Source organism: Patella vulgata, chromosome 3 (genome assembly GCF_932274485.2).
Source record: "Patella vulgata chromosome 3, xgPatVulg1.2, whole genome shotgun sequence".
Classification (NCBI taxonomy): Eukaryota; Metazoa; Mollusca; class Gastropoda; family Patellidae; genus Patella; species Patella vulgata.
Window position 1 is genome coordinate 37,069,826 of NC_065881.2, and position 62,657 is coordinate 37,132,482.

A 62,657-nucleotide genomic window follows, 5' to 3' on the forward strand; every position below is an offset into this window, starting at 1 on the left:
AACTTCTAAAGAAACCTGTACTTTTTGTATAGGCCTAGGACTTTTTCATAAGGGATGTATTTTAAAGTAAATATTATTAGAAAGTCCCTTTCAGTTTCAGGCCTTTGTCTTAAGCAAATGATAGGTCGACATGTTTTTTTTGGGTTTTTTTTTAATGTTTTATCGAAGTATTTTAAGGTAAATATTATTAGAAATTCCGAAATAAGCCCAAAAAAAAAAAAAAAAATAAGTCGTTTCTCCTAGCCGTCATTCATTCGGCCCACCAATAAATTTGCTGCGTCATAATCTTAATTTAGACCACGCGATTCCAGTGTGCGCTGAGACAATTTTAATTAGTTTCTTTTAAGACCTTAGTCTATATTCGCAAGGCTAAAGCCTAACGGTGTGTGTTTTGTGATAACGGTACTTATTCTAAATAAAATCTCCAGATCAGCAAACCCCTCTTCTTGTTTTTAAAGTATTATTTTTGTGACTAGAAGGTATTTCTATACTTTGGCGCAGATGATTGGTGTAGAATAAAATGTACCGGAAGTGAAAGTTAAAGGCGGAATGTTTGAAGTTTTTGAGCAGAGCGAGACCATACACAGGCCTACAAAAAAAAATAGCCAATAATTTTTTTTTTTCAGTGCCAGCGTTAAAATCGATTGAATATCTTCCCTAAACAAGGTAAAGTTAAAGTCTCTGAATGTCACTTGAGAGATTTTGAACTCTTTCAAGTCTTTGCGAGCAACAATATTGTGGAAGTCCAATCTCTGAAAAGAATAGACTTAGACTCTAAGTTAGAGGAGTCATCTAGCTTGTAGATCGGGTTATATAGACATAACGGCCAAAATAATTGGTCATAACGGCCAAAATATGGCCAAACGGCCAAACAAATTCAAAATGGTCGTTACGGCACCCAAAAAACCATACCATTTATTTCATGTACGAAATGATATTTATTAATATAAATATTGCATAATAATACCATAATATAAATAGTAAAATACATACATTAATAAACATTAGGCCTAATTTAAAGTAGCTAAGTCTCTAACTCAATATCATCCAAAATCTTCAACATTTATTTGTCAAATTAAATCAACATTCATGTTGTGATCTTACTGGAAAAAGATGGGCTTTTGATATCCAATATTTAAGACAAAATAAACATTTTACCATTGGTACACGAATCGTGTACCATAATGCGCTTCAGCCCCAGTTGTATCAAGAGACTCGAGGGACGAGGCTAGACACATTGCACCAAATCAAACGGCGCATGTAGACTGGAATAACCAGACGCTAGAAATTTGCACTCGCTTGAGACTGCTGGCTTATTTCGCCGAACATAACTGATTTGAAATTGGAGTAAAAACGGAAACCATTGAATGTAAATCAGTTTATATACATTAATATTTAAGTATATATATGCGTTGCGACCCACTTTTGTCAATTTGTAGGCCCCAAATGTTAGCGATTTAGCCCCTTTATACGTAAATTTACATAGACTGTACTTAGACATTTAAAGGAGCTAAATCGCTAATATTTGGGAACTAGAATTAGTAGAAATTGATAAAAATGGGTCGCAACGCATATAATAATGTAATATGAATGCAAATAAACTGATTTACATTCAATCGTTTCCGTTTTTACTCTAATTTCAAATCAGTTATGTTCGGCAAAATACGCCAGAATTCTCAACCAAATGGCAACCTCTGGCGTCTGGATACTCCAGTCTACACCAATAGTATTTATTGCGTATGCTCTCCAGATAAGAATATGACATCACCATTTGACATGTCTTGTGGAGTATGTCTAGCCTCGTTCTTCGAGTCCTTTGTTAGAAATGGCGCTGAAAGGCATTATGGTACACGATTCATGGATGTGGGTCAGTTCATCCCACAACCGTTTCACCCCGAACTGTTTCATCCCAACCTAATTTTTTATCGAACTGTTTCATCCCGGGCTGTTTCATCCCCCTTGTTATTATAATAGCAGTCAATTAACTTAGTTGTACTTATCGTTAAATAAACAGTTAAACACTTACTTATTGTTAAATAAACAATAATGTATGGAATGAATAAGTTTTACTCATCGATTTTTGTTGATTACCGATCACGACCAAGATTAGTTCACCGCTGTATATTCGTATTGTTTTAATTGCCGTTATGATTTTAGATTAATTAGTTCATCGATGTTTTTGTAATAAAGTATACTCGTATGTATTGTTTGTTAGTTTATGATGTCTAACATCATCTATCTTCTTTATAAAAAGGTATTTTATAATTACATATTGACAGCTTAATCACTCGCCAAAATACATCATGGGCTCTATACGTATTATCAAATAATCAACTAAATTGCACAGGAGCCCCTTTTAAATAAGACAAATTAGATTGATAATTAATTTTAAAACTATTCGTTGATTTAATTTCCGTACACGAAATGAAACTAAACAATTCCAAATATAAGAATTCATTCAGAATACCAAAATGTGAATAGTGACACATTGTGGTCTAAACTGTGTGATAAATGATAAAATAAATCGTAAATCAATGGAACTTGTTGTAAGGTGGACATTGCATGCTTTCTTTTAAAGTTGGGTTATTTGAGGCGCCAGGTAGTCTGAACATCACAAGATAACACGTGTGGAAATAGTGGCTACAAATAGTGGCTACGTGCAATTTTATTCTTTGATTTGTTCTATCACTGGCAATCCTGTTATAGTGAAACTAACTATTCATGATAGAATTGCATTGACATGCCATATTGTTATTGGTATTAATGTATAAATAAAATATTAAAAATTCATGTAATACCGGTTTTTAAATTTGTGGGATGAAACGACTCGATATAAGTGGGATGAAAGGACCCGTGTAAATTTGGGATGAAACGACCTGCTCCCCACGATTCATGTACCTATGGTACAATGTTTATTTTGAGCCACTTTCTGTAAGATTCAGGCAAAAATCAAGACTTTCTTTAGTGACCACCTTCAATTTCTCTAATTTTTCAACATATTGTACCATTTAGTACTACAATCACAATTCTAAAAAAAAAATCATTATTTTTGTCGGTTGCCGAGATATGAGAGCTTGAAAATTGACCCAAATTTTCAAAAACAGCTTTTGGAGAACTTTAACTGAAAAATTACAACAAAGTACATGGTTACCCATAGGTTATTTGGGTGGTTCTTGTTAACTGCTATGAGTAGAGATGAAAAATAGTGAAAAACCTGTGGGATACCTTTGGCTTACCAAAGTGTCGTGGCTCAAAAGTGTGCGAAAATGAATTTTCAAACTTTTTTCAATGGTCATTTTCTCCAAAAGCCTTGGGTATCCTATAATTTTCTTTTGTGATATTGCAAGACTACCTACATATTGTCTATAAAATACAAAAACTTTCATGGGACAGTAAAGGCTTTTGGATATATTTCAATTCAAAAATAATTTTTGTGTCCATTTTAACACTCTTTGTAGCCCCATAATGGCTGATGCCCCGCGTTTACAAAAAAAACAAAACACTAAAATTAAACCTAAAACATAAAAATATTATTTTTTAAGGAGAAACCTATGGGATATTGACCTACTCCTTTAAAAAACTAATCTTTTGTCACATGTTTTTACCAAAAAAACTTTACCTTGAACTTGACCCTGTGGCCCACATGACCTTGGAGATGACCTTTTATTAAAAATTTAGCCCTACACAATATCAAAAATTGAAGGTATAATTTTAATTATTTGTCTGTAAAATCAAGGACATTTCAATAGGAGAAACTTACTTGAATATTGACCTACTTAGTTAATAATTAATATTTTATTATACCGTGGGTTTTTTAACTTTAAAAATAGCAGTGGACGCTTATAAGGATAGTCTCCGGATCCACTTACATGTAGTTGATTTCATATTTATACTTTTGCTATTTATTTCTTGCAATGTCTGTGGGTTTGTCTAGTTGATTTCTGTTTGTGTGTGGCATGGTCCTCCTACATTTACTATAAGGTAAAATGGCGTGACTTTGACATGCTTGTTGTAATATTTGTCAATTTGGAAAATTAGTCCACGCCAGTTAGTAGTCATATTATGATTGTATGGCATGATGACCCATTACCTATGGAAGAATATTGTTGCCAATATTATTTCAATGTTACCAATATTATTTCAATGTTACCAGTGCAAAATGCAAATGTCAGCAGTTAAAAATACCTATTTTAGTTTTACAATTTGCAATTTCTATTGCTCCACAATACCAATGTCACAGTGTTGAAATTCAGAATACACTTTTCAATAATACAAAATACGTTATAATAGTTATTTTGCACATTACACTTCTCGATTCTACATTTTGCATTATAGACAAATGCCTTTTTACTGAATCTCATTCGCACACGGAAAAAAGTCTGGACTAGGACGGAAATTAATAATTTACGCGATCAATCTACAAGGTCAAGGTACATAAATGGGGGCCGAGATCAAGCAGGCATACAATAAGTCACCCATACTTCTCGCAGTATTTTGTTTGATTAACAACCAATAGCTTACTGCGTTACAATATCATTATATATAAACAGAGCTCCAAATTGGACCAAATATGTTTACATAACGTTACAACATGACTCAAGATTTTATTATGCTCAATTAACCAGTGAATCACAGAATACTGCAGAAAAACTAATTGTGTGACAAACGAGGCTATAACCATGGATACAATGTAAACAATACTGTTTGGAGACGAACAATATTTTCACCATTTTTAATACCTTAAATCACTGTCCAAAGTTTTAAGATTAAACGACGGGCTGTACTTGGGATAGATTTGATTGAACAGGAAGAACAGACACACTCAAGTATCAGAAGCCAATCCAGCAATGGGCAAAGAGGGATTTCTCGGGCCATTGCTTCAGGGATATGTAAGTCACCGTACAATATAAGTCGACTTGTCAAGCAATAAGGGCGAGTCAAGCTAGCATTTGCTGAATAACCATGACTTCAATGAAATCATGCTCCCAGTATAGCTAATCCGCCCCTTCTATAAGCCCTGTATTTTTACTTCATACCACCTACCCAACCCCTTCACTTCAACTTTAATAATCTTTTTTTCAGGGTACATGTATGTAAATATAAATGCGCGAGAAAATTATTTACATACATGCTTTTTAGTGAAAAGGAACACAATATATTTACCCGGCAGGTATTTTACCCCGTTATTTAAGAGTTTTGTACCACCCGGCTTTGACTTTGAGCATTTATTTTTCCCCTTGTCAGTGATGTAGGACGGAGGGTCTGACAAGTCTTAATGTTCTGCTCCAATGGGCTAATGAAGACAGCCATACGCATACAGTGTGTTATGAGAGAAATTTTGCCTGGGCACCAGAGCTATAGCTTACTCTTATATTGAATTCCAACGGAACTTTTATGTGCACACCAAAGTGTACACAGGACCTCCGTTTTTTATCCCATCCGAATGACTAGACAGCTGCCCTTATTACATGGCAAGTCAGCTTATTGTATGGTGACTTATTGTATGCCAGTCTGATCTTGGCCTCCATCTACTGACCTTGACCTTAAATTATTAATTTCCGTCTTAGTCCAGACTTTTTTCTGTATTCAAATGAGATTTGTCAGTAATGCAAAATGCAGAACGGAGAAGTGTAATGTGCAAAATAACTATTATACCGTATTTTGTATTATTGAATTTTAACACTGTGACATTGCAATCTGTAAAACAAAAATAAGCATTTTGCAGCGGTTACATTGAAATAATATTGGCAACATTCTTCTTCCATAGGTAATGTATCATTATGCCATACAAACATAATATGACTACTTGGCGCTGACAATTTTCCAAATTGACATCAAAATAACAAGCATGTCAAAGTCAAAGTCCCCCCACACAAACAGAAACCCACAGACATTGCAAGAAATAAATAGCAAAAGTATAAATATGAGTGGATCTGGAGACTAGCCTTATAAGCGTCCACTGCTATTTTTAAAGTTAAAAAAAACACGGTATAATAAAATATTAATTATTAACTAAGTAGGTCAATATTCAAGTAAGTTATTCCTATTGAAATGATGGGATCACGGGGGGTAAGGCGCTGGCTCGCTAGCCTGGAGGTTGGGTGTTCGATCCCTGCATTGGCCGACAAAGTTCATCCACATTTTTCCGGCGTTGTCTCCCCTTGTCAGTGATGCAGGCCGGATCACTGACAATATTCAAGTAAGTTTCTCCAATTGAAATGAGGGGATCACGGTGGGTAAGGCGCTGGCTCGCTAGCCTGGAGGTTGGGTGTTCGATCCCTGCATTGGCCGACAAAGTTCATCCACATTTTTCCGGCGTTGTCTCCCCTTGTCAGTGATGCAGGACGGAGGGCCCGATAAGGACAGCTGTCTAGTCGTTCGGATGGGACAAAAAACTGAGGTCCTGTGCACACATTGGTGTGAACGTAAAAGATCCCTTGGCAGTTTGAGTTTGATTTAAGAGTAGGCCGTAGCGTCGCTGCCCGAGCAAAATGTCCCTCATAGCACACTGTATGGCGTATGCTCATCTTCACTAGCCCAGTTTAGGAGCAAAACAGTAGGACGTTAAACCCAATTCACTTCATTTCATTTCCTATTGAAATGTCCTTGATTTTACAGACAAATAATTAAAATTTTGCCTTCAATTTTTGATATTGTGTAGGGCTAAATTTTTAATAAAAGGTCATCTCAAGGTCACATGGGTCAAGTTCAAGGTTAAAGTAAAGGTTTTTTTTGTAAAAACATGTTACAAAAGATTAGTTTTTTAAAGGAGTAGGTCAATATCCCATAGGTTTCTCCTTAAAAAATAATATTTTTATGTTTTAGGTTTAATTTTAGTGTTTTGTTGTTTTTGTAAACGCGGGGCATCAGCCATTATGGGGCTACAAAGAGTGTTAAAATGGACACAAAAATTATTTTTGAATTGAAATATATCCAAAAGCCTTTACTGTCCCATGAATGTTTTTGCATTTTAGAGACATTATGTAGGTAGTCTTGCAATATCACAAAAGAAAATTATGGGATACCCAAGGCTTTTGGAAAAAATGACCATTGAAAAAAGCTCAAATTCATTTTCGCGCACTTTTGAGCCATGACACTTTGGTAAGCCAAAGGTATCCCACAGGTTTTTCACTATTTTTCATCTCTACTCATAGCAGTTAACAAGAACCACCCAAATAACCTATGGGTAACCATGTACTTTGTTGTAATTTTTCAGTTAAAGTTCTCCAAAAGCTGTTTTTGAAAATTTGGGTCAATTTTCAAGCTCCCATATCTCGGCAACCGACAAAAAGTTAAGGATTTTTTTTTTAGAATTGTGATTGTAGTACTAAATGGTACATTATGTTGAAAAATTAGAGAATTTGAAGGTGGTCACTTAAGGGCCTTGCCTGAATCTTACAGAAAAATATTGGATATCAGAAGCCCATCTTTTCCTGGTAAGATCACAACATCAATGTTGAATTAAATTGTCAAATAATTTGTGTTTTCAATGTCGAAGATTTTGGATGATATTGAGTTAGAGACTAAGCTACTTTAACATAATACAAACTATAATATTTCACATATATAATTATACATTGTATAAAACCTACAAACTATAAAAAAAATTTCAATAATATTTCACATACGTAATACATCTAGATGCATAATTTACAATGTTGATAATTTTTTAAGGGCTTTTTCACGATTTTAAAAGTCCCATCGATAAACCATTGCCCGGATTAAGCAAGCAAATGTCTTTCTCCTTTTAACTTTTATATCGGCACTATTCGGCACCTAAAAAATCATTCATGTATTGCATCTTCATTTACCTGTAAAATAAATTTGTAAATATAGCTTTACCTAAAATATATTTGTAAATATAGCTTATAACCACAATTGAAATTGTTGTTGAAACCTAATTTTCAAACTTTAAGTAGCTACTGTCTGAACCATCGTAAATTTTAAACGGATTTCTTCGATTATGAACGGAGGTCGGGTGTTCGGTCCATGCATTGGCCTAGAAAGTTCATCCAGATTTTCCGGTGTGGTTCCCCTTGTCAGTGATGCAGGGCGGAGGGCATGACAAGGATAGCTGTCTAGTCATTCTGATGGGACGAAAAACCAAGGTCCTGTGTACACATTGGTGTGCACGTAAAAGATCCCTCGACAGTTGGAATTTGATATAAGAGTAGGCCGTATTGCCGCTGTCCTGGCAAAATTTCCCTCATAGCACGCTGTATGGCGGATGCCCGTCTTCATTAGTCCAGTTTGGAGCAGAACAGTAGGACGTTAAACCCCATTTCATTTCATATCGATTATGAACAAACTACTTGACTTTGGTTATTTTAAACTTACCTGTGTGTTTGAAATTTTCTCCCGTTAAATAAAATCTATTGTACAACAAAATACCCAACCAGTAATTCAAGCACAATATTGGTGCCAGTTTTTATCACATATGTGATAGAACTGAGTTAAACACGTTCCAATTATTATTTTATCACAGAGATCATTGCTACAATAGATGCGTAATCAGTGCTTCAACGATCGGAATTGACGAACGCAAAAGGAAAACACAAGTTATCCTTCTATATAACTGACTGAAGTGACAAGTGATAACAGATACATGGGCAAATTTTTGCTCACTAATAATTCCCTCGAAGACCAAAAGCTTATCATCTGATTGTTTTGAAATTGATATATGTTGATTGCTTTGGTGAGATGAAGAAGCCTATTGAATTTCAACAATATCCGTTAATTACATCTTGAGTTATGGCCATTGTTTCACTTTGTTGAATCTTGTGAACGCTCTAATGACAAAAGTTATCAACCGATCTGTATGAAATTTATATGCATCATTTAAATTAGTAAAACAAAGAAGCCTATTGAATTTCAGCAATTTCAGTTAATTACATCTAGAGTTATGGCCCTTGTTTCACTTTGTTGATTCTTGTGAACGCTCTAAGTCTAATGACAACAGTTATCATCTGATCTGTTTGAAATTGATATGCATCATTTAAATTAGTGAAATGAAGAAGCCTATTGAATTTCAGCAATTTCCGTTAATTACGCCGTGAGTTATGGCCCTTGTTTCACTTTGTTGTTATTTAATTTCAAACTTTTTAAAATGTTTATAATTTATAGATGATTTATATAGAGGGGGTGGGTGGGGCTGTGATTTTAAGACCCATCTGACTTGAGGACAGAGCCCACATTTATGGTTAGATTTTCGAAAAGTACATTTTTCATGCATGGAATAATATTTCTGGTAAGTTTCAGCCATGTAACTGATGACCATGTAAAAAGTCCCACTTTTAGGGTGTGGCCAGGTGGGCTTTAGGACGATCTGACTTGAGGAAAGCCCCAACATTTTTGGTTAGATTTTTGAAAAATATGTTTTCCATGTATGAATCTTTGTTTCTGGTAAGTTTCAGCCATGTAACTTATGACCATATAAAAAGCCCCATTTTTAGGACGTGGTCGAACATACTTTAGAGTGATCTGACTTGGTGAAAGCCCCCAAAGTTTTGGTTAGATTTTTGAAAATTGTATTTACCAAGTGTAGATCTTTGTTTCTGGTAAGTTTCAGCCATGTAACTTATGACCATATAAAAAGCCCGATTTTTAGGGTGTGGTCGGAGTCGGACATACTTTAGAGCGATCTGACTTGGGGAAAGCCCCCAAATTTTTGGTTAGATTTTTGAAAATTGTATTTACCAAGTGTGGATCTTCGTTTCTGGTAAGTTTCAGCCATGTAACTGATGACCATATTATTAGCCCCGTGAGGCGATATTGGGCATGGTCTGAAAGCTCCGGAAATATTGGTTAGATTTGTGAAATATTTACTCCGACTATGGATACCATTGTCCCTACAAAGTTTCAGCCATGTAACTTATGACCAAAGATAACAGTTTCGACTAATTTCACTAATGTGACTGTCCATGCTCAATTTGGATCCTAAGAGGACACCTAACTTCTGCACAGTGTCTCATGGTACAAATATTGCATCTCGTACAACCACATCATTTGAACTTGTGTTTTTCAGATGTGTATTTGGACCAAATAAAATACATAATTAAATTTAATTTCAACATGTTTCTTGTCATCCTATCTTTAATGTCATGTGTACACAATTTGATGTCAGAATAATTAGGGGATGGAACAGTTTTTGAAAGGGAGTAATTTGCTATTCGCTGTGCATCATCTGCATAAGATTGTCGTCCTAGAAACCATGATTATCGATTAGTTGTCCTAAATTCTTAGTATACATTACAGAAAGGACAGGTCCAAGGACTGATCCTTGTGGAACTCCCGAATCATCTGTACCGGCCCTACAAGTACATAGGGTTGCTTAGGGTAGCCTGTCCAACCTCGTGGGTTTTCTCCGGGTCCTCCGGTTTCCTCCCACTGCTAAAGACCCCTACGTGCAAGCGAATTATTGAAATAAAATTAAACCATATGTTAGTCCCGAAATGACCTAGTTTGTGTCGAGTGGACGTTAAATCACATTTCTCTCTCTCTCTCTCTCTCACATAGGGTTGCTGAAAGGCGGTTGCATGGGGCATTATCAGGCCTAATAATCCAGGCAATGAATGCTTTTATTGGAAAAATGATATCAAAAATGAAATCATTTTCTTCAAGTTCGACAATCAAATTTAATATGAAAGAAATCTGTGCCAGTCATTTTGTCAAAACCAAATATTAGTATTAGTAGTCCTCAACTTCCCTTATTAATAGAATTGTCCTCAGCCCCGCAGTGGGTGAGATATAGCATTATGAAATTTATATGTTTTAGCTTATAGCAAAAACTATGTTTCAAAATAAATTCCTCATAGCCTCAAATGGTTTTGGAAAAATTTAATAGTCATATATATTGAAGTAGTAGACAAGATCAATCATAAAAAAAATAATTTAAAAAAATAAATAATATAATCAATAGGCAATTTATGGGAAATATTTGAATTTATAGAATTTTATTTTATAAAAAATGACGTTATTTTAACCCTAAAATGGCCATAGCTGTTTCTCCTTAACTACAAGGTTGGTGACCCTCATATTTCATGTGGGGTATACAGGGTACCCAATGACCAAATCTGCAAAGTTTGGTCAAAATTGCCAGACATCGCTTGTGCGCTTTTTAAAAATTTTGCATGATTCTCTCGGGAACTCATTCTTAATGTGCCAGGAAAGTGATTATATTTTCTGAAAGATAATAAAGTGTTCTTTTAAATGGTATGTGATAATATACATGTACTTGGAATTTGATTTTTCATATTGCATTTTTGCTGCGACAAGAGAAACAGTTTTGGGATGAAACGACCTGAATCCACAACGATGACAATAAGAGTTGTTTTTCTTGCTTTGACCTTCCATTTATTTCCATTTTTTATACGCCCACATTTTCATGTGGACGAATATTGTCGTCGCACCTGTCTGTCCGTCCGTCCACAATTGTTTGTGAACAGTCTACAGGTCACAATTTTTATCTGATTTCAATGAAACTTGAAATATAGGTTTATCACCCTAAGATCTTGGTTTCTTTCCATATTGGCATGTATCGGACTGTAACTTCATGAATTATGGCCCGTTATTTGTACGAAAAATCACGTGTTTAGCTTGTGAACACTGTAGAGGTCACAATTTTTATCTGATTTGGTTTAAACTTGAAATGTATGCTTGTAACCCACAGATCTCGATTCCTTTCGATATTTGCAAACTTCCTGAATTATGGCCCCTGATTGTAAGAAAAATCGTGTTTTTAGCTTGTGGACCCTATAGAGGTCATAATTTTTATCCGAATTAAAAAAAAAGTATTATTATATCACCGTTACACCCTAAGGATGGCTGAGTTCGAATTTCGTTAAAATCGGCCCAAAACTGACAGACAAAATGGCCGCCCCTCGGTCTCAAATAGCGTAAAAATATGGTATATCAAGGTTGTGGACCCTATAGAGGTCACAATTTTTATCTGATTTTGTTGAAACTTGAAATGTAAGTTTATAACCCAAAGATCTCGGTTCCTTTCGATATTTGCGCATATCGGACCGTAACTTCCTGAATTATGGCCCCCTGATTGTACGAAAAATCATGTTTTTAGCTTGTGGACCCTATAGAGGTCATAATTTTTATCCGATTTAAAAAAACGTATTATTGTATCACCGTTACACCCTAAGGACGGCTGAGTTTGAATTTCGTGAAATTCGGCCCAAAATTGACAGACAAAATGGCCGCCGTTCGTTCTCAAATAGCGTAAAAATATGGTATATCAAGGTTGTGGACCCTATAGAGGTCACAATTTTTATCCGATTTTGTTGAAACTTGAAATGTAAGTTTATAACCCAAAGATCTCGGTTTGCGCATATCGAATTGTAATTTCCTGAATTATGGCCCTTGATTGTAGGAAAAATCACTTTCTTTTTAGCTTGTTCCCTATCCATCTCTCGAAAATTTGTGCGTATCCTGCCTGGCAGCCGCTGGTTTCAGAACTATTAAAAAAAGAGTACAGTTTAGGGAACATTAATCATCTATACATACATGTATAAAAAGAAAGAAAAAAAGCAATAAAAATGTGTTGTTTTGTGTAATTAGAGTTGTTTTGGGTAAATCTATGGACCCTTATTACAAATATTAGATTTAGACAGACCTAGGGGTGATGATTTTCCGTTTCAGAAAATAGCAAATTCCGTTTTAAGTATTTTTAATTCCGTTATTTTCCGTTTCAGAGCTGACCATATTCCGTTTTTTCGAGATAAAATGTTATTTTATGAATAAATGAATAAAACATCTTAAAATGCCTTTTATTACAAAACGGATCATTTTAAACCAATGATAACAAATGTTGAATTGTGAATGACTTGTAATGTTCAATGACTAGTTATTCTTTAAACCTGTTTCCCGAATTAAATAACAGAAAATTACATCTTGTGAGCTCGTTTCATCTTTTTAGCAGACGAAGTCATGTTTCTCAGCTGCTAGGTGTAGTCGCGATTTATCCAGACATCTTCGTAGTTACTACCGTTTCTTCGAGAATAAGGGCTGGATTCACAAGGCTACGGTATATTTCTGATGTCACGTGGTTAATGCGGATAAACACGAGTCACGAGCCCGGCAGTAAAATAAGAAGTAAATGAAACGATTTTTACTTTTATGAAGTGACAGAAGTTTTTTTAAAGACATATATATACATTACAATGTTTAATTCAAGTTAAACTACAGAGTAATTTTATAATGGGATACATGAAAGACGGGTTTTCGTTTCGATTAAAATTATGATTCCTAAATGATGAAATGAAAGTAGCGAAATACTAAAATAGACAGTAACAAAACCACGCGATATCATTCAATATTTCCGATTTTTATGAATAAAAAGATAAAATACTTGGATAACTGCAAAATTATTTTGAGTTTGTGTTTAGTATCAGCAAATATCGGCTTTTCCGTCTTTTTCCGTGTGAGATTTCAAATTCCGTTTTGAGTGGACAATTCCGCGATTTCCGCTTTTTTTCCGCGATCACGGAAAATCATCACCCCTACAGACCTTTCAAATTTACCAAATCCCTTACTTTTACGAGAGCGATTTTTGACCTTTTATAAATTAAGGAGAGAACTATTGTCAAATCAACAACCAAATAAACCGATAGAAAACAATGAATTGACTGAAGCAAATTTTACACTAAAACTATGAAATGCTTAATCTTAATGTTGTCATTCCTGTTTGATTTTTCAGATGCCGGAATTATCAATGAAAGACATATTCAACCAATGCCAGAAAGGCCTACAACACCACAACAAGATGCTGAAGTTGATAAGAACTATGTATGCTTCAGTAAGTTTTTGTGACTTTTCTCACATTCTACACCTAATAGTAATAGTAATAATTTACAGTTCTCACTATAATAGTTAAAGAATAGATAATGAAAAGAGAATATGCTGAAAATTTCAGTCAAATTACTTCACTCTGAGCCTACATGTAGGGGTGGGACGATTTACCTAATACTACCCAATACCACCCAAATACCACCTCAATATCACCACATAATACTCAATACTACAACATAATGATGCAAAATAGACATATCATTTGATTTTTTTTCAAAAATAGAGAGTTATATCGCGGGAAATGTACTTTAAATGTGATACCGATGTCTGGCTGTTCCATTTGCCTCTACCACCCCAAAAAAGCCAATACTACCAAATACTACCAAATGATCAAATAACAACCTAATATTGTCAAATAACAGCACATTAGTATAATTACTGCAACGAATATTCGATATTTTGCAGAAAATGGAAATTTTTACACAGATATCTTCCTTTACAACCAGTAAATAGATTTTAGATTGCTACTCTGATTAATCATTCTTTGCCTTTGCAATTGATTTCCAAGATGACAAACTTAAAATAAGAAAAACAAGTATGACGATATACCATATCTTATTCCCCAAATGACCCATCTGTCTCTTACCACTTGATAGGGTCGTCTGTCAAACAAGGTGGGTTTTCTCGGGTCCCCCGGTTTCATCTCACTTCGCGCAAGCAAGTTAATGAAATAATATTGAACTATATGTTAGTCCCGAAATTACATAGTGTTGATTTTTTGTATTTATTTTAAAATTAATGCTTTAACAAAACAATTGCATAATGTTAATATTCATTTTTTCATGTCAACTATTAAGTTATTGCGTATTTACTGACTGCATGATGTTTTATTTTAGAATTAACAAAATTGCACATGTTTCTTTCCTGTGTGTAATTCTAGACGCGACACATCTCCGTTCATCAAAACTATCATTTGCGACCTGTTACAGCTCTGTCCGTTTCTTTGATAATATAAATAAACCAGAACTTGATTACCCAATCAACAATCTTAACACCGTTGATTAATTGTTAAGTCAGGTTGAATGTATATACAAGTAGAACATTACACATTGTAGGAGGAAACTGGAGACCGTGTCTATTCATTTAGGTGGTAATAATATACCTGTGGATATATACCATAGAATAATTAGAATTTGTTCAATAGTGACAATATTCAAAGAATTGGTGAAATTTTGACAAGAGGAGATTTTTCAAAGGCGCCTAGTTTGGAACCGGAATCATTTAAAAGACAAAGGAAATGTGTTAATAAGTCATTAAAAATTAAAAAAGACAGATATAAAGATAAATTTGTGTGCTTTCCTGACAATATTATACCCAAATGATTTTTTAAAGGACTGAGTGCACTTGTAGACATTGTGTTATCATACTAAAATCACCAGGATGAAGAAACAATTATAGTACAAGAAGATTTTTGAATAGATCACGAGACCGTCTAATGAACATTTTTAAATCAACTGTTTTATTTGGATGTTTGGCTGTTTATTTTATAAAACTATAGCGGAGGCATCTATAATAACCTGTTTTCCTTATTTCAACTTCGTCGTCTTGGACAAACTGCAAAGCCCAACAAGATGATTAATTTGAGTAGCAATCTATAAAATCTATTTCTCAGTTGTAAAGGGAGATAACTGCATAAACATTTCAATTCTCTGTAAATTATCAAATATTCGTTGCAATTATTATACTGATGTGCTGCTAATTAACGATATTAGGTTTGTATTTTATAATACTGGGTAGTATTTGATAAGTATTTGGTAGTATTGGGTTATTATTTGCTTGATTTGGGTGATATAGGGAGGCAAATGGAACAGGCAGACATCGGTAATCACATTTGAAGTACATTTCCCACGATATATCTCACTATTTTTGAAAAAAATCAAGTGATATGCTCATTTGGCATTACTATGTTGCAGTATTGGGTAGTATGTGGTGATATTGGAGTGGTATTGGGTAAATCGTCCCACCGTTTGTAGATAATGGCGATACAATTATAGCTTAGCCTCGATTGTTATTACTACCGTTGTTACGATAATAAACAAAGTCACGATTATCCATTTTTACGGTAACCGCATCGACCATAAAACAGATTTAAATCTACTTATACGGCAGCCATCTGATGAGTTGATTATGGTCTTGGTAAGTTAATTAATGTCTAATTAATAATTTATTTAACATTTCAGGCCTAAAGAAAGACCTGCAATAGGCAGATTTAGCTCTTTCATAATGCCTGTTTAAGTTTTTGATCAATTTTTATACGCCCACATTGAAATGTGGTCGTATATTGTTGTCGTCTCTGTCCATCAGTCTGTCCGGCCTCCACAATTGCTGCTGTGGGTGTATGTTTCGTTGCCTGGCAACCTATTTAAATATATAGATATATGTTAAGTTGTATATATCTGTGGGTGATATAAGACTCAGTTATTCCAGTCGACCCTATATTTGTAGACCAAATCACCATAAACACCAGTATTATTTTTTGGTGCCTTTTATAATTTTGACCCTGTTAGACATACATGTATTTAGCAGTCCTTTTCTTAATGGCACAATAATTTGATTTGAAATCAATGGATCATATTTTCACATTTTAGTGTTTAGTTTGCATAGTTAACCCTAGTTTTCTATTTACAGTACAATCTGGGACTGTTTGTATAAAATGATTAGCATTATGTAACTTTGTAACTATTGTAGATGGAGTTTGATGTATTTTGGAAGGAATTTTTACATCTATTAAAGTTTTCTATGGTTGTATATAAGAGAGAAGTAGCTGTAGAAAGAACAATAGAATTTGTGTGTAAATTCATATCATCACCTGATGTACCTAAACCAGTGAGTCAGTCAACAGATACAGAGACCACTGTAACAGATGAAGAAGGAGAAGATAATATACTGCTTAATCAAACTATTGAATTTTTACTGGAGGTATAGTATTTTTAAAAATATAAAAGATTTAGCCTATAATGGTGGTGGTGGTGGTGATCTGGACTTTTTTACGTCTTGACTAGAATGCAAATCGGAAAAGGGCCAAAGAAGGAATATTTTCGGGATATATCAAGCTACATTAATACCGGTACATGTAGGACTGAAAAGGAAACTATATAATTATCTGGGTTAATCATGCAGATAATCCCGATGGAAGTTGTAGCAAACACATTGTCTTGTCAAAATTATCAGTCGTTGTTGTTTGTATTTTAGATTAGAACCGAAAAAAGCTCCCCTTAATGAACTAATTGAAAAAAGTGCTCTCCTAAAAAAGCTCTCCCAGTTTCGATAAGAAGAGTGATTTAGAAATTAAGGAGAATGATCCGATATTAAGGAGAGTGATTAGTTGTAGGCCTATGTATGGGAAATGGTTCTGAAGATCAATAAATGCATGTAAGGGGTCATTATTTCGTGGTTACATAAATGATAATAAACATCATCTGATAAATAATAGCTCTCGTACGGTCATGTCAAACTTTTGCTATCTTCTAAAACTACTTACACAGTACTCCAATAGAAATACTTGTCGACATTTCTAAATTAATCTGATTAAAACACAGATCCTATTTCGTTTCGTTTTTTATAGTTTAAAATTTCACAACACAAGGATCTGGAAGAGTTGTTATATAACAGGCATTCTAGTTGATGTGAGGACTTAGCCAATGTAATGGTCTGTTACGTCGAGTTCTTGGCATGCTTTGCACAGAACTGCGGGTAAACGTCAGCGCTGATTAATTAATCAATGTCTGATGCCATAGGGTAAAAAGACGATTGTATGACCCCTTATGCAACCTCCCATTACAACTGGTCATGTTTATCATGTGCGATCACGTTATACACTAACCGAATACACCAAAAAAATGTTCACAATGACACTGACAACATGGCGGCAATTGGAATGTGAGTCTTTCACACTCTTAAAAAAAAAAAATACATACGTATGTCCATGATTTACAAATAAGGAGAGTGATTTTCAATTTTAAGGTGGGGGAGAAACACGTCCCCTCGGTTGACATTCTGGTTTGTGGCAGGCGCTTATCAGCCTCAAAAAAACAATGACTGATTATCCTTTGTCGATTGTATTCTTAAGGGCATTGATTAGGCTAAGATGAGCACTAACTTTTGACACCAATCTTATAAAGACTTGGCATACGTGTTTCATGTGTAAAAGAACCCAGAGGACATAATGTTACCGATGACAGCAAAATGGGTCTTAATGACCCAAAATTCAAAAATAGTTATATATGTCATCTTAAAATGAATGTCATAAGCTGTCTAATGATACCAAAATCATTGCTCTATCTTACTCCATCATCAAGATATTCAAGTTCAAAGTCCAGGAGTCCAGAAACGCTTATTTCGAGAAAACTTTGTTTAAAGATTATGTTCAAAGTTTCTGCTATGCATGACAAAAGTCCTTAGCATCGAGATGGTTAAAAATGCTAAACTGCCACTAAACTTGACACATTTGTCAAGAACATCGGATTTCAACATACGTAAATTACAATAAACTCATGCTTTCAGGAATGTTCCTGTTTAACATTGTCACAAAAATAATCCATGCAGACAAATTAAAAGCTATCAGACCATTCATACATTTCGCCATGGTTTGCTCTTTCGAATAAAGCGCCATGATATAAACAAGGGAGGTTTGTTTACTAAAACTACACAATTTTTTGAAAATTGATTACAGTTTTATTTCTGATAACTTTATAATTTTCTGTCTGTTGACGAAATCTCGAAAGGCGGCTGTCATCTTTGTTAAGACAACATCAGCAAAGCTGAACCCATCAGATGTCGCGCTGGATGGGTCTTGCAGGCCTCGAAATGTTCAAAAAAAGTTACCTGTCGCAAGTGACAGGTAACTTTTTTTTCATACCTGTCGATTCGGTAACTAACCTGTCACTCTGAAATATTCACGCTCTTCCAGGCCATATAATATCTGTGAGTACAGATACTTTTACCATTCCTTATATACATAATTAGCTATGAATTTTTACGGGATTTACGATTATATACTAATAAGTCCGTATTGAGCCAGTACATTGTCGATAACATAGGGGCTTACGTCCGGTTTCACTTATTACTTGTAGCTTACAGGGTTTATTTTCTACCTTGAACTGCATGCAAGTAGACAACGTTATTAAATAGAGGTATGAATTGGATATAAAATATAACTAACAGATTTTAAACGGATACGGGCTTTGTACGTCTTTTTAAATATTAGGGAAGAACATTATGAATCAATCTAGAATAATATCCAATATGAATTCAATGAAAGAAGAGTATCTGGCCAGTCACGTGATTAAGCTTTTACAGGTTCAGTAATTCAATTCCTGGTCGAGTTTATTGGCTAAGCACGTATAAAAGCGGGAAAGTCGAGTATTTCCATTAGTTGCTTGGCGTGTGTCATTACACATGTGTTGAAGCAAAGTCAAGAAGGGCTTCTCGCTGAAGAAATATGCAGGTTTCGTCATTAATTAATACCCACAGCAATTCTTCGCACCAATATTGATGGGAAGGAAGAAAGAACAAAGTTGGGAACAATTTTAATAGTAAGTAAAGTATGGTTTTATTATAATTCAATCATTTTACGTCTCAAAAACATGGAAAATAATATTATTGACAGTCTCTGCGTGGCAATTGATGCACACTAAAATATACTCAAAGTGATTATTTAAAGATGGGTTCCCGCGTACAAACTGGGTGATTTAATGGTATATATGGACCAAAAACATATTCAAACTAAATAATTTGTCATAATTATGCTTCAAATCCTTCTTAAACATTGTAATTGCGAAGGAATGCCCTGCTATTAAAATTCGATCAAACCAGGTCATGTTTACGTCACGTCTTGGGAGTCAGAGGAGAAATCATTGCATACATAAGACGATGTTGTCTTTAATCGCTTACTATTTATTACAAATATCGAATCCTAATTAAATTCTCAGATTATCCACTACCCGCGTCTTTTTCCGTCATTTTTATCTCAGAAAGTATTGTACGTCTAACTCTTCATAAAGTTTATCAACTTGTACATCAAGCGCTCAATGTTCGCTTGTGACCTTTGACATCATGCGTGCAGAAGTTCCTAATCGTCGGGCTGTTGATTAGGGGAACCCTTACATTTTTGTCCTGTATATGCTCCATGAGTGTTTTTCAGGGAATCCAGTATTTTTCTAGTAAGATTGGATATCTCTACTTTCCATATATACCAAAATTGCCATACTTTTATTGGAAATAATCACCCGATAAATACTTTTCTGGGAACCCATCTTTAACATGTACTGCAAAAAACAAAATCAAAATATCAATGCGACAACGGTAGATAGATTACCATCTAGATAGAAACTCATATGTAGCCCTGTTTCTATCCCTACATCCAGGACCATTTTGACGTTCAGAGACTTATCTACGGTCTTCGACATTCAAACACAAATTATTGGCTCATTCCAATTAATATTGGTGTTTTATCTTACTGTGAAAATGTGCACTACTGATAATTATGACATAATGAACAAATTCAAAAACAGTCGGTGACATCATGACATGCCCTCGGTCGCCATTTATAATGAGCGCCTTGGTGAACGAGACAGAATGTCAGTGCGTGAGTAAAAGCTCCAACTACAGCAGAAGCAAGTATAACTACCATTCGTAGTTTCTACTTTTCGCCCCTTCAAAATACGAAAGTCGAAAAGTAGAAGTTACGACAAAATGTGAGGTGACACAAGCCAAAATTGAAATGTGGTCGTATATTGTCGTCGCGTCCTTCCGTCGGTCCGGCGTACACAATTGCTTGTGGACGCTCTAGAGGCTAAAGTTAATATCCAATTGACTTTACATTTATACACAGTGTTTAATTGATTTTCAGCGATTTCCGATAATTACTGCCAGAGTTATGGCCCTTGATCACTTTAAAAAATCTTGTCGACACTCAAGAGGCCAAAGTTAATATCCGATTGACTTTAAATTTATACGCAGTGTTTAAGGTCATGAGACGAAGAAGTCTATTGATTTTCAGCGATTTTCGATAATTACTGCCAAAGTTATGGCCCTTGATCACTTTAAAAAAGCTTGTGGCTAATGTTAATATCCGATTGAGTTTAAATATATACACAGTGTTTAAGGTCATGAGACGAAGAAGTCTATTCATTTTCAGCGATTTTTGGTAATTACTGCCAGAGTTATGGCCCTTGATCACTTAAAAAAATCTTGTAAATGCTCTAGAGGCTAAAGTTAAGATCCGATTGACTTTAAATTGATACACAGTGTTTGAGGTCATGAGACGAAGAATCATTGATTTTCAACAATTTCTGATAATTTCTGCCAAAGTTATGGCCCTTGATCACTTTGAAAAATCTTGTGACGCTCTAGAGGCTAAAGTTATTATCCAATTGACTTCAGATTGATACACAGAGTTTAAGGTCTTGAGATTTTCAATGAATTTTTATAACTTGAACAGCTAATTCCATGATGTTAAAAGTTTCATATACTAAACGTTAGCATGGGGCAGAACTTTATAAAAACCAAACAAATTCTAATGGTTTTCTGATAATTACTTAATGAGTTGTTACTCTTAATCAGATTTTAATGTATTATAAATTTTTCATTACCGAAAAAAGTAAAAATATTCGACAACTCTTGTTGACTGCCCGGACGATTTAGCTGCTGTGGGCGTATGTTTTGTTGCCTGGCAACCTATCTTTAGACTTTGGTGTTTTGAAGGGGCGAAAAGTAGAAATTATGAATGGTAGTTATAGGCTTCCATATCAAACGGTACCCACCGATGCAGATTGTAATAACGTATGTCGACGAACATGACTGAAATCTGGGTTATAAAGATTCATATCATATTAATAATGTGCTTTTCCACCCTTTTACTTTTAGATTTTGAGTCTGTGAACCACAGTTTAATAGCTGGTTCAGAATCAAATGTTGATACGGTGTCTTTACATAAAGTAAGAAGCATGCGGTCGTTAAACGATGAACTAGTCAAAGAGGCACGCATATCGTATTTAATCCTCTTCGTGAGAAAATTATAACCAGAAGGATCTTTACAAGTGACAAGATGTTGTGGAGTTCAGGAGAGTTTTCTTTTGGCCAAAACTTTTTTATAGTTCGCCCTTCCGGTGTGGTAGTTTTCAAAACGCCATGCACATACTGCCATAGAGGCACCCTCTCATCTTCAATACGAGAAGAATCATAGCCTGTTGACGAAAGCAAGTTAAAATAAAATGACCAGCTATACCATATAGCTCAGTGTTATCCTCACCACTATCGAGCAAATTACTAACATCAAATATAGCAAATTTGCTGATTTCGCAACAATTGCTAATATTACCATCTCCTAATGGGCCAAAGCGATCTTCTATTGATGTTTTGAGATTATCAACAAGTGTTTGAGTTTGTTGATGAAAGGACTCATCAGTATTTTTACCATGATATACAGTTGTTTTTGGCTGTAGTTTAACATCACGGTAAACGCCGTCATTTACGTTTGAACAACGGAAATTGGCAATAGCTTTCTTGCCATTAAAATTATTAAGTTTGTGTTTAATGTTTTTTGTTGTAGTAACTAGACTGTCAATACTCAAATCATCTGATTGTAGCAAGCAGCTGAGACATGAAAAATTACAAAGAGAACTTGAAGAATACAGAACATAAAGACAACCAGCTGTTCTTCAACTTTCAACAAGCTTTTCTTTCAAGCCCAGATGCCTTTGCCCTCGTTTCTGTGCGCTGGGTGATATCATTAGCGCAATCTAACAGTTGTGGATCATTCACCGCAAAGTTCCTATACAACGCGCCAAGTGCCCGTTCGCAATGTGCAAGCCACCGTGTGCCGTTCGGGGTAGAATGCACAAGCTGGTGGATACTGAGCTGTTCTGCTGTGGCTTTTAAAGTTCTCCATTGTAGACTGCTGCCCGAATAAAAGTGATGCAAACCATCTAAAAACGCGAGAAATTATGGAAGAGAGGAATATCCTTAGTCACATCCATAAAGGCGATTTCTAATCTGTGGTTAGAACAGTGGAATGACAAAAGCCACGCCACAAGATCGCGAACAAGGTTGCACATCTTTTTCATAATGCTGGGATCATCTGTAGCAAGTTGTACACATTTGTTTTTTATGTCTGTCGAGCTTACTGAATGTTACAAAAAATGTGTCCATCATATTTTGCGCCGTCGCCTGTCCCTCAATACTGTCGATTGGCAGAAATTGAACATATATAGTAGATCTCTTCTTCAAGATTGGCTTTATCAGTCGATCCGTCTATTGCCACCCCAAAGAATTCCAAGTTATTTATGAACTGCAGCTGTTTCTCCCTGTATGATTGAGCAATAAAATTACGGGCCTGCTTATCACTATTATAATGTTTACTGATGTTATCACTATAGTTTTTGTTTTGCAATTCATTTATTTGATGAAATCTGTGTACGGCTTTTCATGTTTACCAATATAAAATGCTTTTGTAAATAATTTTGCCATGATATCTAAATCTCTTTTTTACCATGTTAATTACAGCCTTAATTATTGGTTAATCACGGGGCACTTTATTTGCATTTAAAAAAGACGTGTGGCTTGTTTTATGCTCATCACTTATTTCATGTGATCAAACATTATCTAATCGTAATGATTCACATCCAGAAACAAACTTTTTACTTTTATGATTATACGTAAAGCAATATGAGCATTTCATAACTTTTGAATTTGTGTCGTACATGAGCAATGGTCGGTTTATTTTCCATGTTTCAGCGAAACGAAAGATTCTAGCCTTTTTTTTTCAGTGGTTCATTGTCGGTATCTGCCAATGGTTCTTCCTCCTGTTGGTGAAGCCTAACAACAGTAGCTTTATTTCTTACAACAGCCACATTATCAGTACTATTATTAATTGTATTTGGTTTGTCTAATGCAGTAATAAGTGTTAGTCTTTCATGAACAGTTCCACGAATAATAAATCAATCCATTATAATATGTTAATTAAAACTTTGAAGAAGAAATGCCCCTTTAAAACAGCATTAAATGTTAGAGGACGTCTGCTTTTTAGTAGCCTTGCATTACTAGACACAATCTACGACCTAGGCTAAATATATTATGAACGGCCTATATAAAATGTTTATACTATGTCATATTTAGTATTTTTCAGTAAAATGTGAAAACATATGCAATCTTTTTTAGTTGTTTTTGTTTATATAATTATAACCGTATCGCCAAAGGTTACCAGACAGTCACAGACGAGTGCATGCATGCATACTGACAGTCGCAGGCCATTCGCAGCGATTATCTTATATTTGGTTGAGCTGATCACATAGTTACACGTAGTTCAATCTTCATTTCCATAAAGTTATTTTATTATATTCATAAATTTAGCAATTTTGGCTGTTGCAAACTCTACATAATTATTAAGACACAGAAAGATTTAGGCGCAGTGTGTTAAGGCTCGTCATTTTCAATTACGGTCTAGGTGACCTTGTCTTCGAGTACCTAATGGAAACAACTGCAAATAAGGACTTTTGACTTCATGTGTAAACAGTGACAGTGCACATGGCGATGATCGCGGCATTACCCCATCTTTTTAAGTTGTATTTGTTCGTAGTTAATATTAAAATTGCAACGATTTTGGAAAGGAATGGTTGAAAATGGTTACCCCGTCAGTTGGTGAGTTAGTGCAGGCATGAAAAGCTAAATTATTTGAAATTTTTATCACCACTTGGCGCCCATAAAAGTTACCTGTCAGCGACAGGTAGACAGTCAAACATCAGCGGGTCACGACTTCCACCTCATCACATAGCAACAAGGCGGGTTTGTTTACTATTTTAAACACTGCTATTGGCTGAGTAGTGGTGTTGAATATTATAATGAGTACTATAAATAGAAAGAGGAGATTTCGCCGGTTGTTTTGGTATAGGGTACATGCAGGGCTTCCCTTCAGCAAAATAGCTATATTTTCCAACAAAATTAGTCAATTATGGCTTTGTTTCAAGTAAGTTGACCTACTTTGAGTAAACTACTGTTTGCTAATTGATCCATTTCTACCCTTTATCAATGTTTTCTTGCCAGTAAAGTGTGCTGGGCTGAGTTTTAACATGATAAAGTATTCGAAACTGGTCAAAACCAAATTTTGAAAATTTTTGCACTCTGACACAAATTGGCGTATAATTAGAAATCCACTTGTGCGACTTACAACTCATTTTGCTATCACAGGTCAAATGTAACAGTCCAACCGTTTTTTTGTGTAATAATGGAGATACAGATCGGTGACGTGATACGCAGTAAACAATCATGGCTGCTTCCAGCAAAGTTTCCCACTGACCATTGACGTCTATCTATATATGACATCAGAAGGAATTCCCTCTAAGAGTAAGATGCAATTATCAAGGTCTACCATCTATCACGACTGGAACATCGCTGAATTTCTTTTTATATGCCCACATTGAAATGTGGTCGTATATTGTCGTCGGTCGGTCCGGCGTCCACAATTGCTTGTGGACGGCTCTAGAGGCCAAAGTTAATATCCAATTGACTTTAAAATTATACACAGCGTTTAATGTCATGAGACAAAGAAGCCTATTGATTTTCAGGGATATCTGATAATTACTGCCAGCGTTATGGCCCTTGATCACTTTGAAATATCTTGTTGACGCTCTAGAGACTAAAGTTAATATCAGATTGACTTTAGATTTACATGTATGCACAGTGTTTAATGTCATGAGACAAAGAAGCCTATTGATTTTCACCAGAGTTATGGTCCTCACCACTTTGAAAAATCTTGTGGAGGCTCTAGAGGCTAAAGTTAATATCCGATTGACTATAAATTTATACACAGTGTTTAAGGTCATGAGATTTCACCGATTTCCAATAATTTATGCCAGAGTTATGGCCCTTGATCACTTTGAAAAATATTGTGAACGCTCTCGAGGCAAAAGTTAATGTCCGATTGACTTTAAATTTATACACATTGTTTAACGTCATGAGACAAAGAAGCCTGTCTTTGGGGCCGAGGCATTTTGGGGCGTGTCTATTAGGGGTAACCCACCGCACAAACTGTCTGGCAGTGGTCATTCATGATTCCTTTAGTAGTACTGAACAACTCCAAAGCTGTTTTAGGTGGTACAGATTTCAACTAATCTAGCCTAGCATGCGGTCTGGAAATTAAAAAACTCTTGTCAGGGATACTCTACCACTACAAATGTCTGACAATTACATAGCTCTGTCAGAGGTAACCCACCACTAGAAATGTCTGTTAGAGTGTTTTTGTAACACCTGAAGATGTACGGTACACTGCTGTACGATTTTCATGTGGTACACTTTTGAGCTAATCTAGCCTGGTTGGGGGGCATGGCATTTTGGGCGTGGAATACCAGACCCACCACCAGAAACCCGGCAGACTTACATTCTGATGATACCAGATATACATGCATTGATAACATATAGGAAAAAATTGGTACACTTTTCAGCTAGGTTGGCCCCCTGGGCTCCCGCTCTATTAGCTGCTGTGGGCGTATGTTTCGTTGTCTGGCAACCTATCTTTGAATGGATGAAATGATTTTGAGAGCGGCGGAGTAGTGTACTGAAGTAAATATTTTCTTTTTACATCTGAATTGTTGTATTTTAAAACGTTGTGGACGTATTCAAATAATTTATTAAATTTTGTTTAAAGTTAAATAATGAACAAAGAGTTCAAAATAATTTGACTAGATATTTTTTAATGTTTTGGTGTGGAAATGTCGCTTAATATAAAATAACCTCTACTTATGATCTAAGGCAAAGGGAGGGAATATCGATATCTTTTTTTAGCATGAACTTATAGAATTTCCAAGAAAACTCATCACTTTTTGGCCTTTCAAACCAGACAAACCACGGTTTATAGCCAAAAAGTGTCCCACAGGTTTCTTGGACTTGCATTTAGCATTATTCATGCCAAATTAATTTGATGAAAATCCATGCAAGCATAACTTAGAAAATTTGACTTTTGTTGTCATAAGCACCCTTTATTATAATGCTGTTGGGCGAAGTTTGGAACATAGTTGGTAAAAAAAAAAAAAGGTTTTTTTTGGGTGATTAACATGTAGTTTATCACCCCAAATAACAAAAAATGTCATATCTTGTGAACAAAACTTACAATGCTAGCTTTAAAATATATATTTTATAGTATTCAACGGCCTTAACCACAGAAAATCACCATCAATTATCATTCCATTTGGCTATTTCTGCAGTACTTTAGGATTCTCCAAACAGATTTTGTAATAGAAATTGCCCCCAAAAACATATGTATAATTAGAATTGTAATTTTAGAGCTTCCAACCTGTCATAAGAATAAGATAGCTAAGTTAGTATTTTGGACATTGAACCTCATTCCCTCTCTGCATGCATGTTATGCATTTGACTGTTTTGTATTTCAGTATCACAGTGCCACTGATAGGGCTGTAAGATTTCGTTGTTGTCAGATGATAAATAAGTTGTTAAATAATCTATCACAGAATGCTGTAATTGATGATGAGTTATATGATCGTATATATAATTGTATGTTAGAAAGAATGAGAGATAAGGTACATGTTGTAAGAAAGCATGCTGTATTAGCTATCTCTAGATTACAAGATCCTACTGATGATAACTGTCCTGTTATTAAAGGTAAATTTCATCTTTTACCCATTATTAGAAATTTAATTCTGGTAGTTAAAATGAAGGAATTAAAAAGTTCTTTTATAATCCTTCCCATAATCCCATTTTGAGTCTCTAATAAATCAATTGTGCATCGTAAAATCACTTGAAGTCTTAAAGAAAGTGTTTATCATAAAGTGATATTATGGTATATGGTAATTTTGAATTCAACATTATATGATATCAATATTAATCAACTACTGAGATTGTTGACAATGATTTAAGACTTGGTAATGACAACTTTGCAACTTGTTGGCAGTTGGGCTCTTAAGTTAAGGTGCCCCACCATAAATAAATATCTCCAAATATTTTGACAATTATACCACCATATTTATATATATATATACTATTCAAAAAAAGTAGGGGATATTTGATTTTTAAGTGTTATTAAAGTCACCTAATGAAACTGACGAAGAAACAAATGACAAAATGAAATGAAGTTCACATTCATTGATTTATTCCAAATGATCGTTAGACTAGGTAAGGCACAGACTGACCATTATAAGGGTAAAATGATACCCGGGGTCAAACAGCAAAGTTACCACAGCATCACAACCAAGTCAGTAACGGGTAAATCCTCCTATGTTTGCCAAACAAGCATTGATCCGACGTGGCATACTCCTAATGAGACGTCTAAGGTCATTTTGGTCCAGATTGTCCCATTCCTGTTGCAACGCAGCAGCAAGTTCTTGGACATTGGCAGGACGTTGTTGACGTTGACGTAACCTCTGTCCAAGCATGTCCCAGACATGCTCGATGGGGGAGAGGTCGGGACTCAGTGCTGGCCAAGGTAATGTGGTGATGTTCTGTTGTTGGAGGTAAACATCGATAAGAAAAAAGACTGAAAAGGTAAATGACAAGCAGACATTACATCCGGGCATTACTGAGTGCAAAATAGGTTACGTGCCCTTGGTTTGAAATTAGTCGTGCTAAACCAGTTCTCCGGCTGATTGGCAGGCCTGGATAATCAAGACTATTTTCTACAAAACATAACAGAAAGCTAGAACAAGAAATCAAAGTTAGAATCATGCACGTTAGGCAACTCAGTATCCTGTTCTTGCCTAGCTAGAGTGTTTCGGAGATATTCATTGTACTAAACCAAAAGATGCCACTCCTAACGATATAGTTAATAATCAAGGCTAGACTGTAATTGTATCGCTCAGAGTGGAGTAATTTGACTGCACTCTTTCAGCTTATTCTCTTTTCATTATCTATTTTTTAACTATTATAGTGAAAACTGTCAGCTCTTTATCTAATCTTACCTAATGCCACTTTAATAGAGGAAATTTTGACTGTGTGGGGCACTCTATTTATGTGGACCTGACATGTTCTTGTGGTATTGATTACTATAATAGCAATACCACAAGAAATGTCAGGTCCACTTATATGTTACTAATACTAATTATCACTACTGCATGATTCATACAGTGTTTCTATTTTGATTTTTAAGCCTACTTGTATTTGATGACGAGAGACCCAAACCCAGATGTCAGACGAGCAGTGCTTGGAGTTATGGCCCCTTCTACTAAGACTTTACCATTTATATTAGAGAGAATTAGAGACGTAAATGAAAGTGTACGACAGGTAGCATTTTGTGTACTAGCAGAGAAAGCCCACATTAAATGTTTATCTATAGCACAAAGATTACAAATCTTACAAGATGGTCTAAATGATAGAACAGGTATAGTATAACTGTGTAACATTGTGTGCTAGTTGAATAATATTTACATGCCTACATGTACAATACTTAATATCTAATCATGCCAGACGTGTCAACCCCCATGTATGAAAAAACAGGAGACCAGCAATATACTTCATTTACTCCAAACAATAAACACCCGTATTACCAAAATTAGAAGTTTCCGCTCAAATTCAGCCAATCATGAGGTTGATTTATGGAACGTAAGGGAGTTACCTCCCTTTGTGAAGTAAACATAGTATTTGGCATATGACCATTTTCCGTGAGAAATTCCCTCCTGTGCAGGAGAAAGGTTGTGAGTCTCCCAGGCAGCTTAAGCCATATTAATGAAACTCACCAAAGCATTTGTACTGTTATCAGAAATATTTTCCTGCAATAATAAATGAAAAGCTCTTTGCCATCCATTTCACATTAGCTGACAATTTATAATCAAAATATTGAGCTCTGTGGAAGTGATTGCATGATTTGATTAACAGGATTACATAACTCAAAGGAATTTCACTCTTAAGTAGTATGAGTGAATTGATAATCGCAGCGATAACTCGCAACGATAACGTCAGCAATTGTATGTATTTGGTTTTCCAATCCACGCACTTACACAGCTTGGAATCTTATGACAAACCTCAAGATTTTCTGTAAACATGGACCAAGAGGTCCTCTGAAGGAATGGATGTGCATCTTAGCTAGTCCTCCAGAATTTCACAGAAGCCTGCATTTTTTTCATTGTATTTAAAGAATCAGTGAAAAATTCAAAATTCAAAGTAATCATCGTTTTGTCAGCCATTCTATTGTTGTTACTGTCTGTTTTTATACGTCCACATTTTCATGTGTACGTATATTGTCGTCACAATTTGTTTGTGGTTACTCTACAGGTCACAATTCTTATCCAATTTTGATGAAACTTGAAATATAGGTTTATCTCCAAAAGATATTGGTTCCTTTTGATATTGGCATATCAGATTGAAACGTCATGGATTATGGCTCCTGATTGTGTGAAAAATCACGTATTTAGCTTGTGGACACTCTTGAAGTCACAATTTTTATCCAATTTAGATGAAACTGTTTATGACGCAAAGATCTCGGTTCCTTTTGATGTTTGCGCATATCAGACCGCAACTTCCTGGATTATGGCCCATGATTGAATGAAAAATTGTGTTTTAGCTTGTGGACCCTCGAGAGATTTTAAAAACCGTGTAAATATATCACCATAACTTAATGAATTATAGCCCCAGGTTTTTTATTTTTTTAGCTTGTTCTCTATCCATCTCTTGCAAAATTTGGGCGTATTTTGGCTTGCAACCGCTGGTTTGAAACAGAAACGCTGTACTTGGCAACGATAATTGTTGCAGTTTGTAATGTTTCATAATATTGTGTATGATTTTATAAACAAACTGTGTATTTACAGCTGCTGTCAAAGATGCATGTTCTAAGAAAGTATTACAGACATGGTTACGTATATTTGGTGGTAATATATTAGAATTATTAAAGAGTTTAGATGTAGAGAATTCGACTGAAACTTGTGAACAAGTTCTAGATACTATGTTTAAACAATCTCAAGTAGCTGATCTAGTTGCCAACTTTAATCTTCTAGATGAAAAGTAAGTTTATTTGCAAACCAGCATAGAAATAATGTCACATCGGAAACATTAAAAAAGCTCGTGTAAATAGCAAAATGCAATCAAGAGTTATCGCAGCAGCTGATTAAATTCTTTTTTATTTCGCCCACAACTTATGTTGTCCCTCTCGTGAACACTGTAAAAGCTGTTTATCCCAATTCAGTAGATAACAATATCTGATCGCCTGTATTTGAACCTAAACAAAGATCATTACATAAAAAATCATATTGGAATTCTGTTTAACCCTAGGTTTTGAAACGAACCGGCCAGAACTGGGTCAAATGAGGTCCCAGTAGGAATTGGGTTTTAAAATTTTAAGCTTCCATTCCCTTTAATATAACCAGACTTCAACAAAAATAATTCTTGGTAATTTGTTATGAGGAATATGGTATTCTACTGTATGTAATTACCACAAAAATAACGACAAACAGGTATTCAAACATATTTAATTCACGTACCGGCTTGAAATTCATGTCAGTAATATTCCTGAATAAATTACTGTATTCGTTTTTTTTGATGGATATATAAGCTTATACGGCACCATGGTATTTCTTCATAATACAATTTGTAGGCGGTTTTTTTCTCCATCATGTGACTTGTAAATGTTTTTATTCATTCGTCAATGATAGACACACGGTACAGTGATCACGTGACAACCATACCATATTTTTCGGTGTATTAGGCGCACTTTTTTTACCAAATATTTTATTATCTAGAAGGGGTGTGCCTAATACATAATGTTAAGCAAATTCAGGCTTTTCTCGTGTCAACACCGAAGTCGGAAGTTCAAGAAATAACTGCCTTAGAATCAACACATGTTGACCGGGTGACGGCACCTTAAAAGCTTATGATATATTATCACTCAAATTAAATACAATACTGTTCCCTTTCGTGTCCATTTATATTTGTCAATAATGTTTTAGATATGTTTAAAATGCGTCCATCTTTGTCAATAGCTTTTTAGATACGGTTAAAAAATGTCAATTATCGCCCGTATTTCTGTCGACATTTTCTGCTATTCCGTGTACTGTATACCGTTTGTCATTACCAGCAATGCAAACACCATCGGCCGATAGCCGTTCAACTTTAACGTATCGTTAAGTACAACATATTCCGTATACTCATGGCCATCACCGGCAGTTCTAACACGTCCCTGTTCAAGGTCAATGGTGTTAGTCAAGTTGACGAATAGGGTGGGGCATGCATTCATACAAGCATTTTCATTGGCTGAATACAAGTCATCTGTATTAAGGGTTGGATTACAGTTAAACTGACATACATGTATTATATTGAAGTTCTGCAGTCTAACCTGTCATCGAAACGGCAAATTTACTCGACTTATATCATTAACATAGTCAACCAATTCTTTCTCAATTTGTGGATAACGTGCGTCGCTCCATCTATTCGCTTCTTTATTTGGTTTATGTGACTAAGTTCCCAACTCATAGCCGCTTTACATTCGACTCACCCAAATTAAATTCACAACCCGTGACACTGCTACTGTAGCTTTTCGTCTCGTAGCCATTCTGAATAATTAATTTTTATACGCCCACATTGAAATGTGGTCCGTCCGGCGGTCTGGCGTCCACAAGCAAAGTTTATATTTAAATTTATACACAGTGTTTAAGGTCATGAGACGAAGAAACCTATTGATTTTCAGCGATTTCTGATAATTACTGCCAGAGTTATGGCCCTTGATCACTTAAAAAAATCTTGTGGACGTTCTAGAGGTCAAAGTTAATATCCGATTGACTTTAAATTTATACAGTGTTTAAGGTCATGAGACGAAGAAGCCTATTGATTTTCAGCGATTTCCGATAATTACTGCCAGAGTTATGGCCCTTGATCACTTCAAAATATCTTGTGGATGCTCTAGAGGTCAAAGTTAATATCCGATTGACTTTAAATTTATACACAGTGTTTAAGGTCATGAGACGAAGAAGGCTATTGATTTTCAACGATTTCCTATAATTACTGCCTGAGTTATGGCCCTTGATCACTTTGAAAAATCTTGTGGACGCTCTAGAGGTCAAAGTTAATATCAGATTGACTTTAAATTTATACTCAGTGTTTAAGGTCATGAGACGAAGACGTCTATTCATTTTCAGCGATTTTCGATAAAAATCTTGTGGACGCTCTAGAGGTCAAAGTTAATATCCGATTGACTTTAAATTTATACACAGTGTTTAAGGTCATGAGACGAAGACGTCTATTCATTTTCAGCAATTTTCGATAATTAATTCCAGAGTTATGGCCCTTGATCACTTCAAAAAATCTTGTGGACGCTCTAGAGGCCAAAGTTAATATCCGATTGACTTTAAATTTATACGCAGTGTTTATGGTCATAAGACGAAGAAGTGTATTTATTTTCAGCAATTTCTGATAATTACTGCCCTTGATGCTCTTGAGGCTAAAGTTAATATCCGATTGACTTTAAATTTATACACAGTGTTTGAGGCCATGAGACAAAGAATCCTATTGATTTTCAACGATCTCCGATAATTACTGGCAAAGTTATGGACCTTGATCACTTTGAAAAATCTTGTGAAGCTCTAGAGGCTAATGTTATCATCCGATTGACTTCAGATCAAGCGCTGAAATAAGCGTCCGGACACGGACAATGTCCGGGCGAATTGACCCCTTTTGACAGGCCAAATTGCCTTTCGTCCGGACATAATTGTCCGACCGTGTTTTTGTAAAACATTAAGTCAAAAATATATGAGTCGATCGCTATTTATTATTAGACTCGAAAGTCCAGAACCAAAAATATCAATGACCCGAGTCATAGTGAAAATGTTACTATTTATATCTCGGCCGCGTGCAGATAAAATCTTCAATAATTTTTAGAATCGACTCTTTTACGCTGGTTATATCAACGACCCGAGTCATAGTAAAAATATTACTATTTATACATGTATCTCTCTCGGCCGCGTGAAGATAAAATAATGAATAATATTGAGAATCGGCTCTTTTACACTGGTTATTCGAGTCTCGTAGCTAGCTTTGCGTTACTTTCGTATATGATTAGCTCTAAATCACACCTAACATGACATGTAATTATATAAATTATTAGTAATAAAAGTAATAATATTTTAAAATTAGTTTACAAGAAAATGTCCAAGTTGAGTATGGATGTAATTAGGGACAGACTTTTTATACGAAAATATCTCACTTTGTTGGACACTTCCAATGTGAATGTAAATAGAAGAGCCGTGAAAACATGTCGAATAAAATAACTTCTTACTTTTCCCAACCCTCGGAAACGGATATCCCGGCTAGTGGGACCGTTCCAGAAAATTCAAAGACACTTCTAAACGGGGGCCGTCGCCATCACCAGTTCGAAAATTACAAACATGAACCGTAGAAAAGTGGATCAAAAATGACTTGGCAGATTCTGAACCATTTACGACAACTCAAGATGTCTATTCTTTAGTTAAATTTGAATCTTAATCAGAGTTTTTAGGATTTAGTCCCCAGCCCACCAAAGAGATTAATGACATTATTATATGAACTATAAAGTTGTATTCCATATACATATAAAAACTTAAAACTCCAGGTTGTATGTGAGTCATCAATTTATTTTATTAATAAATGTATGTATAATAATATATATAAACATAGTAAATTTCAACAGTTTTTTGGTTTAATATACTTTATAAAGTATTTGTCAGGCTGAAAATCTGAAATGTCCGGCCGAAAATCAGTTCAGCCTGACATGATGTCAGACTGAACCTTAGCAGTTATTTCAAGGCTTGCTTCAGATTGATGATTACTTCATGAGTTGTTACTCTTAATCAGATTTTAGTGTAGTATAAATGTTTCATTACCAAAAAAAGTAAAAAATATGTGACAACACTTGTTGACTGCCCGAACGATTTAGCTGTTGTGGGCGTATGTTTCATTGCCTGGCAACCTATCTTTGAAAATTTGATGGGAAGTTTCGTTGGTATTTTCTATACATTGCTGTAAATTTTACATTTAGCCGTTTCAAGTTACCGCTAGTTTTCATGGAACATAGATTGACTTATTGATCCATTGTTATAATTTACCAGTATAGTTAATTATCTACGGGTGAGTTGTCACCTTATGCTTTATGAAGTTGTTTGTAGTTCACAAAATCATTGTTTCTTTGATTGGTATTAAAAATGCTATTGTATTATGTTACTGATAGATCTAAATGGCTACAATCTAAGTACTGTCATGTCGCATGTAGTGGGCAGGGCAATTGAAGCCATCTTTGTCAGTTGTTTGGATAGTATAAAGTAAACTAGAATTATTGTTTCTCTTAGTTTTACCGGTAGTCAGGATTTAAGTTGTGAGTAGCTGATCATGATAAATTATTTCTACAGTTATTATTTCATTTGTTTATCGTCAATACCTATTCATTTATCACAGCCAATTGCTTGTGAATTTAACAAGATGTAATAGACGGCAATGTTTGTTGTGGGCGGGACTTTAACAACAATTTGACTACCATACGAGCGCCAGATCAGTGATTGAAATAACTTTCAGACTTAACCTGGCCCGTAACATGATCTGCATATCCGACAAAACAGAGATTCTTTTTGTCGGTAATCAGCCACGGAAATTCGATCGGCCACTTAATCTGATACTTCTTATTTCTTTTATTGTTTTCATATTCTTTATCCTTTTCCTCAATGTCTTTTTCAACCTGTGTCTTTCTTTTAACTTTGAGTTTGATAAAAAAAAAAACTAAAAATCTTTAATTGTGACATTCTAAACCTGAATACGTATTTACGACGCCATTTTGTTTGATAACCTAAACGTGATTGTAACACTAGCTTTGATTGGTCTTTATTGGTCCATGTTACTAGATATGGCCAATAACGGCACGGATAACTTAAATTTAGGCAGATACACTAGAGTAATTTCCTTATCTTCACAGACTGAAGATCTGTCACTGTTATAAATAGAAAACATCGATAACAAACTCGCATCTCGCTTTCATAAACTTTATTATCAAAACAAGACATGGCAAAGTAAACTTCAGTGAGTGATAGATTAGAATGAGTGAGTTAGTAGATTATATCTTTCAATTTTATCAGCCTGACAACCGGGCTGGTGGGGAATTTTTTCAGGCAGCCCGACGTGAAATTTACCAGCTACGGGCAGGCGGGCAGGCCTTATTTCAATCACTGGCCAGAATTACCATTGAAAGTTATAAATAATATAAAGTCTTATCAAATTCAAAAAATGTATACATTTAGAGTTTTTTTTATTGCATCAAGAAATATATAATATATAAAGCTTGATACAGCTATATATCGGCAATTATTATAATTGTAAACAATAGAATTTGGCCCAGTTACTGGAGATAGCAGGTGTATTTGAGTCACATATGGTATGGCACGAGTTCCACAAGGCGTTGGAGAAGGGTGTGCCTAAACCATGCACTTTTATTTTTTCCTGAAACACCTCTGCCAAACTCGCCCTGCGCCTTATCTACGCATGCGCCAAATACACAGAAAAATATTGTAATAGAAATGGCTTTAAAATTAAATTCCATACAACCATACAAGCTTTCAATAATAATTAAGTAACAACCATAATTGAAATGGCTTTAAAATTAAATTCCATATGACTATGCCATATAGCTTTCAATAATAATGAAAAATTAAGCCTCTGTCAGCATGTGTATAAAATAAAAAATCATAACGGTAAACGTTATTTAAAACTAAAACAAGCATCACAGGTTTATTGACCTAATTCCAACTGATGTCACATGTCATTGGAGATTCATAATATATACTAAACCGCAAAAAAAACCCATCTGTACGATTTCAAAATCAGAGAGGCACTTTAATTAAATCATTCTAGAAAATGAATTACTAAATGGATCAAAGCAATTTTTTGTGAACAGTATGTTGACACATTAGTGATTAATTCATCACAATTCCAAGACATTACGAGAAGGTTTAGAGTCTGTACACAGTCTATACATCAGTATCTGGTGTGTCCACCGCGAGTGTCAATAATAGCAGCGCAGCGTCTGTACATGGAGTGGACCAGACGATTGATGAACGCCATTGGCACCTGGAACCACACTCTCAGAAAGTCTGGTGCAATCCATCAGCTGTGTTTGGTCTCGGTACGACATTATTAAGACTCCTCTAAATTTCTTCCCAAAGATATCCAATCGGGTTTTTGTCCGGACTAAGGACTGGCCAGTGCATAACGTTGACACCGTTCTGCTGTAGAAAGTCCTGACTAATTCTGGCCGTGTGGGCACAGGCTTTGTCATGCTGGAAAACGTTGTTTCAATGACGTGTGAAATGTGGTATGACGTGGGGTCCGAGAGCTTGATCAATGTAGCGCAATGCTGTGATGCCGCCTCCTCTCCGTGGACCATGATTTTGGAACACCACAGGATCCACTCTCTGGTTCAGGCTGATTCCACCCCAATCATTGGTCAGGATAATGCTGACCACGTCGATGCCATATTCTGGTCCTGCCATCTGCAGTTGATACGCAATACCGACTCTCGTCTGTGAACAGAACAGTTCTCCATTGCATGTGTTGCCAGTTCTGGTGTTGTTGGGCAAACTGTATAGACGTTCACGTCGATGGCGAGGGGTGATGATCGGTCGTGAGACGTTGGCGCACTGTATCGGTACTGATGGGTCTTCCGTGTGGTCCCACTGTCTGACGTGCTGTCTCCGATGCCTGCGTGAAGGGATTCTGCACGTGCTGTTGCACAAAATGGCGGTCTTGTCGACTTGTGGTAACCCTTGGTATACCAGTTCGGAAGCAATCATCCGTGGTGTTGGTGGCCCGAAAGCGTTTCTGAAACCTGTAGGTGTTCCGAACATTGACCTAGAAGTTATTGGCAACCTTGGACAGTGTGGCCAGTGTCGAGTCTTCCAAGCACCTTTTTCCTCTGGGCTGTTGTGAGTCGTGGTATGCTGCTGACATTGTAGTGTGCATGATTTAACCAGGTTTGGGTTTGCATTTTATAGGGCTGGTCCCGGTGAACGGCACGTGCAGCATGAGTTACATGAAAATCATGGAAAACACATTACCATTTCAGAAGTCAGGTTGCAGAGTACATTTCTTGGGTTCAATTCTGTATTTGGGAAGGAGCCTTATGGCTCAGGTAGAGCTGGAGATGTGGTCACAAATATACAATAAAAACATTTGGCAAGTTTTATGCAATGCGTCTATTCAGAGTAACATACCAACCTGACGTTTCTTTTGCTGCTTAGTATATTATTAAAGACTGTTTCTCTTTGTATTCAGTGTTCTATCCGAGGATTATATTCAACTGGTCAGTGAAACCATTAAATTATGATCCAATTATTATTTAAATATCTGCCGGTACACCTGGAATTCATACGGAGCGTCGTAGACGCGCAATAGATGCACAATCCATGCCAAGATCATCTTCCTTCGATTGCCACGTGGCTTATTTCCTTACTGAACCTGTTATGAATAATCAGCAAGCTTGTTTTATCACTTGTGCTAATTACTCGGATTATGAATATGAACCACATGGCCGATTCTAACTAAGGTATGACTGTTATTGTGGCCGATAAGCAAGTTGATTTACTACTTAAAATTAATAAGTAATAATTAACTCGTTGTAATTGGCCGAAAGTAGATAATTGATTTATGATAGCATAGTGGCCGGTTCATTGTTTTACCAATCGGCTTGATTGAACATCAAGCTGCTAAAGCTGACAAAAAAAGAGCCGATTAAGATCCCTGGTTTAACCTATTCTTTCGCATATGTAAAATTGCCTCTTCATAATGATGAGATCTGGTTGTAATTGAGGTGGGATGACCAAATGGCCCTAAGCTTTATACACTTGATCGCAATTTACAGGTACATGTATAATATGCAAGCTGTGGTGAGTCGGATCCCTCAATTGTATGGAACAATTGACACAGGGATGCCAACCTGACATTACGGGCTTTAGGTTTTCTGATAAATACCTGTTAGTCCTAAAAAAAACTAATTGTGTTTTAGTTCTTCTCTGTTTATAATGTTTGTATATTATAGCTATCTAGTGACAATGAGTGAACTAAGTTGTGAGAGTGCTATGTATTGGAGAGCCTTGTTGATGTATGTTGAATCACTGGGAAAAGATTTTGAAGAAGTATTGGAGAATATATTGCCTAATTGTCTCATGTATGCCTCATATCTTCGCAAGTAAGTTACCAAGATAGAATAAATTGTAATATTATAGTTATATAATAATACGTGTATAGCACATGCTACATTATTTAAAGAGGGGAGTTATTTCTTAAAAGTAAAAAAAAACATGCTATAGTATTAGTACTATGTGGTGGGTTATGTTTCCTTCATAACTAACATCAATTTCACCTATAGGCTAAGTTATGATTTTCAACAGTAGATGTGTTGATCATGTGAAGACGGCTGTGTGGTATTGGAGTTGACTAGTTTCAATAGATCTAAAAGCTGTGAAGAGGAAGAATTCACAGTATAATCAAGCTTTAAAAAAAATTTAAAATATGTGATATATTTGGATATCTTGTAGATATTTAGAAGATAATAAAGATAGTGATGATGTAGAGAAACAGTTAGAAATAGAGTTTGTTTTACAACAGTTATTAATGTTAATAGATAGTATGGATCTAGCTGATGAAGCTGGCAGGTACGTAATTTGTCTAGTATATTTTGGTCTGTTGTAAAAATTGTACTTTTTTGACTAAATCAATTAATGGTCCATACATGATTTTGGGTGGGCAAAGTGGGGTAACCTTCCTAATCATTTGGTATTAATAGTTTACACATACAATTATGTTGAATTTGCTTGAATTTAAGTCATTTGTTAAAAATAATCTAAGACTAATACATGCGCATATTTTGTATGAAAGTAAAAAATATGTGTCATTCTCCATGAACATCATTCTGGAGTCAATTCTTTTTTAATTCTGAGAGAATTTTATGACCCTAAGAGTAAGACCTGATCATATGTTTGATTCGGCCTACTGGTTCGGGAATGAAAATCTCTGTTTACTTTTCAGTTTAAAAATATTAAATTATTTTGTTTTGTTCAGGAAAGCGCTAGAGAAGATATTACATGATATGTTGGTAAATGATCAAATAGGATGTGATTTAGTTAAACATATACTACCTAGATTACAAGCTATTAAAACAACATCTGATGCTCTGGTTAATTATCTAGCGGAAACTATATCAGAAATACGAGAACCTATAACAGTTATAGAGAAAGGTCTAGGTAAAGATCAACAACGGCAGATAGATCTAAAGGTCTGTTACATTAATATTTTAGTGGGTTTGGGAATGGATTTTTACAAACTAATTAACCTCATCAAGGTTCAGCATTGTCTAACATTACAGGTTTTATGATCTAAAGTTTTGTTTTAACCTGAAACCTGTTTTGTTGCATTTATATTATTATATAACAGATAGCTAGTGTACATGTTATATTATATAACACATAGCTAGTATATAGATACATGTTTTATTATAATAATGCATAGCTAGTTTATACATGTTATTTTATAACACATAGCTAGTATACATGTTATATTTATTTTAGTATATATTTTAAACTGGGTGTTAAAGTTATGTTACTATGTTATAACAGATAGCTGGTATACGTGTTAAAGTTATACAATTAAGAGATGAAATGGATGAATGTGTACAGAAACAAGAATTTGCTCGAGCTGCTGAATTAAAATCTTCAATTTCGGAACTGGATGCTGAAAAATCTCAATTATTTGATTCAGCTCAACCACAAACAGAAGAAATTAGAAATGAAAAGGTATTTAGTCTAGAGATTTTGATTTCCAGGCACCCATTTCATAAATCCTGCAGATGGCTTATACACATTATACAAGTATATTGAATTTAAATCTATGTAACTTTATAAAAACATTGTGAAACAGGGCTCCTGGTTTGTGGATTTAACCATACAATTACTGTAATAGTTTATTAGTAATGTATGTGTGTGATCCTTGTGGATATATGTTATATAATTACAAATTACACTTTCCATAGCGAAGAAATTATTAGATGAGCGAGCGTGAAAATATTAAACTTGTGTACAAAATTTTCTCGAGAGTTCACGACCTTATAACCCCTAAACCATTGATGTGACGTGTAGGTTTGATGATTTCAATCATTAGTTCAAACTATACGCTTATTGGATAACTACTTTTGGAAAGCCAATCGTCTTTTTTTATAACTTTATTGATCAATAAAACAGTACATCAAAAAGGCCGGCAGCAGCCATTGATGGGCAAATTGTTTCACGAGTTTACGACCTTTATTACCCCTAAACCTTTGATGTGAGCTACAAATTTTATGATTCCGGTAATTAGTTCAAACTATATATTTATTGGATAACTACTTTTGAGAAGCTAATTGGCCTTTTTTGATAACTTTCTTGATCAATAAAACTTTACATCAAAGAGGCCAACGACAGTCGTTGTTAGGAAAAGTGACTAGACATTAGGTAGTCGACAGGTGGCATAAGTCGGTGAAATTCAGTAGCTAATTAGGTCAACGCCTGGCGAAAGTATGAGTTAAAGGGGCATTATGTAAGATTAGATAAAGAGTCGACAGTTCTCGCTATAATAGTTTAAAAAATAGATAACGTAAATTGAATATGCTGAAATTGCTCCACTCTGAACAGAGATATTAGCTTTTAAATTTTAGGCTAGCCTCGATCATCATTACGTTTTAATTATTACTCAAAAAGATGTATTCTATTCCAATCCGCTAAATATCGCAGTCTAGCGATTGCATCGAGAGTTGATTATGCTCTGGATACGGTAATTAATGTCTAATTAAAGATACATTATGGGAGATTAGATAATAATAATAATAATAGTTTATTCGTACTCATGGTACACATAGGTTATACATATATAATAATTAATCAATATACAAATAATTATATCACTTTGATTATGAAGTACACAGAAAGTTGATAATTTGATTCAGGTTTAGTGCTTCATTTGGATTAGAGTCCCTGAAAGAGATATATTCTCTAATTGTAAGCCCTGTTCTTACATCATCATCACTATAATAATTACGATCTAGGTCATTTATTCTATTTAAAACAGAAGAAATTCCTACAATTAGGACATCATGTTTATTAAAGTTATACTTTTTACAAATAAAATTAATATTATTGCACATAGAAGACTGGCTTCCATTTAAAGCGATCTTGCTGCACATACTTAAACATTCATTGTTGCTTGACATTGTACTAAAATAAAACTTAGTAAATCTTTTATACAATTGGGTTTTTATGTTCAAATCGTCACAAATTATGCTTAATAAGTTGCTATGTGCGCGTGGTGATATACCAAGAAGCCTCCTAACACTTTTTCGCCAGACACAATAAAATCTATCAATATTTTTATGGTTCAAATCCCATAATTGGCAGCCATACAGAGGCATACAATAAGTCTTAAATAATTTATATTTTGTGTTAGATGATGCATATACAAAATTTTTAATAGTGACATTAACCTTCACGAGAAAACTTTTTATCATCAATACATATGTCTTTAAATTGATTAATAAATGTTCTGCTATGTGAAAAGAAAATAAGTTTAGTTTTCTCAGGATTGAACTTAAGATCATACTCTTCTGAATATCGTTTAGCAATATTAAGTAGGCCAATCAGAGCTTGTCTGCTGGATGTCACGAATGTGAGATCATCAGCGTAAGCCAATGCTCCTACATAAACGTGACCAATATGGCAGCCAAGGCCACTGGTCCTACAGCGATTCAGCAGTTCGTCAAGATAAACTGTAAATAAGATTGGAGACAAAACCCCACCCTGCTTCACTCCATTACTGACATTAAAAGTTTCGGTTACAATGTTACCCCATTTTACTCTGATTTTCTGATTTAAATACATGTTAAGTAAAAAAACGAGCTGTTAAAGGACACATACCCTTAGATAGCAGTAACTTAAATAATTGGACATAATTAACTCTGTCGAAAGCCTTGCTTGCGTCCAGGAGGGTTACAAAGACGTCAGAATTCCTATTATTATAATATTGTATAGTTTCATTTATTACGAATGAGCAATGGGTTGTTGAATGTTTCTCCTTGAATCCAAATTGTAGATCCGAACATTGGAAGATATCTCTACTACTGAGAGCAATACCACGATAGTTACTGGAATCATTTAACGATTTTTTTCTGTTCTTTGGGATGGATATTATTGAGGAGAGAACAAAGTTACTGGGTGAGAAACCATGAGTAATCATAGAAGTTAACAGTAACGATAAATGAATGAAGAAAGAATGTGAAGCATAAATTACATGATCTGATGTTTGACCAATATTACCATCCTTTTTACCACGTTTCAAATGTTTCACTGCTCTTTCTACTTCATTTGTACAAACACTATGAACTCTATTACACTTATTACTCTTACACTTATCTAATTTAAACTCAATGTCATTCTGCAATGTAGACATATCCCCCTCATCAAAGGAGACACTATTGAACAATTGCTTATATTTATTACAAAACAGATTACCGATATTATTTGCACCTATTTGACCGTCAACCGTATTAGGAAGAGATTTACATGATCCGTTGATTTTCTTAATCTCTGACCAAAAGTTGTTACAATTATTTTCTATAAAGAGTTGACTGTTCTCGTTATAATACAGTAAACTTCGCACAAGTCGGATCTAAGTGGACTGTCCAGTTTTATCCGGGTTAAGCAAAGATCTGAGTTAGCCGAAGACCGAAATTCAATCTTAGCTCGATTAGAAATAAACTGCAAAAGCCGGATAATAATTGATTCAAAGGCACATTTCAAGCTTTTGTTCGTATGTGTGAGTAGATAACTTCCGTTTTGGTGCGAGTACATGTAGATAACTTCCGTTTTGGCGCCATCTTTGAAAAATGTTCTAAATTTTCCTGTAAAGTGTCCCGTACAGCAGACAGCAAGTTTCGAATTTTCCAGGAAATTCTATGATTGAGTTGATCAAACAGGCTGATTTGAGTCAAAATGATAGAGGAAAGTATGGTGCAAATGCAAGACCGAAATAAAAAAAGAACTAAGCAAGACATATTTTGCGGCTTTAGTAGGAGCATTTATCTTGATCTATTAGATTTGTAAACATTAGTATTTGCTTTTTAAAACACCTTTAGACACGTCAAAATTCAAGTTTTGGGCAAAATTATGTCATTTCTGGTGCCGACAGAAACTTTTATTGGGAGAAGAAAGTTATGGGCTTTTCTTTTACACAAATCAGGCAATAAATAATTAACCCACAACCCATAAACTGAAATTAAAATGAAAAAAATCTAAAAAAGAGATCCTGACAAAATTGGTTATTTCTTAGCAAGGGAAGATGCTAGAAACAATTTTGTGATATCAATATGATCATATTGATTAATACTATTTGTCCATACGAATCTATGGCAAGCCAAAGTGGAATTAATTGCAAGACCGTTTTTCTGTATGGAAAGAGAAAAAATCGAGTATAACAATTTTTTCATCACCTTCCAAGCATTTTTTTTCTGTACAAAACGACGTATATCAATAAAGATTTTTTTTTCCACTGCTGCTCTTGTATTTTGTTATAGTCAAGTCAATTATACTGTTCACAGAAATATTTTATCACTATATTCGGTTTTTATAAACAATTCAACAAAATTATTTTTCACATGTCAAGACAAAAAAATTCACATGTCAAGACGAAAAAATTCACATGTCAACACTAAAAAATTCACATGTCAAGACGGAAAAATTCACATACGAATCAAATATCATAATTTTATATGAATAATGAATATCACTTACTTCAAACAAGTATTTGTTTTAGAGACTAAAAATAAGTTTTTGCCAAATTGACGGTACTTCCGGTGATAATGAAAATCTTAAATTACTTGTATGAAATCGTAAATGGCCTTAGGTATCACACAGTGAAAATTTTATGAAAATCAAATAATAATTGACACCTTTATGGACCAAAAACCTTGAAAAGTGACCTGTTGAAAATCGCCTATTTCTCTGCAACTGAACAAGTTAGAAACCAATTTTTGTTATCTGTATGATTATATGGGTTCATTCTATTAGTTGACTGGAATCAAATATCAAAATTTTAAACAAATAACAAATACGACTGATATGAATAAATTATTTCTTTCAAAGGCTATAAATACAGTTTTTGCCCAAACGACGTCATTTCCGGTGAAATTTAAAATGTTAAATTGGTTCGACCTAGTCAAAATTGACATTACGCATCAAATGGTGTCACTTCTATGAAAATTCAATAATAATTAATTGACTCTTTCTCGGTAACTGCTCATATTACAAACTAATTTTAACATACATTTTCTTCGTATGCATAATAGCTACAAGTTAAAGTTACGTAGAAATATTTTAAAATCTAAAAAGCCAGAATGGGTTGTAAACAGGTCAATTTTACACCTTTTTTCACCTCTTAATTGAATTTGCTCGAAAATGAAATCGAAATTGAAAAAAATGAACTCACAGTTTTTTGCGCCTTTAAATTAAAAAAAAAAAGGGCACTCGTTCAGTTATAGGAGTTAAAAAAAAATATATTTGCTTTCGAAAAGTGGTACCAAACTGTCAAAATTGTAGTTTTTGGTAAAATTACGCCACTTCCGGTCATGACAGATAACTCTATTGGTAACAAAAAAATAACAATTGAAACATAAGGCATATGAACTTTGTTTTATATAAATCGAACAATAAATAATTAATCTAGGACTGAAAAACTGAATTAGCCAATGGTGGCCAAGTAAAATTACTGAGACAAACCAATTTCACATTTTTGCTCAAGTCAGATGACTCGTTTTACTCTTTAATTCTGTGTAAAAGACGACCAAAAAATATTCATAAATAAAAAAGTTTTTTGTAAAAATTTAAATTTTCTAAATTTGGCGCCTAATATCTGCGAAGATTTGCCGAAAATCAAAAGTAGCGTAGATATGTTTCCTGGCTCAGGCTATGCCAAAATGTATCGAAAATTAAAATCCAAAGATTATTGTTAAAATTACTGCGCAATATTTTTAAAAACGATAATTTCTTTCGTTGTCTTCATTGTTGTTGTTGTTGTTTATTACAGATTTAACGTCCAATACAATGAATATGATATTATGGACAGGTTGATTTAATTAAATTATTTACACTTAAAAATTGTTAAAAACAAAAAATAAAAAAGTCCTCGGATACCAAAAGTTCCTTAAAGCACACTTATAAGTTCGCTGTCGTGAGAAGAGAGGGCGGGTCATCTTCTCCCTTTGTCATAATAAAGTTAAAACAGGAGGTCCAACTGACTGATGTTTGGCATCAGAGCGGATAGAAAAAACCTGTGAGGAAAAAGAAATGGCTGGCTTTATGTGGAAAAGCGAAGTGCTCGCAATAAAAACCACATAGCAGGACCTGTAGATTATTTACATTAAAAGTGTTCGTCCAATAAGTTCCATGTTGTTAAAAGCAATGACCAAGCAGACTTGGCTGCCAAGTCTGTTTTAAATCTTCTCATATCTGAATTTTATTTGTCATTTTCAATGGCTGCTGGCAGCTTTCTTGGGATCTTGTAGGTACAAACAAATTTCATCACATTAAGCCTTTCTTAGGAGATTGGCCAAACTCCTACAGAACAAACAGGAGGGATGAGGTTGTTTTGTGTCGCTCTCGCATAGGTCATACTTTTTTAACTCACATTTTCATATTAAAGCGAGAGCCTCAAACAGAATGTGAACACTGTTGATTGAGTGCAAGCATCTCCAGGATATTAGATTAACTCATTACCGTTGCCACTCCTTATATCAATTGTTCGCCCAACTGGGTCTGTATAGTAAATTTCTAGACTTTCTAAAAGAGACAAATTTTTACACAAAATTGTAATTGGATATTTGTAATTTTCATTTGTTGTATTTTAATTATATATATATAAAGTGTTGTGATAATTGTTTTTAATTGATAATCACTGTGATATTTGTTTTTATTTATTTATATTTATATAGATTACTATTGTGATTATTGTTTAGTTTGTCTCGTATAACTCATCATATGTTTGGCGCAATATTTATATAGGCTGGTTGGTGCTGACGTGCGATTAAACCACATTTCATTTCATTTTTTGTAATTGTATTTTGTAGAATGATCCAGCTACATTATTAAAGTGTTTAACTATAATCAGTGAAATGTTGAAGTTATTACCATTAAAAACATTATCACCCACGTTACAGATGATGTTAGAATCTCAGGTACACTAAATCTCTTAAATATCCATACTCATTGTATTAGTTCTTAATAATAAAATAGTCCTCTTTGATTTGTATAATATGGGAATGTGAATTACATTATATTGTTCCAGCTCTGGTTTACATCATGATGTATTGGTGTGTATTTGAATGTGATGTGTTATATTGTTTTAGATATTACCAGGTATTCAGAGTGAAGATGAAAGTGTAAGAAATGAAGCTGTAACATCATTAGCTTTATGTTGTCATCTAAAACAAGATATAGTTTTACTTTATTTACCGTTATTAATGCAAGTAAGTGAAACTTTGTATTAGTATTCTATATATATATATATACCTTTTATTTGTTGTACCCTTGTCAATAAGCAGTCCCAGGGATTCTATGTTATCTTATTTCATTCATGGGATATCTAAGGATAAATTATATGACAAATTTTCCTGTGTGTACTTGATTATTCACAAACAGTAAGGAGAATATATCTTTTTGTCTTGGAAAAAGGTGAACCATAAGGTCTTTTATGTTCAAATACACTATTTCGGAAAAATTTATGCCAATTTCACTTTCATATTGGGTTGTGTAATATAATAAATTCTGTTTGTTGATAGTGGGATTGGGTGGTAAAATATCTGCACATTAGATCACAAGTTTGTCATTGAGAAAAGTGTTGTGGGTTGTTCTCCACAAGTGAATTAATACTGGCAATCTGTCATAAACTGTCTATATTAGAAATCACACTCACAGATATACACCTTTGAGTCTGGTACAGTACATATAAACGGTCCATGGTGCAATAGTGTCAAGGGGACACTGGGATATGATCTAGTGGTCTAGCTAGAGGTCACACTTTGAGTTCTCACTGGCCGTTCACCTCTTGCTTGTGGTTGTTGATTCAGTCCCTGGTGGAAACGTATATGGCTTGGAGATAAGGAAGCCATCCCAACCTGGTGGGTTTATTTAGGTTTCCTGCCACAGGACATCACTGAGTGGAAGCAGACATGAAATCCTCAATTAACAACAAGAATAATCTGAATAATATAAATTTGATATTTTAGATATCACAAGTTGATACAGAAGAAGTTCGAACCAGTGCTCTAAAATGTTTGTTTGATTTAGTACATATGTATGGTATAAATATATTAAAAGATAATGAGAAGAATATTGATAGTACTGTAGATAGTACTATAGATATATTTGATGATACTACTATTGAAACTACTACAGACAAACAACAAGATGAACCTGTTAATATAGCAGCTAAACTTATAGCTATACTCAGTTCATTCTTAGATAGTGAGGTAAATATTTAGAAATAAATGTTCCTTTACTTTAGTAAAATATATTAAGCAAATTTGTGTAAAACAAGAACAAAATTAGAATAATCGTATCTTAACTTTACAAACGTCACATTTCTGTCAATTCCACACAAACTTGAGTTATGTGTCATCTAGTTACTATTACATGTTAGAGTTTTAATAAAACAAATACCATTTAGCATTAAATTTACATAACATTACAAAGCTGAATTTGTTCTGCATTAATGTGAACTGATCCCTCAACACAGATACCTCGCAGCATCATGTAATTATAACAAGGTAACAGTGTAAATATGTGGCTGAGTTTTATGTTGTGTAAACACATATATGTTACCTTATAGAAAACCCTTATATTATTACTTAGTAGGGGAGCTAGCTGACTGTTATTCCTAAACCCCTGGACAAAATTGGCACTATGCCTAACGAAGGCACCATCATGGCTGATTATCAGAATGGTAATTCTTAAGTTGGACATCCCCTGGGTTTAGGGGCTGTATGCCCCTAAATCGTGGAAAAGTCGATTTAATTCAAATTTTTGCAGACAAAGTTAATCTTTGCTACATTTTGTTCACGTTGCTAAGGCAAACTTGAAAAGTGCCCTTCAGAACAAAAAATCCCCTGGCTTCAGAACGCATCAACTTAGTTTTATTTCAAAATATGACGGACAACTTTGATTCCTTTTTCAGCTGATTGGGTATGGTCCCAAAGTAAATAAAACACAACTTCAGAATTTTGTCCGCCATACTTGAAACAAATCAGTCTTCTACTGGGATTTCGTAATGTGTTCAGCTTGGAACCGGTTCTGGAGTAGGAAGCCAGGAGATTTTTTGTTCTGAAGTTGTGTTTTATTTACTTTGGGGCCATACCCGAATAAGCCGAAACAGGAATCAAAGTTGTCTGTAATATTTGAAATAAATATGTCTATTGGGGTCACAAGGGGGCGTTCTGAAATACAGAAACCAGATGATATTCTCTTCTTGAGGTCACTTTATATGTATAGGTCAATCGTGGCACCATTCGCACGAAAGAAGAATTTTGTCCGCCATACTTGAAACAAATCAGTATTCTACTAATTCTACCGGGATTTTGTGATGTGTTCAGCTTGGAACCCGTTCTGGAGTAGGAAGCCAGGGGATTATTTGTTCTGAAGTTTTATTTACTTTTGGACCATATTCTATCAGCTGAAAGAGGAATCAAAGTTGTCCGTCATATTTTGAAATAAACCTAGATACATGGGTCACTAGGGGGCGTTCTGAAGCCAGAAGCCAGGTGATTTTTTGTTCTGAAGGGCACTTTTCAAGTTTGACTTAGCAACGTTAACAAATGTAGCAAAGATTAACTTTGTCCGCAAAAATTTTAATTAAATCAACTTTTCCGCGATTTCGGAGGCGTACAGCCCCTAAACTTACGGAACGTGCAACTTAAGAACTCCCATTCTGATCATCGGACATGATGGTGCCTCTGTTAGGCATAGTGCCAATTTTGTCCGCGAGTTTAGGAATAACGGTCAGCTAGCTCTCCTACTATATGTATATATATTTTTTTCTTCTTTGTTTATTAAAATATTTTATGTTTATTTTATTAGAGTGTGGAGTTAAGAACTGTAGCAGCTGAAGGATTAGCTAAACTAATGTTATCTGGTAGATTAGTATCATCTAAGATATTATCACATTTATTATTATTATGGTGTAATCCCGTTACCGAAGATGATCATCATTTAAGACAATGTTTGGGAGCGTTTTTCCCTATATTCTCATTTGCTGCAAGGTAAAATGATATTGTCATTACCGGTACATTCACGCTGGCACATTTCAACTTAAAATGTTGTACTCCCACAAGTAAATGCATTATTAATATTGTATCATGTACATTTGGGTTAATTTTCTTTACATACTGATGCTGTCAGCTCTTGTTTCTATAATAATACTTTTATGTTGTGTATTTCCATCTTTTCTCCTGAATCCTATTGAAAAATGGGTCTTATCGTGAGATTACGAGTAGTTACATAATCAAGGGAATTCCCCTTTTAAGTTGAAGTGTGGTATAATCTTAATTATATTCATTCAAAATGAATCCAAACTTATTAAGCTATATTTTACAATCTGTTTGACTTTTACAGGTGTAACCAAGAATTAACAGAAGAAGCCTTTATGTTGACGTTAAAAACATTGATGAATGCTCCAACATCCAGTCCATTATCAGATGTAGATTTAACTAAAGTATCTGATATACTTGTACAGTTAGTTAATACAAGACGTTTAGTCCTACATCAGAATACAGATACATCCAAGATGGTTGGTTAAAATATTCAGTCTTATCAAAGTCAAAACAACCATGAGATTGTGTTGAAAATGACGTCTTTGCCCAGGCATGGTTCTCCACCTTTTCTGGTGACTCTCACCTGGTGAATCATGCCAGATCATTAGTTCCGGGTAGTCAACACCACACATTAATAACAACTTTGCTTTGAAAGCTGACTAGTATTGATAAAAACATACAAGTTCACCAAGAACTGATGCTTAGTCAACAAATTAGTTCTGTCAATATGTCATTGAACAATTAGGTCACTTGTTCCAGCCGCAAAACTTATTTTTATCTGTGATGCTTCTATCAACCAATAGAAATTAAATGGCATGTCCAGAATGTTTATTTAATAAAACATAATGTTATTTATATTAGATCAACAAGTAAAATAGCAGCTAGTATCTAACAAAGTGTCTGCATGCTATTTAAAATCGTCAGAGAAATATATTAAAACCAATTTGTCTGAAATATGAATCACTGTAACTTAACCAGCTATTGAATTTATCATCAAATTAATTTTGTTGGTAGTTAAGCTCTGTACACGCTGCCAACATTTTCAGAAACATCTCGGCAACACACCTGGGCAACAAAAATTTGGCCCTGTATACACATGGCAACAGTTCAACAACATGTTGGGCAACTTAACAACCATTCCTTGCTGGTAGCTGCCATTTTGTCTACATCACTTGACTCCAGATAGATTATGTGATTTATGGCTCATTTCTGATTGGATAAAACGTCATTAGCATCTCGGCAACAAAATTGATCTTGTATTTATTTTGGCAACATTTGGACAACAAGTTGCGGAATGTTTCCTAATGTTTCCAAACTGTACACACTATCAACTTTTTCACCAACATTGCACCTGCTCAACATGTTGCTCAACATGTTACCGAAAATGTTGGCAGTGTGTACAGAGCTTTAGGCACATCAGTAACATGTTATCATAGCCATTGTTTTATCATATGGGCATTTTGATTATAACCAGTTTATTTTATAATAATACCTGAGAATTGTCTGTTATCTTTTTCAGGATAATCCAGGTCATGATAATGTATGTATTAAAGTGTGTAATGAAGTTATATCAAACCCAGATACATTTAATCTCAAACTATGGACTAGAATATTAAATCAGTTAGATTTAAGTTCTGATAATGAGTCAAACTTGAAAGCTGTAGCTGTGTTATGTGAACAGATGTTAGAGGTAAGGGATTTTTCCTACAATTATTAGTCAGTATTTACAGGGATGTTCTAAATTTACGATTTTATTGTATATTTTAATACCACTATATAATTATTTACCCGAAAGTGTGAACAAATTCTTAATTTGATTAAATTCAGCATCTTAGATGTTTTGTTATTTTTATACGCCCACATTTTCATGTGGACGTTTATTGTCATCGCCTCCGTCCGTCTGTCTGTCTGTCCACAATTTGTTTGTGGACACTCTACAGGTCACAATTTTTATCTGATTTTGACAAAACTTGAAATAAAGGTCTATCTCCCAAAGATCTTGGTTCTTTTCGATATTGGCATGTATCACACCATATCTTCATATATTATGGCCCCTGATTGTACGAAAAATCACGTGTTTAGTTTGTAGACACCCTAGAGGTAACAATTTTCATCTGATTTCAGGCCACAAATTTTCAAATTTTGGCGTAACCAGAAAAATGGTTGCAGGTTTATGCTCAACGTAGCCATTTTGTTTGGTTACGACAGATGATTTGTCAAAATGTGAACACTCTACAGGTCACAATTTTTATCCGATTTCAATGAAACTTGAAATATAGGTGTATCACCCTAAGATCTCGGTTCCTATCGATATTGGCATGTATTGGACTGTAACTTCATGGATTGTGGCACCTCATTGTACGAAAAATCACGTTTTTAGCTTGTGAACCCTGTAGAGGTCACAATTTTTATCCGATTTGGTTTAAACTTGAAATGTATGTTTATAACCCACAGATCTCGGTTCCTTATGATATTTTCGCATATCGGACCATAACTTCCTGAATTATGGCCCCTGATTGTATGAAAAAAGGTCACAATTTTTATCCGATTTAAAAAAAAACGTTACAATATATCACCGTTCCACCTTAAAAGAGGTTGGGTTTGAATTTCATGAAAATCAGACCAAAACTGCCCTCGTACGCAAATAGTGTTAATATCTGGTATATCAAAGTTGTGGACCCTCCAGAGGTCACAATTATTATTCGATTTAAAAAAAAACATTTGAATATACATGTATCACCGTTACTCCGTAATGTTTGTTTGTGTTCGAATTTTGTGTAAATCGGGCAAAAACTGCCGGACAAAATGGCCGCCCCTCGTACACAAGTAGTGTAAACATCTGGTAAATCAATGTTGTGGACCCCCTAGAGGTCACAATTTTGATCCGATTTCAATATAACTTGAAATACATGTTTATAACCCAAAGATATTGGTTCCTTTGGATATTCGCGCATATCGGATCATAACTTCCTGAATTATGGCTCTTGATTGAACAAAAAATCACATTTTTAGCTTGTGGTCCATGTAGAGGTCACAATTTTGATCCGATTTAAAAATAAACATGTGAATATATCATCATTACACACTAAGTCTAATATCTTGGTTCCTTTTGATAATCGCAGATACCAGAACTTAACTTCCTGGATTATGGCCCCTAATTGTTCGATAAATCGCATTTTTAGCTTGCGGATTCTCTAGAGGTCACAATTTTTTTCTGATTTTAAAAACGGTTTAAATACATCAACATTCACCATAATGAAGGTTGAATTCATATTTCGGGAAAATCGAAATGAAACTGCAGCGCTTTGTACGCAAGTGTGTAATATGAAGGTTGTAGAGTGTGAACCCACTTGAGGTCACAATTTTTATCCGATTTTGATGAAACTTAAAACATATCTTTATATCCCAAAGATCTCTGTCCCTTTTGATATTTGCACATTTCAGGCCATAACTTTCTGGATTATTGCCCCTGATTGTACAAAAAATCACGTTTGTTTTTAGCTTGTTCTCTATCCATCTCTTGCAAAATGTGGGCATATCCTGTCTGGCAGCCGCTGGTTTGATACACATGCTGACAGAGGCTTAGTTTTAAAAATATTGTTGTTATTATGGACAGCTATGGCATAGTCGTACAGAATTTTATTTAAAACCAATTTCAATTATGGTTGTCACATGATCATTGTGCCGTTTGTCTATACCAGTAGTTCTCAACCTTCTTTTGCCAACTTCTCAACCTTCTTTTGCCAATGGCACACCTTGGAACACATGAAAAAATAGCAGCACACCTGGCTAAATATATATGAAAAATATTTGAATTTTGCAAAATAAAAACGTAAGTCAGACGGAATACAACCGTAGACAGGGATAAAGAATAACACAGTTATTAACTTTCCAGTAGACACCAGTGAATACTCAGTTGGGATCACATTGTTTTGCACATTTTCTTAGTGTGCCGTTCAAATTTTCATGGCACACTGGTTGAGAATCACCGGTCTATACTATCATCCACAAATGAAAAAAAACTTTTGGAAGTTACATGATAGACAAAAACAACAATTTGTGTTAAATATGAAGAAATTCCATGGTGCTGTATCAGCTTATTTTGGCTATGGCAGTAGTAGAAAAAATCAGTAATTTATTCAGGAATATTACTGATGTGAACTTGAAGTCAGTAATATGAATTAAATATGGAAAATTATTTTCCTTTTTATATATGTTTTACAATAAATGTACAATAAATGAAAGCAAAACTGTACTAGACAATTGATAACTTCTCAATTATTAAAAAAAAAAAAAAAAAAAAAAAGATACCCTCCCGCCGGTACAATTTTCAGCAATACCCAAATTTTATTTTACACAATCTTGCCAGCAATGGGGTAAAAAGAAGCCGTCCTCCCAAGAAACAAGACATTTATTTTGTTTAGCCTAAATTTATAGAATCTATGTGTTTATTTGTAGGTGGTTAAAGATAAACTTTGTGTCAAGTCTATAAAGAAATTTGAAGAATCAGTAGAAGAGTTATTAAAGAAAATAACGGGTGTTGAAACATGTCACTCACCGGGTAGCAGTGTGGGGGACAAAGATGGTGGTGCTTGTAATATTGATGATGTAGATAATTTATCACAAACATTAGCTGAGACATCTATATCACCTGAACAACCTGCTACAGCAACTAAAAAACCCAGAAAACCACGAGGTAACATGAAATGTTGATAAATAACAATTATTATAATAGTTAATCCTTTATTCGATTGTAAAATATTGGAAACATCTGCCATATCCAGTCAAGGTGGCATTATTTTAGCTACTGTTTAGCACTGTGATAAAAGGTTTAGTAATTCATTCTATCTTTACCAACGACTATATTAAATACATATAAAAATACTCTTTAACAAAATCAAAGGCAATCACTGTAAATTGATTATCAGAAATTGCAATAATGGAAACAAGGAATAGAAATTTAACAGAGTTGTGTTGGGGTTTTTTTTTGGGGGGGGGGGTTGAAGCATTTGTCTTTGCAAGTAAAAATTTAGCAATGTTTGGCTTGTAGTATGTTTAAATAAACTTTGTTTGATATTGCCAAATAAAATGTATCATACATTTGTTTCTACTGAAGTTAGATCTATAAGGTTGAAATTTATGGGGTTTGATATACCTACATTTCCCTGTTTATTTTCAAATGCATGAAACCTTGTGAAGCCTATTGAATTTCAAAACATTTGGATGGTAATCTTTGATCACATTTCTCAGAATTATTTTACAATTCAGATTTGTACTGTTAAAGCTTAGAACAGTACTGTGTTCATAATTTTAAAGCTTGTTCTTTAGGATTTGTTGATATATACTCTTCAAAAAACATTCAGCAATTCGTCGTGGCATGCTCCTAATCAACCGTCCAATCACGATTTGGGGCAATCTGACCCTCTCCTCTTGCAGTGCCACGGCCAATTCTTGCAGTGTTGTCGGTTGACATCGACAAACATGTCTCCAGATCAAATTAAACGTAACACACTAAAGCAAAGATATGCTAAACAGTAAATCTTATACAAGAACCGATAGGAAAGCAAACATGGATAGATAAACCAGCACATGGCAGTTTTCATCAACTCTTCCTTGAAGTGTCAAATTTGACAATGAACCCCTCCCTCGTGTATGGCACTATTGCGTGTCGCATGTGCAGCTCAGTGGTTCTGTTGGAGCGATTAGTTCTTCATCTGTGAACATACTCTCAAAGCATGTCAAGTGTCCATGACTATTTATCATATCGCAACCTGCATACTTTTTTTGAAGAGAATATTTAGAATTAGAACTGACCACTGATCTATGATTTTATTGGATTTGTTTTTTTTTAATTTGTAGACAAGGCCAAAAAACGTATTTGTATTCATCAACAGATGACCTAGGTCAAAGAGGCCTTGTTCTTTAAACTTTATTTTGAATCAACTACATGCATGTTCAGATGTAAATAAATCAACAGTTCAGTTCTTGAAGAGTCCGGGGTTCGATCCCAGTATTGGTCAAGAAATTTCCCCACGATTTTTCCAGCAAGGTTTTCCCTTGCCAGTGGTGCAGGACGGAGGGCCTGTCAATGACAGTGTCTAGTTGTTCGGATGGGGCCAAAAATCGAATCTGTGTGCACGAAAAATAAGCCTTACTTACAGTTGGAATTTGATATAAGAGCTACTATCTAGGTAAAATTTCCCTCATAGCACACTGTAAGGCTTACGTCTGTCTTAATTAATCCAGGCTGTGTGGAAGAGTGGGTCGTTAAACCCCATTTCATTTCTTGAGTTTTCTCTTCTGTTGTAATGTTTTGGATGAATTTTTTATAATTATAGACTTGTTTTGTTTTCAGCTAAATCAGTTAAAACTCCAGGACCTAATTTATTAACAGTACCATCTGTCCAATCAAAATCAACAACAAAACGTAATGCTAAAAAAGCTGAGAGGTGAGCTTTATTCCATTAATTTTAAATATTTTCCATCAATAAATTACTCTACATGGCATACCAATATGCAGGTTCAAGCCAAGAAAGCGAGGGATGTTCATTCAACCAAATCTGTGTTTTTTTGGGTAATTTATTTGCATATTGGTTTTTTTTTAAAAGTGAAAGGTGGGCAGCAAAAATCTATCAAAGTAGGTACCTGCACTCGTTCAACCACTCAACCCACCTCAAATTCAATAATGATGTGCAATGAGTATTATTGAGAGATGGTCAATAAGTATTATTGAGAGAGAAGTAAGGAATATACTGTGCAGAAAAAAAATAATACTTTTGTGGTTCAATTGGGTATATGGTACTTTTTTTTCAGAGATCAAGAGAACCCTATTACTGAAGCTGCTGGTGGAAAATCTAAAGTAACTAAAAACTTAGAACCATTACTGCTAGATAATAATAGTCCAGTTAGATCTTCTAGGTATTTTAATTTTTTCTTTTAACTTATCATTTAGCCCCAAATCTTGGTTTGAAGGAGATAAAACAAACAATTACTACACTTAAGAATGTACTAGAACTTATATGTTCAGATCCTGAACAAGAAAAACAAAAGTACATGTACAGGGAGGCGACTTGTTCCGAAGTGCCCTAGTGACAAGGGTTTCAGGGCCAACCGGAAAATTTAGAAAATTACATCCCGTAGATGAGATTTAGAGCCAGGGCTGCCGACAACCAGTATTGCAGCGCAATTTGTGATACATATTTTGTACTTTGCGAATTATTAATATGCCTGTCATTTTGGATATTGAAACGAAGATTTATCCACATTTTAAGGACTAGAAGGCTTTCTCAACACTTTCATGAATTCTCTGTGTGACATTTTCTTCTTGACTACCCAGACACAATTCATTATATCATATACTCTTCAAAAAAGTAGAGGATATTGAAATGCAAATACCTATGCAGGTTGTGATATGATAAACATACTTTGAGAGTATGTTCACAGATAAAGAACTTTTCGCCCCAACATGTATGACACGCAATAGCGCCATACACGTGGGAGGAGTTCATTGTCAAATTTGACACTTCAAGGAAGGGTTGATGAAAACTGCAGCTTGCTAGTTTATCCTATCCATGTTTGCTTTTCTATCGGTTCTTGCATAAGATTTACTGTTTAGCGTATCTTTGCTTTAGTGTGTTACATTTAATTTGATCGGGACACGTGTTCGTCGACGTCAACGTCAACCGACAACACTGCAAGAATTGGCCGTGGCACGGCATGAGAAGTGGGTCAGATTGCCCCAAATCGTGATTGGAAAGTTGATTAGGAGCATGCCACGACGAATTGCTGAATGTCTGAGGATTGGTGAAGCAATTACTCATTATTAAGACAAAAATCAAAAACGTCTATTTTCACTTTTGACAGTGTATCTCCTTGAAAGTGAAATGGGGCTGTCAGATAAGCCGCCCATATCAACTGTTCATGTGTAGGCAATTGGCCTGTTATTAACATACACAGGTTACCTCTAATAAAAACAGCAGTGCATTTCCGCAGTTTTGTATTGTTTCTGAATATCCCCTACTTTTTTTTGAAGAGTATTAATAATACAGGGACATAACTCAATGAATAGGGACTATTAAACCGGAAATAGGGAATCAAGTAGTACCACCATAGATCGTATATAACAGTTCTATGGTACCACTCATGTTGCGAGACGTGTCAATTTCGAGTAATTATATCAGTATTCAATTTGAAAAAAATAAATCCAGTGTATCCCCCAATTATTGAAAATAAAATATAAAAAAATAAATATGTGTATAGGTATTGTAAAATGAGAAATCAAAGTAAGAATTCCCGTAAAATATTATTGTTTATATCGCGTGTGTCTAGTTAATCCAGATTATTCTTAAAATACCATGTCCGTCCGATTGAACAAAAACAGTAACACACGATAAAAAGCAGACAAAATTGTTTTCTAACGAAGAAATATGAATTAAATGAGTGGGGCTTTGGAAGCCACTGCCAAGAAATTGAGAATTAGCTTCAGACATAAGACTTAACCAAAAGTTTACATCACATTCACAAACTACTGTAGCAGTGCTAAAAAAAACAATCTTAAGATTTAAGAATGAAATCTAATCCTTTGTTATGAATTAAAATTAAAGTAATATCTTGTTGTTTAGGTGTTTTAAGTTGAAACTGAAAAACTGCTTATCAATTTTTACATTTGCTAATCAAATTTGGCAAAATTGGACTTTTTGATAAGCAGCACTGCTAATCAACTGTGAAAAATTACCGACAACCCTGTTTAGAGCACTTTCCTGTGGGTTTAGATACAAACTGGAATTGACAATTTTGTTGTCCAAATCTGTAGATAAACCAATGAAATTAGGTTTGACGCCCTCCTGCTCCAACTGGACTAATGAAGACAGCCATACCCCATGCAGTGTGATATGGGGGAATTTTTGCCCGATTAAGATGGAGAGGGGTGTTGCAATGGTTAATACCCCACTCCTTGGAAACAAAAATGATCCGCAAAATATCCGCACCACTAATTATGAGACATTGGACATGCAACATATTTCACTTTTTAATATTTTACGGGAATTCTTACTTTGACTTGCAGCAGGGTCCTTCGTCAACTGGAGGGCCACCAGAGATTCAGTAAAAGTTATTTCAGTTGTTGGATAAATTTGTTTGAAAAAAATTAAGCAAAGCAAACAAATGTTTGACTTTTAATTGTTCTTAGCCTTGTAAAAATTAATATTTTTGAAAAAATTATAGGGGGGAAGGGGCTCACAATACCTGTGGTGCAGATAGGCACAGAGACAAACTTTTATGACTACTGAACTCTTATGGGAACGCAGGTGATTTGCAATTCACACTAGAGTTTGGTCACCTGGATAGCTAATAGTATGTGATCAGGATGGTACCACAAATAAACAAACACCCATAACCCAAACCTGGGTTGGATGGCCGAAGGATTAGCAAGTGCACGCTATATCATAAGGTCTGTCATTGAGTCAACTGGCGTGGTTTCGATTCCCCGGTTGTATGTGACAAGGATTAGGGTCGCCTGTCCAACCTCTTGGGTTTTCTCTGGGTCCTCCGATTTCCTCCCACTGCTAAAGACCCCTACGCGCAAGCGAATTATTGAAATAAAATTGAACCATATGTCAGTCCCAAAATGACTTAGTTTGTGTCGAGTGGACAGGAAATACCATTTCTCTCTCTCTCTCCCAAACCCGCGGATAGGATACACAATATTTGGGTATGCCGATATCAACAGACTCCAATCGTAACAAACGCGAATGAATATCCGAGTGCCCAATTCAGCTCATTGAACAAGGTAAGAAAACAAAAGGCAATGCATCAGCCTTGCTATTGTATTGGAGAAATGCACAGTGGCTCTAGCATTGACGTAAACGGGATACTTTTCTCCAATTCAGAGCTCTTTTCTTGGACTCGAGGCTATTGCACTGAAGTCAAAGGGGCCCTTTTTTTCAGTTCAGGGACCCTTATCATGGACTGGGAGCCCCTCCATTATTTTTGGAGATTTTCAAAAAGATTTGGGTTGGAGGCTCAGGCCTCCGCTATAATCCACTACTGACAGAACATGGTTTCTGAGAGTTATTTCGGATTAGTATACCATCCGGGATCATTGCATGAGTTCTTTTGATCAAGATTTCTTGGATGTGGATATACTAAAAAGCACATCACTAAAATGGTACATGATTAAAAGAGGGTGTTCATGTGCATAAGTCTAGAACTAGTTTGTCACTTTTTAAAAAGCTTCTGCCACCTCTAGTGACTTGGAGGGATGAGGTTATCAGGCAATGAAACATTTGCCCCCAGCAACTATCTTTTATTCCTATTTACCACACACCAAGACATGTTTTCTTTTCTTTTTAGATCATCAAGATCAGCATTATTTGAAGTGTCTAACTCAGAAATGTAGTACAACCACAATGTTCATTATTAATTCACTTTATCATTAATGTATTCTCACCTTAATAAAAATTCTTTGGACCTCTTGGTAGGGTGACCCACCATAAATAAATATCTCCATATATCTCCTTATATCTCGACAATTACGCCACAATATTTATATATATGCCAAGCCTCAAATCAGTTTCACATAATTATAATCACTAAATAAACGATCATGTTGTACTTAATAAGCTATGACCATTAATCATCTATAAATAATAGACTGAAAACTGGTTCCAAGTGTCGTCCATTACATCCAGACACTTTTGAGTAAAAGATAGGTTACGTGCCCTTGTTTTGAAATTAGTCTCGCTTAACCAGTCTATCGACCATTCTACGTCTGATTGACAGGTCGGGATAATCAAGACTACTTTTTTACGAAACATAACAGAAAGCTAGAACAAGAAATTGAATTTAGAAATAAGCACGTTAGGTAGCTCAACAATCGTTTTAAGAACCTTGTAAAAGTAAAATGAAACTACTGCAAGTATCATGTTCCTGTCTAATCCGAGTGATTCAGAGATATTATTTGTACTAAACCAAAAGATGCCGCTCTTAACGGTACAGTTAATGATAAAGCGATTTAAAAAATGAAACGAACGTAATTTCTAAATCTGCTGTAATAACCAAGAAGCTTAATTTCACTGCTATTCAAAATCGTCAACAATAAATTTTTTACGGCTGTAATAGTTGATAGATTTGTAGAGAATTGCACGTGCCATGGCTATTTATAGTATCATACTGTCAGAAAGTTGGTCTCGGCACGGCGAATGTGTACGCTTCAGTGGTAGTCTCGAACTATCAGCGGTGGACTTTATTTCTGTAGAGCACATGGGCCACCCTACTCTTGGTTTGATTTTGTTCCTTTCAAGGGAGATCAGTTATAGCTAGCATTGAATTGTCTCCCCTTAGACCACATGCTCAAAACAAACCTTGGACAATGATCATTAGTAGGGGAGCTAGCTGACCGTTGTTTCTAAACTCGCGGACAAAATTGGCACTATGCCTAACGGAGGCACCATGATGGCCGATGATCATAATGGGAATTCTTAAGTTGCACATCCCCTGGGTTTAGGGGCTGTAGGCCCCCGAAATCGCGGAAAAAGTCGATTTAATTCAAATTTTTGCGGACAAAGCTAATTTTCGCTACATATGTTCACGATGCTAAGGCAAACTTTAAAAGTGCCCTTCAGAAGAAAAAATCCCATGGCTTCTGGCTTCAGAACGCCCCCTAGTGACCTGACTACGTGGATTTATTTCAAATATGACGGACAACTTTGATTCCTTTCTTAGCTGATAGGGTATGATCCCAAAGTAAATAAAATACAACTTCAGAACAAATAAATCTATGGGTTCCTACTCCAGAACGGGTTCCAAGCTGAACACATCACAAAATCCAGGTAGAACTAGTAGAATACTGATTTGTTTCAAGTATAGCGAATAAAATGGTGCCCCAGTTGACCTATAAATAAAAAATGCCCTTCAGAAGAGAATATAACCTGGTTTCTGTACTTCAGAACGCCCCCTACTGTCCCCGATAGAGAGGTTTATTTCAAATATGACGGACAACTTTTATTCGTGTTTCAGCCGATAGGGTATGGCCCAAAAGTAAATAAAACACCACTTCAGAACAAAAAATCTCCTGGCTTCCTACTCCAGAACCGGTTCGAAGCTGAACACATAACGAAAATTCCAGTAGAAGACTGATTTGTTTCAAGTATGGCGGACAAAATTCTTCGTTCGTGAGCATGGTGCCACAATTGACCTATAAATAAAATTGCCCTTCAGAGGAGAATATCACCGGATTTCTGCACTTCAGAACGCCCCATAGTGACCCCGATAGACATGTTTATTTCAAATATGACCGACAACTTGGATTCCTTTTTCAGCTGATAGAGTATGGTCCCAAAGTAATTTTAATTGCTACGATAGATGCGTAACGAAGATTTCAAGAAGCGGAAGTGATAATAGGAAAAGGAAAACACATGTTATTCTTCTATATAACTGACTAAAGTAAAGAGCGATGACAGATACACGCCAACACGGGCGAATTTCT

At 35.0% G+C, this 62,657-nt stretch overlaps 1 protein-coding gene across 5 annotated transcripts; it reads left to right on the plus strand.

The window, feature by feature from the left end:
* Positions 1-538: 538 nt before the first annotated feature.
* On the plus strand, positions 539-60,646 carry LOC126814438 (condensin complex subunit 3). 5 transcript variants are annotated; one of them, XM_050539547.2, is made up of 21 exons: positions 6,528-6,713; positions 7,217-7,291; positions 13,706-13,804; positions 16,546-16,776; positions 27,240-27,468; positions 28,949-29,179; positions 30,603-30,795; positions 38,834-38,983; positions 39,333-39,449; positions 39,856-40,069; positions 40,410-40,586; positions 46,937-47,044; positions 47,216-47,335; positions 48,095-48,337; positions 49,941-50,122; positions 50,475-50,649; positions 51,693-51,863; positions 54,632-54,869; positions 56,529-56,622; positions 56,987-57,091; positions 60,524-60,646. In XM_050539547.2, exons 3-21 carry the CDS (start codon positions 13,706-13,708, stop codon positions 60,567-60,569), a joined length of 3,123 nt encoding a protein of 1,040 aa, XP_050395504.1. In that variant the 5' UTR covers positions 6,528-6,713; positions 7,217-7,291; the 3' UTR covers positions 60,570-60,646. The 5 variants fall into 5 exon arrangements, with proteins under 5 accessions (XP_050395499.1, XP_050395500.1, XP_050395504.1 ...); XM_050539542.2 differs by lacking the exons at positions 6,528-6,713; positions 7,217-7,291 and adding an exon at positions 539-666; XM_050539543.2 differs by lacking the exons at positions 6,528-6,713; positions 7,217-7,291 and adding an exon at positions 5,939-6,032.
* Positions 60,647-62,657: the final 2,011 nt, after the last annotated feature.

Coding starts and splice junctions, on each gene's coding strand:
- LOC126814438 (XM_050539542.2), top strand. CDS start 13,706: ATGCCGGAATTATCAATGAAAGACATATTCAACCAATGCCAGAAAGGC. Junction 16,777..27,239: donor CTATTGAATTTTTACTGGAG/GTATAGTATTTT, acceptor TTTGTATTTCAG/TATCACAGTGCCACTGATAG. Junction 39,450..39,855: donor CTAGCTGATGAAGCTGGCAG/GTACGTAATTTG, acceptor TGTTTTGTTCAG/GAAAGCGCTAGAGAAGATAT.